This window comes from Tachypleus tridentatus, chromosome 7 (genome assembly GCF_004210375.1).
Source record: "Tachypleus tridentatus isolate NWPU-2018 chromosome 7, ASM421037v1, whole genome shotgun sequence".
Classification (NCBI taxonomy): domain Eukaryota; kingdom Metazoa; phylum Arthropoda; class Merostomata; order Xiphosura; family Limulidae; genus Tachypleus; species Tachypleus tridentatus.
In genome coordinates this window covers 118,601,254-118,651,812 of record NC_134831.1, presented here as the reverse complement: position 1 = coordinate 118,651,812, position 50,559 = coordinate 118,601,254, and the positions used below count along the sequence as shown (strand labels likewise).

The 50,559-nt window shown below is 35.4% G+C and overlaps 1 protein-coding gene across 1 annotated transcript; it reads right to left on the bottom strand.

Annotated features, from left to right (window-relative positions):
• Positions 1 to 6,959: 6,959 nt before the first annotated feature.
• Positions 6,960 to 27,417, bottom strand: LOC143258088 (allatotropins-like). The gene is made up of 4 exons (XM_076517108.1): positions 27,189 to 27,417; positions 8,562 to 8,768; positions 7,973 to 8,061; positions 6,960 to 7,206 (listed from the first exon to the last, which is right to left on the bottom strand). The coding sequence occupies exons 2-4, from the start codon at positions 8,741 to 8,743 to the stop codon at positions 7,163 to 7,165; spliced, it is 315 nt and encodes a 104-aa protein (XP_076373223.1). The 5' UTR covers positions 8,744 to 8,768; positions 27,189 to 27,417; the 3' UTR covers positions 6,960 to 7,162.
• Positions 27,418 to 50,559: the final 23,142 nt, after the last annotated feature.

Genomic DNA, 50,559 nt, shown 5'->3' with positions numbered 1-50,559 from the left:
CTTACACTGCTAAATTAGGAACGGCTAGCTCAAATAGCCCTCGTGTGGCTTTGCGCGAAATTCAAAACAAACAAACAATAAAACATAAATAATCTGCAGGCAATTCAAGTTCTTGCTTTCAACATCAAATTATCGTTATTTGCTGTGTCACTGGTACGACAAAACGTGAATATTCGTTAGAAACATCTAGTTGTCCAAGGTAAACTAACCCTTCATTACTGTTATACACAAGGTTTCGAAAATCTCAAATATTTCATCTTTTCAAGAAAGCCTAGCAAACACAAACAAGCCAATAATTTCCAAAGCATTTTCAGTGTTAAAATAGAATCGATTTCACTATTGTTACCCGAAACGTAATTTTAGAAGGGCTCGTATTTTCTCACAAGTATATTTTTTAAAACAAAGGCTTTGGAAAATTGAGATATTCGTATCAAACAGTTGTAGTTTGCAAGACCCACAATCTAGCAGTATTTATCACAGCATCGAATCTTCAAACTGTTTTACATAGTGATGTAGAGGGTTCGCAGAATACCTTTTAGATAAAAACGTTTATGCGGAAAATCATTCTAAATAAAATATATTTTTTTAAATTACTAGCAAAAAGTATAATCATGAAATAACGGAATTATACCTAAGACATGTGGGAACTATATTAACTATTTTTCTATATTAGTTGTGTTTCAGTTTTTGAAAATAATGAGTTAGAGAAACCCAGACTGAAGTCTTATTATTTGTCGCTAATGTTAGTACAATAACCTTTTACAACGCTGTAATCAGTTGAAAAGTACCGCGGTTAAAAACAACTGTAGTTCTATAAGTTGGCAAGAGATGGAAGCAGTTTTAATATCACGTTGGACCAAATTTGGTAAAAGGATTTAGGGTAACCTGATATGGGAAGAATGAAATACGTGATGTAGGTCACCCAGCCATAATGGTTCTTTAGAAGTACGAGGGCTGTTCAAAAAATACGCGGACTGACGTTATAAAACAAAATGTATTTTATTTAGAAGTTACAGGTCTGGGTCCCCTTCAAAGTACTCTCCTTCCCAACGCACACACTTATCCCAACGGTGTTTCCACTTGTTGAAACAGTCCTGGTACGCTTTTTTTGTAATGTCCTCCAGCTCCTTCGTCGCATTTGCCTTAATCTCGGGAATCGTCTCAAATCTTCTTCCTTTCAAGGGTCTTTTGAGTTTCGGGAACAAGAAAAAATCGCAAGGAGCAAGGTCAGGTGAGTAGGGGTGGGGGTGGGGAAGAACAGTGATCGAGTGTTTGGCCAAAAACTCACGAGTTCTGAGGGCTGAATTTTGCAGCAACGCGGTGCATCTTCAATTTTTCGGTCAAAATCTCGTAACAAGATCCAACTGATATCCTACACTCTTCAGCAAGCTTCCTGACAGTCAGACGTCGATTTGCCCGCACCAGGGTGTTGATTTTGTCGACGTGTGGGTCGTCAGTTGACGTGGAAGGACGCTCATCATCTTCAATGGACTGTCGACCATTCTTAAAACGTTCATGCCACTTGAAACATGCCGTACGCTTCATAGCAACATCACCGTATGTCGTGTTAAGCATAGCAAAAGTTTTAGTCGCAGATTTTCCAAGTTTAACACAAAATTTCACAGCAAGTCGTTGCTCCTTCAGGTCATTCATTCTAAAATCCGCCAAACGAAAAAATCGCACTTCACTTAAAACCGCGCAGCTAATACACAAATGAAGATATCTGCAATCGGGAAATGGCGTCGTAATCAGCTGATCTGTGCGAACCTAGCAACATCAAGCGGATTCCCCTGGAACCAACTGGAGCCGCGCAATTCAAAGAGTCCGCGTATTTTTTGAACAGCCCTCGTAGATTTTCGTGATCACTGAACCCATATCTGGTAGAAGATTTGGGATTTTTGTATCTCCTGGGATCAGAAGAAGTCCTCTAGTTGTAACTGCGTTCATATTTCCATATTTATAAATATTTTAGGAAAAATGAAATTAAAAGGTTATATTAATCACGCGAGGAAAACTTATAATGTGCGATGAATATAGACGTGAGCACTTCTCACTATTAAATTTAACAACTCAATGTAAATATTAAAGTCACCTAAAAACTAGCGAAACTAACAATCAATAATTACATATTCTTTTAAAGGGTTTATTATATACCAAAATAGAATTATAACCATAAATACATCATTACATATTCTTTTAAATGGTTTATTATATACCAAAATAGAATTACAACCATAAATCGGTGAAAAGTTTAGAATTGCTTGTGAGAAAAAGTATGTTCCCCAGTGGAACAATGGCAAGTCTACAGCGCTAAAATCCAGGGTTCGATTTCCTTCGTTGGAGATAGAAGATAGTTGTAAAACAAAAAAGTGAAGTGTCGAAAAGGCAAATATTCCGTTTTTCCATTCATGTAAGTGACCAGAAAGTGTCGTTTGGAAAACTACTTACGATGGCTACATGAATCTCAAAACAGTATTCTAGTAATTAATGGTAATAACGAAACAACACATCTTTACACCATACTAGGGAGGAAAAAAGAGGTCTTATGACCAAAATCAGAGGATAATCATATGGTTCACAAGTTAAAAAAACACGTGATTGCACACCACAGGCAAGTTCCCTAATGGCGTTTGTTTTCATGTACGTATACATCCCCATGGGGTAGCAATAGAAGTAACCGAGGAGCATGATCTGTACGTGGGGTTCTCTGCTGAAACAGCGATAAGTCTACGGATTTACAACACTAAAACAGGGGTTCGATTCTCCTCGGTAGATACAGCAAATAGCCCGATGTGGCTTTGCTATAAAAAACACACACTATACATGGGAGCCTCTGTGGATCATGATGGGATATCTGGACCATGCAGAGCGCAAAGCATATTTTGCCAGTTTGGGTGAGTTGTATTTCTCGAACTAGAGCAGCAACACTTCATAGTCCCCAGAATTCGATTTCGTTGACAAAATAGTTAATATGGAAAAATGTATACAGACATTTGTAATGAACTGAACTTAGGACTTTCGCCTTCATTTATATGTAAGATTGTTTAGAACATTGGCTTTTTCATATACTTTATTGAAGGATATGTAAAGATACGTCTAAAATGATTTATCAGTCAGAATAATGTAATCTGTTTATCTGCTATACGTTTAACTTTCAAATCCATAAAGTAAGGTTGAGTGTGTTTATGTGTTTGTGTGCCATGTAACTCGTCCATACCTCTGGACTCACCAACTTCTAAGTTTTACCAAACGAATTGTCTTGTCTCCAAGATCTGTATAAAAATAAAACTTTTCACCCAACTTAGAAAACCTGGGTATCTTGTGAAAACCCTCTTTCAGAGAATCCCCAAAAGCAAACCCAAAATTTATCATTAATTTACATTAGATTACGTTAATACGTAGGCCTAATAACCATCGTTCATAACTTGGTAAAAGAAATTAAATTTGAATTATAACAGAAATGATCATTAAATTGGAAAAGTGTAAAATAGTAGTTCAATCATTAAATTTGTATTACACAGGTCCGGTAAATGTGGTATGAGGCCTAGGGGTCGCTACCATGTTAGAACTTCAAGGCACGAATAACAGCTTTAACAAAATTTTCCGCAAGCTCTCGTAAGAGGTCAAAGTTTGTCTTGAATGTGGATAAATATTAAAATAATCTTTTATAGGGCGCTATAATCGCCATTTTCAACTTAAGACAATTAAAGATACTGTAAGTACTTGATTTAATAGTTTACCATTATATCCTTGCAGTTTAATAAATGATCGTTCTTCAAGCACTTTATAGATATTATTGTACTAAATCAGTAAACTTGTGTTACTGATCAGCCAGGGAATCTTCAGATTACACAATAACACCAATAGAAGACTACAATAAATATCAAACACTATTTTCAAAAAAAACAAAACAAAAAAAAAAAACGTGTTAGGACATTTTTCAATTGTGGTTGTATTTTTTTTCCAGTTTAGTCCCCCCAAAAGCTGTTTTTTCTTTTTCGTAGGATGGTAGAGTTGTATTGTGTTTTACTAATGTTTTGATTTGTAACCCCCGCTAGTGTTTGGTGGTTCCTAATTTTGAACTGATAAATTAGAGTTAATATATTATCGAACCTGCGGGAATAAAAACGAATGTTTCACGTGTTTCTAAACGTTTGAAGAGTTTTAAACTTTTCGCGCAAAGCTATCTGCGTCATTGTTTCTAATTTTGAACTGAAACCAGGAGAAATGTAGTTAGTCAACAGCATCCGCGGTCAACTTTCGGACTATTCTTGTCTGACCAAGACCCTGCGGACTTATAACGCTAAAAACCGGGTTTTGATACCCGTGATGGACAGAGCACAGATAGCCCCTCTTAAAGCTTGGTGCTCAATTCTAAACAAACGAGGCCCAGCGTGACCAGGTGGTTCGGGTGCTCAATTCTCAATCTGTGGGTCGCTGGTTCGAATCTCCGACATACCAAACATGCTCACTCTTTCAGCAGTGAGGGCGTTATAATGTGACAGTTAATTCTACTATTCGTTGGTAAAAGAGTAGCCCAAGAATTGGCGGTGGGTGGTGATGACTAGCTGCCTTCCCTCTATTCTTACACTGCTGAATTAAGGATAGCTATCTAAGATAGCCTTTGTGTAGTTTTGCGCGAAATTCAAAAAACAAACAAAATTTTTTCACCGAATAATGTGGTTTGATTATTAATCTTAACAGTACACTAGCCCCCCAGACCACGCCTAGTCCTCATAGTTGTAAACACCTGTAAGACCAATTTGTTTATGAGAAGTCGTTAGAAATTGACAATTGTTTTAATAATTGAAAGTGAGACGAAGTTTTCTCATCAAAACAAAACACTACTGGCTTGCAAGTGTTGTATCTATCAGTGCTATTAACAATCAAGTTTTATTTGTAACAATATTCATGCGTAAATTTTAAGTTTAGTTTCGGATTCACCGGTGACATTGCGTTGCTTGTCTTATAGAACTCAAAGCGAAAAGAACACAATTAACGAATTTCAGTTATTCACTTGTAGTAACTATACGTATTTATCTCTTACGTCACTAAACGGTGTTTGGCTTGGTTACTGTCAAGTGCATAGCTACGCAAGCTGGCTATGGAGTATCGAAACCTTATTTTTAGCGTCCTAAGCCTATATACTTACAATTGAACCATTGCAGTGGGTGTGATTGATTGATTGTTTTGAATTTCGCACAAAGCTACTCTAGGGCTATCTGTGCTAGCCGTCCCTAATTTAGTAGTGTAAGACTAGAGGGAAGGCAGCTAGTCATCACCACCCACCGCCAACATTTTAGGTACTCTTTTACCAACGAAGAGTGGGACTGACCGCACATTATAACGCCCCCACGGCTGAAAGGGCAAGCAGGGAGTGTATGTGTTTTCTTATAGCAAAGCCACATCGGGCTATCTGCTGAGTCCACCGAGGAGAATCGAATCCCTGATTTTAGTGTTATAAATTTGTAGACTTACCACTGTACCAGCGGGGAACTTTTTGGAGGGGGTCACTAAATGATGCACCTAACATGTTAGTTTTTAACATTGCTAAATCTTATTTTCAATATTCCAAAACTGTCATTAAAATAAAACTAAATATTTCTCTGAGATCCAACTAAAATATAAGAATTTTCTAATCAGTGATGACGAGAAAACTCACTTGTAGAGAAAAATATATATATGAAAACGGCTCGTTTGGGTTGAGTTACCTCATTCTTTCTTTGTGAGCCTGACGATGACCGAAGAAGGTCGAAATGTTGTTCGCTCCTCTACATAAAAAAATTTTCTCAACCCAAACGAGCCGTTTTTACATAAGAATTTTCTAAGTAATTATAAGCCAATTTTGTCATAAGTAACAGACTGTTGGTTTTAAGAAGCTTTGAAATAAATGTCTTCGTTATTTTGAATTTCGCGCGATACTACAGGAGGGCTATCTGCGCTAGCCGTCCCTAATTTAGTAGTGTAAGACTAGAGGGAAGGCAGCTAGTCATCACCACCCACCGCCAACTCTTGGGCTATTCTTCTTTTACCAACGGATAGTAGGATTGACCGTCACATTTATAACGCCCCCACGGCTGAATGGGCGAGCGTATTTGGTGTGACGGGGATTTGAACTCGCGACCCTCAGATTATGAGTCTTGCACCCTAACCACCTGGCTATGCCGGGACCCTTCTTTATTTATCTAATGAGATTGCTATATTTTGGTTATAGGTGATGTAGTTTTGTTTTCTTCATGGTAGTTTGTAAATATGTTTATTATGTATCCATTTATTTTATTAGGTTTCTATTGAGTTTATTATGTAGTTTTATTATTATTCTTAGAACCCATCACCTAACGATGTTGAGGTTATTCCTGCGCCATTTTTACGATTAGGAGTGGTCCATGTGTATCACTACATCTTCTGAAAGTAACGTGTATTTATATCAGATATGACATAAGGGTCTTCACCAAATACAGTTTCAAGCTAGTACGTTTAGAACCTGTAACATACCGCACTTTCAGAGCCAGTGATAAATTTACGAACTTAGAATGATGAAATCGGGTTTTTGACCTAACCGATAGTCCAACCTGGGTTTGCTCCGAAATAGACACACAAAACAAAGTCCGAAACGTTGTTAGAAACGTTACAATCAACATATTCGTCTTAAATTTCAAAAGTATAATTATTTAGAGAGTTGCTAGATTGTTAAATCATTGGCTTTCTGTGTTTTTATAAAACCTCTCTGTCGGTTTCCTTTTTATCTTCTAGCTACAAATACTTTGCATGACATCTGAAATTCACGTATCTCCTCACAGTTAACGTCAACAGTGGTTCAGTTGTTTGACGTGTATTTCTACTACTGGTGGATACTTTCAAATTTTCGTTCGACTTAAATAATTGTATATTGATAAACAAATCATCTGTTATACGTGTCTTATGTTGACGTTGGGTACATCAACAAAGAAAACGATTGATTTCAACGGGTTAAAGTGAACTTTATTTCAAACAAAATATAGCATAGTATTGGGAAGTGAGCCAAAGACTGTAAAACAAATAATCTGCCTTTTAGATGTATATACATGTTACTGTTTTAAATTGAAAGAAAAATATGTTATTTTGGCTAAAAAGCAAAAACAGACGAAGGCGTCAAAACACCAGGCACGATAATCTGTCTTCATCAAAGGAACTGGTTCAGCTCATCCTGAGAAATAAAACCATCACCTGAAAAACAAAGTAGGCCGTTTTCTGTTAATAATAAAAGAAGAATATCCTGGTAGTGGTTTTTATAAGTAATATATACAGTTAGAACAAGCACGTTTTTCATTATTATTATTGTAAGAATCGATAACTACGTTTTGAATAACCCAGTTATATTAAACTTTCTACTGTGCAAAAACTCGTTAAAACTTGACTCCAAGTAAAACAGCCAAATGTGTTCCAAGTATTTCATGTTTCGCCACAGATTATGTATTCAACAATAAGGAGTCATGGTATGATGTTAACACAGATGTTTTACCAAAAAAATAAGGAGTTATGGTATGATGTTTACACAGATGTTTTACCAAGAACAAGACATCATGGTATGGTGTTCACACAGATGTTTTACCAAGAACAAGACATCATGGTATGGTGTTCACACAGATGTTTTACCAAGAACAAGACATCATGGTATGGTGTTCACACAGATGTTTTACCAAGAAGAAGACATCATGGTATGGTGTTCACACAGATGTTTTACCAAGCACAAGACATCATGGTATGGTGTTCACACATATGTTTTATACACAAATCTGTGATCATACAGTACAAACACAAATGTACCAAAATATTCAGTTCAATAATAATCGTTGAACAGATTTCACCTGAACTTCTTCACTTCTGGTATTCTTTCATCGCCTTCAATTCTATCCTAAAACTTGTAATAGTAAGAAGTGTTTTATAAATAGTAATATTTTTAGAGTGATTTAGCATCTTGTATACCACTTACCGTTTAAGTCCATAGTTTTTTCAGCCACAAGCTTAGTAAGTGTTGGGTTCCTGTTGACTTGATCTACGAACCACTCCAGAGGAATGGACCTGAAAGGTAGAACAAACGTTAAAAGTGCACGTGAGATCTAGTGTTAGAGAAATTTTTTTCCTCTTCCATTCTTTTAACATCACGGACACACACGTGCCCCCTTATGGAGCACTACCACATACATAACCTTTGTTTAAATGGTAAAAATGTGACATTAACGAGATGTTGGTTTGGAAATTGAATATCCTCTTTCAAACTGCTAAAAGTTTATGACGTTTAAGATAAGTAACGAATCATTAAAACGTGTGCTTTTTTTGTTTGCTATGTATCTAAAATACACTTGTTGCTGAAGTAGTTGTTTATCTCTAAACATGACAGTGAAAGGGTAAAGCTGGAAAAGGACCAGAAACAGACTTGGGTTTCTATTATCCAAGTATCTAGAAATGACAACACATTCATCCTGTAAACATCCAGAACACCTGACGTCTACGTTTTTTTATTTTCTAAATGTCTCAAATACGTATTTTCAAAACCTTTATTCACTAAATGCTCCAAATACCTGTCGTCAACACCTTCGTTGTCGAACTCCTCGAATGTTCTTTTACCAAATCCCCTTGCAGTTGACAGGGCATTGTTCCGAAATCCTCTTTCGTGCCTCGAGAAGGGATCAGTTGGTAAACAATCAGACGTGATCATCAGAAGACAGGCAGCAATAATCACATAAATGGTTCGGGTGAGCATTTTTTGTTTTATTCGGGTTGTTGACCTGTAAAAGAAAACTAGGTAAAATATTGACCCGATGTTTCCAGAGGCGTCTTGAGTAACCAATGAAATAGGAGAAATGTGAAATGCATATTTGTTTATACCTTTCTGTTTATCGAAGAAAAAATACACGTTAAGTACTTAATAAAATATGTGCATACAACCAAGATACAGCTGTGCATAAAACAGTTAACCCTGGTAATATATGAAGTGATATACACAAAGTTTTTGTACAGTAATATAGAATCAGTACAGATTAGCTGTATCATAAATATATGAGGTCTGGTATCTCTTGAAAGTCAATAAACCTTGAACGGTGGATATAAAAGAAATAAATTTCAATGGCCTAAAACGATTTTGCAATGGAAAGATAGAAGATAAAGACATGATATCTAAGGTTAGAACATTCTCTTAAGTCGCACGCGCTTCTTTAAGCCGCGTAAAAATTCATACTAGGAAAACATGCATAGACAATTGTAAACGTGTCTAAAAATGACATCACGATGTTTGTTAGATTGTGTCCCATCGATTTGGTTCACTACTTTCAAATAACATAAAGCATGTGTTTTCTCTCTCTCGTTTGTGGTCTCCAGAGGCGATAAGTCTGCTAGCTTGAGACGCTAAAAATTAGGCTTAGACATCCGTGGTTGGGAGAGCACAGATATCTCAATTTGTTCATTGTTTCTTCTTAAACAGAGTCTCAGTTTTATAATACATTTTGTATTTTATTGAAGCTTTGGTAAAAATAATTTCAAATTATTTGACAGCCAATAGAAAAGTTCTAATAAAATAAAGTAACAATAATATATGATTAGTATACAAACAATGAGAAGCTGAACTGAGGACCCGGCATGGCCAGGTAGTTAAGGCATGTAACTTGTAATCTGATGGTCTTGGGTTTGAATCCCATTCGCACCAAACATGTTCCCCATTTCAGGTCTGGGGGCATTATAATGTGGTGGTCAATCCCGCTATTCGTTGGTAAAAGAGTAACCCAAGTGTTGGCGGTGGATGGTGATGACTAACTGCCTTCCCTCTAGTCTTACACTGATAAATTAGGAACGGCTAGCGCAGATAGCTCTCGAGTAGCTTTGGGCGAAATTCAAAATCAAACCTGAACTGAGACTTACGCTCATTTTGATTAAACGCCCAGATCAGAGATCCCTAAAATTCAGGCCTATCTCCTCCTGAACCTGATCTACTGACCAGAGGGAGCATCCACTACCACAAAGCCTTTGTCTGGCTCTTTGAATCGAATAGCGGGATTGACTATCACTTTTATAATGCGCCTAGAGCTGAAAGTGCGAATCGTGTTTTTATCATTACTCTGACACTCGACTTTGTCCTAAAGTGACAATAAATAACTTCCGAAAATTGGCTATATTAACAACATTTTTATTAAATTATGGCAAATTAAAGAATGAATACAGAGTTTGTTAAACTTATGTTTCGTGAGTATTAACTAGAAAGGTATATCAATGAAACAGCTTCAGCCACTACGAGTTAACAAATGAACTAGACAAAAAAAAACAATAATTTTGTTTATTTCTTTTCAGAACAGCGCGTGTTTTAACTATCATGATATTATATCCCTCTCGTGTGAAAGGCGTTACTTGAGGATGGGGGTGAAACAAAGGGATTATTTATCTATTAAGTACCGGGGAAATTATTTGTATTAAACGTTCAACGTTTTTACTTGTGTGACTGAAGATACTATGACACGTGATTGATCATTATCCATACCACAGTGAACTTTATAGACTTTCAAAACACTGTTCATTAATACGTAGTGCATACTTCCAGGATAGAGTTGTTCTCATTTTAGCATTAAAAAAAAAAAAAAAGATAATTGGTTATACCTTTTAACATTTATTCTCTCATAACATAACGAAACAAAATACGGGGTCTTACTGAACTTACTAAAATCCTAGCATATTCTACCAACATTCTATAAGAAACGTATGAGATGATAAATGATGCATGTCCCAACCTGAAGAGACCCCTGTTGAGAAAAAAATCAAACAGAAAAAAAAATAATTAAAGGCCAGAAACTGAAATGAAAGGAGAAACGAAAAGGAGGAAGAAATTACACACAAATAAAGAACTTTTCCGGAATATGTCGCCGAAATTACAATTATCAAACGACCATAACAGTGTTAGAATTTATACCTAAACAAAAACAACTTCAGAAAATTCCATCACCTTGAGGCGTGCATTACGTGTTAATACCCGCTAATCCAGTTCTTTAATTTTTACAAAATATTGCGTTTATAAATAAAATAACAATGTTTGGAATGTGATAAGTTTGTAGACAGAATTACAATATGATCCTACTGATATTTAATAAGCACGGTAAAACTTTATTTTTCACTATTCTATACTTTTGTGTTTTAATACATTATAATAAGCTATCTGTACTCTGTCTGCCACTGGGCATTGAACATCGGATCTTAGTGTTGTACGTCCGCAAGTTTAATGTTGACCCACTGGAGAACTACAGAACTCTTGATGAAATATTTGTGTATTCTAGAATCTGACAATATTTTATTTATTTATTTTATTTTGTTTTCTTTTTATCCACTCTTCTCTTTTTATTATTATTTTATTATTATTATATTTAAATACGCCCCTTTAATTGTTAAATTTGTTTGTTTATTTTTTTTGTTAGGGTTTTTTTTAAATTTCGCGCAAAGCTACTCGCGGGCTATCTGCGCTAGCCGTCCCTAATTTTGCAGTGTAAAACTAGAGGGAAAGGCAGCTAGTCATCACCACCCACCGCCAACTCTTGGGCTACTCTTTTACCAACGAATAGCGGGATTGACCGTCAAATTATAACGCCCCCACGGCTGAAAGGGCAAGCATGTTTGGCGTAACGGGGATGCGAACCCGCGACCCCCAGATTACGAGTCGCACGCCTTAACCCACCTGGCCATGCCGGGCCTTGTTTATATTCAAGCACACAGAGGACTATCTGTGCTCTGCCCGCTACGGGTATCGAAACCCGGTTTTTAGTGGTGTGAGTACACAGACACACTGGGAAGCTTAGTGGCTGGCTATAAGTAGTTTTATTATTCTTTCTCCTACCTCATCTGGATGTTTTAGAATAAAAGTGCTCCGTAATTAATGCTCAGAAATCACCTGGTGACAGGTTAAAGTACAGAGCCAATTCTACGTTTTCTTCGAAATATCAGTTTTGATATATTTACTGAACAATAACCAAGTTGTGAATTTTCCAACATGACGTAAAAAATTCATTTTCGCAAAAACTGTCAAATTCTGTGAAATCTATTTCGAAGCCGTTCTCTATCTCTCGTTGTCGGCTCGCTCTGTCACGATTCTCTACAAATCCCTGGCATAAAACTTCTGTTTGTTTCAGCAATATCTCTTTTGATCCGCGCAACAACTCAACTGGAGTCGAAACTGAGATTACTGTATTCTAGATATATAACTACAGAAGGTTTTCTACCAACCAGTTAAAATCAATAGGACATTCGTCACCTTGTCTCAGCTTAGCCTTATATGGAGATTCAAATTAAGGTAAAAAGAAATTGAAATCGAACCGGAAAATAAGATCCTTACAACAATAGCAATTCTGTCAAACTCCTGTTTATTTGATTGTTTGTTTTTTTCAGGAAACTAATTTCCTGTTTTTCTCCACAACATCTCAACAGGATAAAATATCGAAACATTTAGATAATATAACATATTTACTATTTTGTAACAGTTTTTATTAGAGTTTAATACCAGCCAGTCATGGTTCCTTCCTATGTACACGAATATTAAACTTAAATTCAGTGTCTCGTTTTATTTCATTCGTTCTAAAACAAACATTAATAACAGTGCAGTACGTAATACGTTACAGTTTAAATTAACGCAGTTTTTATTAACGGTTCTGTGTTTTCTTATAACAAAGCCACAACGGGCTATTTGCTGAGTCCATTGAAGAGAATCGAACCCCTGATTTTAACTTGTAAATCCGTAAAGTTACCGCTGTACTAGCGAGTGGCTTTGTTGACGGATTATACCTACTCTACAGATTGGATTTAGTTACACAGAGCTACAGTTCAGTTTGATACCAATTACATATTTTTATGTTGATGTAATTAATTAATTAATGTAATTGATTGGACTTGTGTATTTTATGTATATTTCAGTTTCTCGATATCCAACATTTTTTATACTAATTTCTTAACCTTTATTTGTTGTCAAGCGCATAGCTACAGAATGGGCTATTTTTCCCATTACACATTGTGCTTTCAAAACGCTGATAGTTCTTAGCAGCCAAAAAGATGTCAGTATATTTTCGTTTTGTTTGTTTGTTTGAAGATAAGCACAAAGCTGCGCAATGTGCTATAGTGCTCAGTCCTTCACGGGTATCAAAACCCGCGTTTTGGAGATGTGAGTCTGCATAGATACTGATTTACCACTGGGGGGCGTATATTATGGTAATAATAATGTTTTATTTCTGTATGCTGTTATCTACGTATCAGCAGAAAATTCAGTCTCTCATATAACTTACCAACAAAAGTATGTTTGCTTTCTCTGTTGTCCAGGTCCGACACGGCCAGGTGGTTAGGGCGCCTGACTCGTAATTGAGGACCGTGGGTTCGAATCGGCCTCACATCAAACATGCTCACCCTTTCAGTCGTGGGGGCGTTATAATGTTTCAGTCAATCCCACTATTCGTTGGTAAAGGAGTAGCCCAATAGATGGTGGAAAGTAGTGGTGACTAGCTGCCTTTCAACTGTTAAAGTAGGGATGGCTAGTGCAGATAGCCCTCGTGTAGCTTTGCGCGAAATTCAAAAGCAAACAAACAAATTCTCTGTTATCCACCCATTTCTTATAATGTTTGGTGTAATCGTTAATAAAGATATATTCGTCATCTGTCCTTTCGGTGGATAGCTACAGTTGCTAAACAAATTATAAAAAATATATAAACACGTATTTGTAACAGCCGCATTAACTATATATTTATATACAAGACGCCTATGTAATTTTATGGAAGGGCAAAGTGTGGCTTAACGGATAGTGAGGCTTAACGGATAGTGTGGCCGGAACACGACTCCAAGAGCTCATGATTTGCAGCCGTATCTTCAGAAATTTCTGCACACTCTGATGGGTGTGTGTGCGTTATAAGAGTGACAGTCAAGTCTCACTATTCAATTAGTAGCCCAATAGTTGGCGGTAGGTGGTATTGACTAGTTGTCGTCCCTCCTGTTTATCTGTTCGAAATTCGGAACGGCTAGCACAGGTAGCCCTTTAAAACGCTTTCCGCGAAAACTAACGTAAACAAATTGTAAACACGTTAAGTGCGCTATTTGGGCCCGGCATGGCCAAGTGTGTTAAGGCGTTCGACTCGTAATCCGTGGGTCGCGGGTTCGAATCCCAGTCGCACCAAATATTCTCGTCCTTTCAGCCATCGGAGCGTTATAATGGTACGGTCAATCCCACTATTCGTTGGTAAAAGAGTAGCCCAAGAGTTGGCGGTGGGTGTTGAGGACTAGCTGCCTTCCCTCTAGTCTTACACTGCTAAATTAGGAACGGCTAGCGCAGATAGCCTTCGAGTAGCTTTGCGCGAAATTCAAAAACAAAACAAAGAATAAGTGCACTATTTATTGCTGTTTTTTTTGCTGGCATTGTGCGTATTTGTTTTCAAAATCTCACTATCAAACTTAGTTGGTATTAATTTTACTTTTTTTGTGTTATCATCTCTTTCATTTGCTCAACTGATTCCTTTGACAACACAGAAAAGGATAACGAAGGTTAGATACCAGAATACAGTGATAACGAAGCTTACTGAGAAACCTATCAATTAATATGGTTCGTGGTACTTGGAACAAACGTATGTCACGTGCGAATCACTTGATCAAAGCTTCTCGGCGTTACGTTATATTTTTCTCGTTTCCTCCAGAATGCTGGTCTCTTCACACAAAAAATGAAAGATACAACAACAGTGAGAGTATATACGCCACCAGTACACAATTATACCGTAATCCAGGGATCGCGGGTTCGAATCCCCGTCATACTAAACATGCTCGCCCTTTCAGTCGTTAGGGCATAACCAGTTGGTTAGGGACGCTGGGGTCGCAATCTCAGGGTCTCGAGTTCGAATCCCGGCGTTATAATGTGACGGTCAATCCCACTATTCGTTGTTAAAAGAGTAGCCCAAGAGTTGGCAGTGGGTAGTAATGACTAGCTGCCTTCCCTCTAGTCTGACACTGCTAATTAGGGACGGCCAGCGCAGATAGTCCTCGTGTAGCTTTGTGCGAAATTCAAAACAAACAAACAAAGTCGTTGATTTTTCTTTTCCTTCATGAAAACTTAAAAGTCAGTTCGGAACTGTGTAAAGGTCCCGTATTCTAAGCGATGTATTCATTTTTGAAACGAGATATGATGAACAGTGTCCGTAATAATTTCACTTGCACGAAAAGCAAACATTTTTTTAACAACGACCTTCATTGTTATGGAAATGTTATGTGAAGTCGTTGACACTACAAAGAAACGCATGCGCACTAAGAATGCATAAAATGAGGAATCGAAGGAGAAGATGGACTCTTTAGATTATCAAAACTGTTTCTATACACTACAAACACTTGTTAGCTATCTCAGTGGAATAAAGTTCTATAGAAGAACAAGTTATCGTATGTTGTAAGAACCCAAGCAACGACACACACCCATCAGTTCTTTTCTTCAATGTGCCTGGCATGGCCTAGCGCGTTAAGGCGTGCGCTTCGTAATCTGAGGGTCGCGGGTTCGCGCCCGAGTCACGCCAAACATGCTCGCCCTCCCAGCCGTGGGGGCGTTATAATGGACGGTCAATCCCACTATTTGTTGATAAAAGAGTAGCCCAAGAGCTGGCGGTGGGTGGTGATGACTAGCTGCCTTCCCTCTAGTCTTACACTGCTAAATTAGGGACGGCTAGCACAGATAGCCCTCGAGTAGCTTTGTGCGAAATTCCAAAACAAACAAACAAATCTTTTCTTCAAATTAAAAATGTTCTATGGTTCTAGTTTTACAATTACGATAACGAAATAGCAAAGCCTATCTGCTTAGCCCACCGAGAGGAATGAATTCCTGATTTTAGCGTTGTGTTGTTTGTTTGTATTTGGAATTTCGCACAAAGCTACTCGAGGGTTATCTGTGCTAGCCGTCCCTAATTTAGCAGTGTAAGACTAAAGGGAAGGCACCTAGTCATCATCACCCACCGCCAACTCTTGGGCTACTCTTTTACCAACGAATAGTGGGATTGACCGTCACGTAATAACGCCCCCACGGCTAAAAGGGCGAGCATGTTGGCGCGACGGAGATGCGAACCCGCGACCCTCAGATTACGAGTCGCACGCCTTAACACGCTTGGTTATGTTGGGTTCTTTTTTTAGCCTTGTAAATCCGTAGACTTACTGATGTACTAGCGGGGATCATTTGAATATCAAACTGCGGTGACAAACATACTATATATTCGAACATAGTCGAAGTGGTATCTGTACAATTTTGTGTGGAACCCTGCCCATTGCTTTTCGTAATCTTAACAAACATAAACGTTCCGTATTAATTTACAACTTAAGACATACACATATTTTAAATGTATGGTAAGGTTATTGCATTCATGTATATTCTTTATTTGTTTGTTAAATTTCGCGCACGGCTACACGAGGGCAATCTGCGCTAGCCGTTCTTAATTTAGAAGTGTTAAACCAGAAGGAAGGCAGCTAGTCATCACCAACCACTGCCATCTCGTGAGCTACTCTTTTACCAACGAATAGTGGGATTGGCCGTCACATTATAATGCCGGGATTCGAACCCGAGACCCTCAGATTGCAACCCCAGCGTCCCTAATCAACTGATTATACCAGACTCCCTGAAAAAAAAACTGAATGTACTTGGAAAGAAAGACTCGTCACTGAATGTACGTCTTTCGTAACTTGACTTGGAGAGGAAAACTTTCGTCACGAGAAAAGTACAGGGAAAAGACTCCTAATAGGTCGTGGATAACAAAGAGTTTGTGGAAAACAATAGTTCGTGAACAACAAAGAGTTTGCTTTGCAGTCAACGAGTCATTAAAGTTCAAACTACGTTAGTTGAATATTACTTTCTACCTAATAAAAATAACTGTTTCTAACTTTTTAATCCTAAAGTTATGTATTGTTATGCTTAAGTTACGTACTATAATACTTAAGCTATGTATAGTGATACTAAAGCCACGTGTGGTTTGTTATGCATAAGGTATGTGTTGTGATCCTGAAGTTATGTATTGTGATACTTAAGTTATGTATTGTGACCCTTAAGTTATGTATTGTTATACATAAATTACGTGTTGCGATCTTGAAGCTATCTATTGTAACAGTTAAGTTATGTATTGTGACCCTTAAGTTACGCATTTCCACATTTTTTTGATATAAGTACATCTTGTAAGTATCTATGCAACAAATTAAAAATACCCATAAATGTCTGTATTTACATACAAATCATTGTTCATATCAAGTCACGTGGAAGAGGTGTAAAAAGACTCGGGTGCTATCTTATCATTTAACATTAACAGTTACAAATATCGTATAACAACCAGAAACAAATAATGTTTACTCTTCAGGCAAGTACTGTGTCGTGTTTTTAAACACACACACTATCTACTTTTAGTTGAATGTAAACTTGTAGAGATGATAACTTTAAGACGCCATCTTTTAATCTCTGTTTTGGGGTTTTCGCAAAAGTTTATAAGTTGATCTCATGGAATCCAAAGTTAGTGATACGGTTGTAATTGGTTTTCAGTGAGAAATAAATCCCAAGGTGAAAATAATTATTCAATTTAAAAAAACAAACAGACACACAGAATGTCATAAGATCGTACCAGGGTAATGAAGAGTTGTCTAGAAAGAAAACTGTTTTAGGCAAACGACTTCGAGTTTTGTGTGTCTGGATATTAAAACCAACGACATCAGAAGAAAAGAGTACTTTCAGAAGTTTAGCCCATCTAGTAAGCATAACACAAACATCGGTGTATCTAATAACAAATAACAATGTACGGTGTATCTAATAACAAATAACAATGTATTGAGTAAATCAATCAATGCGACACCTAGAGAATACAATATGAACTAAGAAAAGTTACTGGAGAAAGATTATGTTTTAAAATAGCAGCTCAAACAGGGTTGTATCCAAGGCAGGTAACCTAAGCAACATGATTTTAAGGAAGCAGAGATAAAGAAAAATCCACTAATTCTGTATCTAGGAAGTGTTTCTACTTAAGTGTAACCCAATAACTAGAGTTGACGAAGGATGGCCTAGAAAACAGAAGTCTGATGCTGGGAAAGAAGACCAAAATGACATATTAAACCTCTGTTCGAAACATAATTAATCTTTAATACCACTCATCCAATTCGACATCGTTTTGTTTTTTATAAATAGAACGTAATTACTTGGATGGAATGTAAATCATGTAAACATCTAATTTATTCAACTCACTACAATAAATTATAAAAAAAAACATCTCGAATCATTTCCGCGTTTAGAAATGATTGAAATTCTAACAATTTTTTGGCTCATTTTATGTTCAAATCCCCAGAGATTTTATGTTCACTCACCTGTATGTAACACAAGTTGGAAGGTTTCATATTTTGTCCACTGAAGTTCACGTTACGTTGGAAAGATGAACTAGAATATTCACTGATATCGCTTCTCCCACTGTAACAGCCAAGGGTTTGTAACACGAGTTGGAAGGTTTTAAGTTTCTCGGAAAGTGAATCGTTGTAATAATAATAACAATAAATTCCATTTTTATTTATTTTATTTATTTTCAACGGGACGTGAACTTCAGTGGAAAAATAGTGAACTAGAATCCTGTTATATTCACTGATTTCGCTACTCCTAGCAACAGACTAGTTTAACAGACTTTATAGCTCTTCATTGTTGCTTGAACGAGAGAAACAAATAAATAAGGTAGGCCTCATATATTGGTTCCTCACATATTGGTTAAATAAGAAAAGCTTCTTCAAGTTTGTCCTATACTCTCTAATAATGACATAAAATGCTTTAGGTGTTTGAATAATGGATATTAATTGTGACGCTATATCAAGTTATCCAAAGACCTAAAATATTTTGGGTTATGAGTGCTGAGTAAAGAAAATATATCTGAACCAAACACAAGTTTTCTTAATAAATTTCACATAACTCTGAAAATATCAAATAGTCTTCGCAATTAAAAATTAAATGTCTGTAACTAATGGTTGTCTTTTTGTGTGTGTATGTGTTATTGTCATATACGGGCATCAGGCTTTTCCATAGTTTAGCAACAAATTCATGGTGTCTACCTTTTTCTGACAATTTTCAGAATGTTCATTATCAGAAAAATATTTCTTTCCATCAATGGAGAACTAAGCAGTTACCACCAAACTAAGTTTCAACGATTCGCGGTAATTTATGTACTATCTATTTTTATGGAAGGCGCATAAGTAAGCTCAGTATTGGGCCGAGCGTGACGTAATGTGTAATGTGCTCGTGCTGTGAAGCCGACCCATTGCCGGAAAATAGCTTATAATGGAAGCTGTTAGCAGGTTTAGATTACTTTAACTGCACTATTTGCGCATTGGTTTAATTTTTCATATTCACTGTTCACCACAATTCGATTTATTATGAATTAATTGGGGGATAATAAGTGCCCTGGGGAGAGAAAATAAAAAGTCTCCAACTTCCTTTCAAACAAAGAACATAAATACTTTCTAATTACATACTTTTGTATTGTTCATACGAAGAATGACTTAAGGTGTGCGTGTTTTTCTTATAGCAAAGCCACATCGGGTTATCTGCTGAAACCCCTGAGGGGAAACAATCCCCTCATTTTTGCGTTGTAAATCCGTAGAATTACCGCTGTACTAGCGGGGCGCTGACTTAACGTTAACCACAGAAGTCAAATAATTATGAAAAATGGAGTCAAAAACAATACCTTGATGATAGCCTGTAAGTTCGGAATTAAAACATCAGATCATTGATCAAAGTTTACTTTAAATGAAAATATATCCACTCAAACGTTCCTTTTTTTATTTACAGTTACGTTTAATTACGAGCGGGACGTAATTACTTCGATAAAAATAACAAATCATTAAACAGTGTGAATTATTCAATTCATTATAACAAACTATAAGAAATAATCTAACAGTTTACGCTCGCTTCCGAGTTCAATGACCAAGGTACCTTTGTTTCTATAAATTTTATAGTAGGACGTCGCAATTGGCCCCGGCATGGCCAGGTGGGTTAAGGCGTACGACTGGTAATCTGAGGGTCGCGGGTTCGAATCCCCGTCGCACCAAAAATGCTCGCCCTTTCAGCTGAGGGGGCGTTATAAAGTAACAGTCAATCCCACTATTCGTTGGTAAAAGAGTAGCCTAAGAGTTGGCGGTGGGTGGTGATGACTAGCTGCCTTCCCTCTAGTCTTACACTGCTAACTTAGGGACGGCTAGCGTAGATAGCCCTTCTGTAGCTTCGCGCGAAATTCAAAAACAATCAAACAAACATAGCAATTAATACGTTCACAAATAAGGAAGGTTTTGTGTCGCAAAATAACTCGTTTTGTGACGGATGTTTTTAACACAAGCTTATAATTGCTCTTTTGAGCAAGAAGACAGCTATAGCTTTAATAAACATGACTTTTAACGTCTTAATATAGAGTTTGGAACCTTCGTTTTGATTATATTAGTAAAAATTATTTAGTATTAAAAATGAAACGATTGTTACTTCTACACGTTTTAGTTGGCTTTCTTTAAACTGAACTTTGAAATACCTTACGGGACAAGAGAACGTTGTATTTTCTGTGTGTAATATGTTATTTTTTTCATAAAAACTTAGTAGATTTTAACTCTCTTTCTTTTGATCGAGCCCCAGCATGGCCAGGTGGCGCTCGACTTATAATCTGAGGGACGTTGATTCAAATCCGCATTCCATCAGATACGTTCGCCTCTTCATCTATGGGAGCACTATAATGCGACGATCAATCCCACTATTCGTTGGTAGAAAAGTATTCCAAGAGTTGGCGGTGGGTAGTGATAACTATCTGACTTCCCTCTAATCTTACGCTGCTAAGTAAGAGATAGCTAGAGTAGATAGTCCTCGTGTAGCTTTGCGCAAAGTTAAGTAAACAAACTACTTCAATCTGAAGACATCAGGATCCACTGTTCGCGTCCCATTGAGGCAAAGATCCTTTCCACACTTCGGGGTCATGGGTGAGCTACAAGATTACAGTTTAGAAGTATCTTCATAAAATTAACTTTTGTTTCATATGTTTAATAATTTTAGCATTTTATTGCAAATAAAACTAGATTAACCTCACAGAACAACGTCAACAGAGTGAAAGCCATAACTGATGACAATATTATTAATTTATTCCTGGTTTATTATCGTGTTGGAACGTTGACTAGCTTACAACATAGTGATAGTTTAGAAAACTAAGTTTGATTATAATGTGACTTAAGATACAAGAACTTATTTCCAATACATTCATGTATGCCATAGATCCTTATATATTGAAATTGTAACCCTTGGAAACAGTAACCATAGCGATTACTTGGTTTGTGTTCTGATCTCTGCAGTGGAAAAGGAAAGTACATACGTGCTTCAAAATACTGAATCGAACTTGTAGCAAATCTAATTATGTTCTCGAGAATATAATAGAATGCAGAGTCAAACAGCTCGGGAACCGATGTTCGTTAGCTTTAATGTTCCCACCTTTATCAGGAAGAATGTCTCACTTCCTTAAAGTACAGTTTTCACAGGCCTTCGATTGACGAGGGTTAATTACTTATAATTAAGAAATGGCGCGTGCTTGCCCTTAATTTCCTGTACATTAAATTCATAATTGTATTTTCGAGTGAGACAAAAAAATTACTTCTGACAGAACTGAAACTTTTATTCGTTCAATAAGATTTATGTTTTAGTTTTGATGCACCAGGAGGATAAAAGCTGATAGTTTTAACTTTTATTTTAATTGTTTTCTAATTTGTTTTGTAGATATAGGGGTAATTGTTTGTTGGTTTATTTTGAATTTCGCGCAAAGCTGATCGAGAGCTATCTGCGCTAACCATCCCTAATTTAGCAGTGTAAGACTAGAGTGAAGGCAGCTAGTCATCACCACCAACCGCCAACTCTTGGGCTACTCTTTTACCAACGAATAGTGGGACTGACCGTCACATTATAGCGCTCCCACGGCTGAAAGGGCGCACGTTTGGTGCGACGAGGATTCGAACCCGCGGCCCTCAGACTACAAACAGAACGCCGAGTAGCTTTACGTGAAATACAACCAAACCAAACTATTAGCATTTAATAACCTTTCCTTACTAATACTTAGTGCACTTTTCCAGCTAGCGATTAATTGGAATGGATTTGTTGTTGTTTTGAATTAAGCACAAAGTTACACAATGGGCTATCTGTGCTCTGCCCATCACGGGTATCGAAACCTGGTTTTTAGCGTTGTAAGTCCGCAGACATACCGCTGAGCCACTGGGGGGGGGGCTAATTGGAATGGAAATATCCGATTTGAGTTGTAACTGTTGGTGGGCTTTCAAAATGGAAAGGCTGTTTAAGAACTCTGAAAGCTCAGAAACATGAAATAATTAGAGCTCGAATGTGAGTAGAATAAAGGTTACATCACAATAACACTTATTTTCGTTCAGTACGATAAAAATGTAACATTTCAGAACTCATCAAGTGTACAAACACGCAAGAATCCAAACAAGCCTTAAAAACTGTATGTTCATGAGCAAAAACGTTGTATACTAAATACGTTTATGATTTTTTCATTCTTGTTTAAACGCTTAACGACCAGGAACAGTGTTACTCTGGCACTAAATCTACTACTACATTTATATTCTAGGAAACGTCGAATCAATTAAAAAAAAAAAAGGTAATATTGGTTTATTTTGTGAAAAATAACATGTAACATTGTTCAACAAATGGAACTGAAAAACAATGATTTGATGACGTATAAATAGTATTAGTTAAAGTCTGAAATTGACCACAGTAGTTTGAAAGTTGAACCGGAAAACAAGATACTGGTTAAAGTTTGGACTTTTTTACAGTCAATGGTACAAACAATGATTTGAAAACTGAAACAGAAAAAAATACTATAAACAAAAGCTTGACGTCTGAAACAGTGATTTGTAAAGTTAACCAGAAAAGTGTGATATTATTAAAAGTTTGGATTTAAAAAAAAAAACAGCGGTTTGAGGACTGGATAACGAAACATGGTATTGTTAAATATTTGGAGTTAAAAACAATGTTTCAAGGACTGGATAACGAAACATGGTATTGTTAAATATTTGGAGTTAAAAACAATGTTTCAAGGACTGGATAACGAAACATGGTATTGTTAAATATTTCGAGTTAAAAACAGTGTTTCAAGGACTGGATAACGAAACATGATATTGTTAAATGTTTGGAGTTTAAAAGTGTTTTGAGGACTGGATAACGAAATTTGGTATTGTTAAAAGTTTGGAATTAAAAAAGTGGTTTAAGGACTGGATAACGACATTTGGTATTGTTAAAAGTTTGAAGTTAAAACAGTAGTTTAAGGACTGAATAATGACATTTGGTATTGTTAAACATCTGAAGTTAAAAGCAGTAGTTTAAGGACTGAATAACGACATTCGGAAAATTGTTAAAAGTTTGGAATTAAAAACAATGGTTTAAGGACTGAATAACGACATTTGATATTGTTAAAATTTGAAGTTAAAACAATGTTTTGAGGACTGGATAACGGCATTTGGTATTGTTAAAAGTGAGTTAAAAACAGTTAGAGGACTGAATGTTGTGAGATGGTTCATAACTTCGTCTGTCATATTCAAAACAGTGATGTTTGAATTGCCACTAAAATTTATTGGATTGTTAACGTAGAGTTTGTGAACAATTTATTACAATAAGTATTGCTAAAGTCAAATGGTTATTAATAAAAAACAACAACTACCCCCCCCCCCAATGGCACATCCGTATATCTGCGGATTTATAACGCTAAAAACCTGATTTCGATACTCGTGATGGACAGGACACAGATACCTCTTTGTATAGCTTTGTGATTAACTACAAACGAAACAGACGACGGAACATCTCATGAAAAATAAAAATCATACGACAAAATATTAATACGTACAGTCTGTGGGTAGAACCCAATGATTGATTATTGATTGATCATGTTAAAAAGTAGAATCTATAAGGTTCTTTGATTATTGATATTTGTGTCTAAAATTTTTTTCCAACGTTTCTTGGGAGCATAACAACATAATGTTATTCATGAGATAAGAACATAGCAACTTCAACCCATGAAATGTTTGTTTGTTTGTTTTTAAATTTCGCAGAAAGCTACACGAGGGCTATCTGCGCTGGCCATCCCTAATATAGCAATGTAAAACAAGAAGGAAGGCAGCTAGTCATCACCACCAACCGCGTGACATATGTAGAGGAAACTTTTCTCTTGGGCTACACCTTTTAAAACGAATAAATATTATCAAATATCAGGCCGTCCATTATATATATTGTCTCTTTTGATTTGTTTGTTGTTAAACACAAGTGCACGATGGACTATGTTTGCCACCGTGGGTATAAAACCTAGATTTTAATGTTTCAGTCCTTGGACGTAGTACTATTGCATCAACAACACTCTTTTGGATATAGTACAATTGTTTATTTGTTTAAAATGTTCGCACAAAGTTACACGAGGGCTATTTGTACTTTCCGTACCTCGAGTACACAAGGGCCATCTGAATATAACCATCATGCCGGCCCCCCATGAAATGAGGCTTTCAGAATTTAATATTACACAATACAGATAATGTAAAGTATTGAAGTCTGTCAAGTTAATAATGCTCATTTACTAACTAGACTAACTAGTTATTCGTTGAAATGTTACTTATTCAGACAAAACGCCATAGAGTATTATTTTCCTCAAATATGTCAACAAAAATAAATTTTAACTTCTGTTACTCTCACATACGGGAGTCAGGTATGGCACAGTGGTGAACTTTCCCAAACTGTGATTCTGATAATTCCAAGTTGGCGTCCCATGGTCGCAAAAAACACGGTTCAATCGTATTATTTGACCTGACAGTATTACCTCAACGGTCAGTGGAGAGGTAGTTTAGCCTTTCCTCTGATCGCTTTGTTCCAAACTAATGATGGTTATATTCAGATGGCCCTTGTGTACTCGAGGTACGCAAAGTACAAATAGCCCTCGTGTAACTTTGTGCGAACATTTTAAACAAATAAACAATTGTACTATATCCAAAAGAGTGTTGTTGATGCAATAGTACTACGTCCAAGGACTGAAACATTAAAATCTAGGTTTTAATACCCACGGTGGCCAAACCTTATATAGTCCATCGTGCAGCTCTGTGTTTAACAACAAACAAATCAAAAAGAGACAATATATAATTCTAATGGATAGAGATGCCTGATATTTGATAATATTTATTCGTTTTGTGTTCCTAGGTGTACTGATTACAATTTTAGGAAGAAAAGTTTCCTCTACATATGTCACGGCCCGGCATGGCCAAGCGTGTTAAGGCGTGCAACTCATAATCTGAGGGTCGCGGGTTCGCATCCCAGTCGCGCCAAACATGCTCGCCCTTTCAGCCGTGGGGGGCATTATAGTGTGACGGTCAATCCCACTATTCGTTGGTAAAAGAGTAGCTCAAGAGTTAGCGGTGGGTGGTGATGACTAGCTGCCTTCCCTCTAGTCTTACACTGCTAAATTAGGGACGGCTAGCGCAGATAGCCCTTGTGTAGCTATGCGCGAAATTCAAAAACAAAACAAACAAAACATATTATGTTCCGTTAACGCTCACCACCTACAATATTTGACAACTGACTCCTGTTGTCTGATGAACTTCAACCTTTTATGACAACAATGTTTAAACACAAAAATAATTAAAAATTCAATTTTAAACGTTGGAAGAATTACATTCTAAGTTACTAATTCTGTAACATATCAGTTTCATAAAACATGGACACGACCTTAGTAACGACCTTCATAATGGTTTTAGATAGCCATATTATGGTGGATAACAAAAAGAAATAATAACCCATGGGTAATGAGTTTAGAATACGTTACAAAGTCGTATCAAAGGTTTCGGATAAACCTGCTAACAGATAAGGTTTTTACAGCTTTGTTTCTGTTTACAACAGGATCGAATAGTTCCACTTTCACTGCAATATGAACGTTATTTCTAGCACGATGTTTTATAAAAAGTAAACTTACAAAGAATGGACTTGTTTGGGTCACTATGCTGCGCTGTCAAGATATTATAATTAGACAGTATAAGATAAAGCTGTACATTTTCCATTCAAATAGTTCTTATCTGTTTCTCTTCACTTATTTATCGATAAACATAAAGCTTCCCAATGGGATATCTGAAGTCTGTACTTTATAGCGATCAAACCCCAAATTGTGGTTTTATAATCCTTCAAGCTTAAATTTCAGCCAGTAAGAGACAATTTTGAATCTGTGATAAACTGAACTATCGATTAGAATAATTAATTTTTGTCTCTGATTTGTTGATGTATTTCCTCTATATAGTTACTGTTAACTGTTGTCTTTCTTTGTAACAGGTAGTAAACCTGGTGATTTAATACTAGAAGTATAGTCTGCAGTACATCTCCTACGCTGTATTACACAACAGATCTGTATGCGTTATAAGATAATTCCAAATTAAATATTTTCTTCTAAGATTTAAATCTAGCCACTAGGGGTCAAATTTAGAATATGACGATCATTAAAAAGATTATTCAATGGTTCAGTCAAATAAAACTCCGATAATAGTTGTTGAATCCTTTACTATTTTCCAATTATGGTTTAATATCATACACAGACACTTTATTAATTAAACAGAAGTATTTTAGATGTGATGCTATACACAACTAAGTTGGCTTATTTGTTTTCGCGCATGGCTACATAACAAGCTATCTGTGTTTTTATTATTAACCTTCGACTAGTTATATAAGATCACAAAACAGAATAATAATTTCGAAATTTCTTGTCCTCTGTTGGACAGCTCATCCAGAAAAGTTTAACAAGACATCAGATTAGTAAGGGAAACATAGTCAGACTTCGTAACCTCACAACGAGCAAATTGTCTTTAATCTGACGTTTAATTCCAGAATAGATCTGATCCGAAGTATGTCTGTGTGCAAAAAAAGACAAGCCGAAAGTTTAGAAAAACATAACATAATAGTTGTTTTACTTCCGCAACTTTATAAAGAGAAGCGAAACGTTAACCATTAATCCTGATTTTCAGCAAATTTGGACACGAAATAGCCGTTCTAGTTGGTAAGGTAACCTTTTGATAATAATATATTCAACAAATAACCTAGGATACTTCCCCAAGAAACAAAAAACAGCAACCTATTACATTACTCATACTTGAAATCCAACTCACTCAAAAGCAACTCCAACCTTGATTTATCTTGTCGTGTAGATCGGTGTCGCAGGGTAAGTTTGATGGTTCCTGAGCAACAGATCTCGTCTGAATCTGATCCTGACAAATCGCTACTTATTAAACAGCTCTTTCTTCCTACTCTCAAATACGGGGCTCTAATCGCCAATTTTATAAGGATATTTCCACGAGAGGGCGTCAACTTGTGCCCAACCAATAGAAACGTAAACTCACTTGGCAAGAACTTAAGACCTCGCCCCCGTCTGAACTTTAGAAGCTGGCTAGAGAAAGAAAACACCTCTGAACGCCCACCCAAACACATACCTGACGCAAACCATATTGGACTAAAAATTTTTCGATATCTTTATTACGAAATAATATGTTTTTTGTACATGTTGGAAAAAGGACATTCTAATTTTAATGTGTAATTTAATGAACGTTAAGTAATAGCAGCCATTTGCTAAAACCTGTAAAATGTACGTTTTCAAACAAGTTTAGTGAATAATAGATAATGAACTCAGTGTTTTGCATATAGATTTATATATATTTATATGCCTTTTAATTGATACTTAAATACCCCTAACTCAATTTATTTTTTATAGTTTAAACATAAAACTCTTTAATTTTAAAACATTACACACTTTTCCAGTGAGTCCTTGTTTTTGATAAAACGAATTACTTTAAGTTACTGGTTAGTTTCAAGTTGTCGTTTTTCAGTTACAAAAGAAGTGATAACTTTCCTCGAAAAATAAAAACCAGCAACGGTTTCTCAGTATACATTGTCTCGTTGGTTCACGCGAAGTTACGAGAAAAATAAAACTATAATAATTCTTTCTTTCATTCATAAATATCTGTACAAATCTTTTTCAAAAGAATACAAACTGAAGCTAGTGTTTCTGCCATCTAAACATTTTTTTTAAAGGTGAGAAAAGTAAAAAAAAAAAAAAAAACGCTTATGGATAATTTACCAATAGTTATGTGTGTGTATGTACTCATCTATGTAACGTTCGCCACATTGTTTTTCTAGCAGTATGATTATAGATGCAGAAGTTTGGGGGCTCTTGAGAAAGAACAAAAGTCATTATAAAAGAAAAAGAACCTCTCTTAATGAGAGAACTGATTGTAGTATAAGTAATTTAGAAAATGTAACGAATATCAGAAGCTTTCGTTAAATAACATTCTTCTCCATTTTTTTACCAGTCTATCGTCTCGTGTTTCACTGAAATTCATATATATATATTTCATTCATAAACTTTATAAATACCCCGTGTACTGATCCAATTTTATTCAACTTTTAGGTTTCGTATGACGACAAACTTATCCTATCACTTAGTGTTTTATACAAAACTGTCGTTATTGCATTTCTCTGGTTGTCTATAATTAATTTCTCAACACTTCGCAGTACCTCATAACACATTCACTCCTTATTTCTTGACGTTTCCTTTAAGAGAAGGAGAAATGATATTTTATGTTTATATTAAAAACACCGATCACATGAAGCAATTCATACCTTAATCAGTTGAAAAACTATGGACTGAATTACAAAATGTCTTTATATCTTATCTGGTATTTCAGTTATGAAATATGAGCTTACTATAGTTTTCTGTCGTTTTATGAGTTTACTATCGGCCAGGAAAGCACTCTGTTAAAACAGGAAGCACTGTTATAAACATGTCACTCACACAAAGAGACTTAGTATTATCTGAAGTCTAGTAAGTTACTGTGCATTAACATTAATATATTCCATATCAACATTTGATGTCAGTATATTATAAACCTTCGAATTTTTCAAATTTAAACTATGTTCAGTAGTCCTGTATTTTAAATACACCTATCAGTTATTAAGCAATTAGTATGAATTAATATTGCAGGCATACAGTTTACTTTCTGGTTTTTAAAATACAAAGTGTTGTATTTATTTGTGTATTTCTATGATTTATTAATGATAGATTGACTACAGTGAATAAAATCTCCATAATCCGAGCGCTTTCGAAAGTTGGACTTTCAACAACTGCCACGACTTCTAAGTTGGAGAAACAAGCACAAAATGGAAACCAGATTCAAAGAACACAAAAAGTCACCTTCACACGTTTTTTGAACACTGCGAACCAAATAAACACAACATAACCATAGAAAACACCGACATAGTTAGTAGGGAAACAAATACAAAGAAACGCATAATTAAAGAAGCCCTGCTTATTCAACAACTAAAACCAAAATTAAACCAATATAAAAAAACACCTTTATACCTATACTAATTAATAACCTAACATCTAACTACAAAACCCCTAAAATCTCGTACCTAAGACATGTATCCGGCAAGGGTCAGTTGCTAACTCTCTTTATTAACCTGAAAATGACCTAAAAAGGTCGAAACATTATATCTCAGAACGGCTGGTATGTGTATTACATTATATCTCAGAACGGCTGGTATGTGTATTACATTATATCTCAGAACGGCTGGTATGGGTATTTCGTCATCAAGAAGGTCGAAACATTGTTCTGTATTTTATTTTAATTATAGTTTTAATGCCTATACCAGCCGTCTTCAGAAAGCATTGTTTTAGTTACAAAACTCATTAAACGTTTTTTTGGGTTTTTTTTAATTCCCCTCGGTGGGCTGAGCAGATAGCCTTTGTGGCTTTGCTAAAAGAAAAACACACACACACAAACGTTTTTCTAATGTGATGCTATTTTTGCTACAGTTTCATCGAAAGTATGTGTTTGTTTTTATAAAATACATGTCTGTATGGAATTTTTATAAAAATGTAAGTCAACAACACATAACGGCATTTCTATTACAAAACTGAGAATACAGAGTTAACTGATGAATAATTTGATCAAACCTGTCCTCGTTTTGAAGGACGTTTTAAACTCCTGTTTGATGTGCAATTCATTTTCTTATTTCTATTATGCTGTGTGATTTGTAAATTTGTTTTTGGAAATTCTCTCAAAGCTACTCCAAGGTTGTCTGCTCTAGTCATAATAATTTTGGGGCCCGGCATGGCCAAGAGTGTTAAGGCGTGCGCATCGTAATCTGAGGGTTGCGGGTTCGCATCCCGGTCGCGCCAAACATGCTCGCCCTTTCAGCCGTGGGGGCGTTATAATATGACGGTCAATCCCACTATTCGTTGGTGAAAGAGTAGCCCAAGAGTTGGAGGTGGGTAGTGATGACTAGCTGCCTTCCCTCTAGTCTTACACTGCTAAAATAGGGACGGCTAGCACAGATAGCCCTCGAGTCGCTTTGTGCGAAATTCCAAAACAAACAATAATTTTGGACTATTACACTAGAAGAAAGGCAGTTAATCAACATAACCCACCGCTAACTCTCGGTCTACTCTTTATCAACGACAATTGGAACTGACCGTCACATTATAGCACAACTCGGGCTGAAAGGGCAAGCAGTTTCGACGACGGAATTAGAACTCGCGACCTACATATTGCGAGTTGAGCACCCAACAACCAGACCACGTCAGGCCCTTTTAAACAGAAATCTGTATATAAGTATGTAATTTTTGTCAACATTTTGTTCTTTCTAGTTTTCCGTAGAGTTGCTGTTATACATTCTACACGTGAACGTGTCAGCACTTCACAGCCCAGTTCTTCCCTCTTCCCTTCTGATTTCATTCAAAACTAAATGATTACAGATCGTAAATAACTAATGCGCTATATCAAACTCTTCCCTCAAAAACACAGCTCACCATTTATTATTTATAAATTTTTACCGTCTCGAGTATTTTGTGAAATTCATTTTGGCTTGTGTTGTATTGTTTTGCTATCTCTTCTACGATATTTTCCAATAAAAGACACGGTACCAACTCATAAATTATACGTGTTATATAATTACTTTCTGTCAATAACACCGAGATATGAGCTCGTATCAGTAACAACATATAATTTATATGAAGTAATAATTTCCTACTTGTTCTCCCCCCACTTTAAGTTTGAAGTAGAACGTGCCCGTCGGATTTTCCTTCACCCTTAAGACCAATTTCCTATCAAAACTGTTCCGTAAGGAGGGAAAACATGTTTTACAGGGGTAGCCGTCGTTATCCGGCTCTCGTGATAGCGAGAGTGGCAAGTTGTGTAACAGGAACTGTGCGTAGTGGATTGTTTTTAGAAAATATAGTTATATAAACACGAAGTCTTCTCTATCGTTGGTTTGATTGACATTTGGGCTCTCTGAATTAAGGGCTTGAGTTTTTGGTGATTTTTTTATCTCATATGTTGGTGCCCTTGTTGCCAGTCGTTTGATTGCTTGTTTTGCTATATAAACAAACGCCACTTTCTGATTCAGCAGCGCTTAACTTGCATCTACAAGGGTCAAGTACTCCAGATGCTTTCTTCAACTTTTCTTAGCACAACTTGAAGTAAATGTCTAATTATGAAAATGTTTTCTCGTGAGCTGTCCATCTTGAACTTTAATTTAAAAACCGATCTGTGGCTTCTTTTGTCCATTTCACACTCGTATATGTACTGTCGTGCCTTATCAATACACTCGCGTAACTTTAGCACACTGACCTTTGAGTGCAAAACATTAGTACTTTCTAACATGGAGAAAACAGCCAAAATCTCTTTCTCTGTTATGCTATTACTGTTATGTTCCATACTTTTGTTCATGTTTCTTACGTTAATTAGTAATACGATTCTGCTCAGAAATCAGTAATGGCATCCGATTTCTCGTTTTCATCAATGTTTCTGAACTTCCTGTAGTCTTTAGAAAGATAGTCTTGTTTGTCAGCTTTTGTCATTTTTCTGGAGTCCTCGCTATTTTTTCTCAGTCTTCGACATTCTCTACTCTCTATCACCTAAAAATAACATTTTAGAGATATCTATAATACTGATTCAGTTAAGGGGTTTAGTCTAATTATCCAATAATTGACTGATCTCTTTGAATACGAGGGAACTTATTTCATGTATGTATATACATACAAAATGTTCACCTACATTTAGAAGGGTGAAAAGTATTGCGAATATTATTAATTTAAAAACAAAATAAATAACGCATGAGAGTTTATAATATTTGAAAGTAAGAAAATTATATAGGATAAAATAATATAAAACAAAAACCTGAAGTTTCCCAAAGACGTGCCTTCCTTCCGAAATCTTTCAGGAACGTAAAGAAATATAAGAGGTAAAAAGGAAAAATGTTATTTTATTTTCCAAGAAATGTGTAATATGTGATAAAACACTTATAACACTATAATCTGAATATTTAGTATTATCATAAGCCCCAAGGTTATTTTTTTCTGCTAACTTGATAACAGAGATTCGGTAGAACTATCTTTGCTAGACTAAAAGGATACAACTAGCTGACAGCACTAGTCGACATTTCTTAGGCTCGTGAAATCGAATAGTGGGATTTGACTGTTACTCTTATAACGCGAGACGCAAATGTTTGGGAACGGGATGCGAAATATAAATGCTAAGACCCACAGTCCGGCACACCAACTAATGAAACACACCCGGTTCTAACACAAGTGTTAAAAGGTTTTATGTCTTATTGCCGACGTAGATACAGCGTATTATCTTCACAAATATAGTCTGTATGTTCTAGGCAAATATTATATTATTTCAGAATACGAACAACAATCGTGAATAAAGTATTGTTTGCTAGTGAAACAGTGGAAAGTTTACAGATATACAACACGATAAGCCAGGGTTCGATTCACTAGAATAGACACAGGAGACAGCAAAATTGGCATTGCGCTAAAACAAATATGCAAGATGGTTAGGTTTCACACGAATTTCCCTAGTTAATTAGCGAAATAATTAATATACAACATGCAATCTACATTACATCTGGCCAGAAAACTGTGCCGCAACAAGGAAGCGGAAGGTTAGGAACCGAAACGTGTATTATTTTATATTCATCAACGGCTCCTCAGAACTGTGTTTTTTTCACCATAATCGCATGCGGTTTTAGGGTTTATTGCAAGACCTCTTGTTGTTTACAATAGCCAAGCTGTATTTGTGAGACACAACCATCTTCTATTAACATTCAAATTGGTGAAATTATAGCAACACGTGTCAAATTTTCTTAAAACGTCTTTCTGTGGACATCTAGTTCAATCGCTTCTTGCCTAATTTTTAGTTATTCCACGATCTTTCGTCCACACATGTCATATCGATTTGGAGATAGCCATTGAATTGCAGCCTGGATGAGGAAGTAATCTTACAGTTCTCCCATCTCCCAAAATAAAATAAAATAATTACAGAATCACTCGTGGTAAAGATGATTCATTTTCCGCAATATTGTTAGGTGAATAACTCTTTGGAATACCAGTTGTATACTTTTGTTATTTAAATGCAAGATTCTCTTCAACTCTTCCATTCCTTCAAGATCTTCGGTAGAATATCGCAATGGAAGTAAGCATTCTTCACCAGTATAATGTTTATGTGTGTTTTTCTTATAGCAAAGCCACATCGGACTATCTGCTGAGTCCACCGAGGAAAATCCAACCTTTGATATTAGCGTTGTAAATCCGTAGACTTATCGCTGTACCAGCGGGGGACTGGCATTTTCCTCAATTTTAACTTGTAAACTAAAATGAAAACAGCCAGATAACAGTACCACCCACCGCCAACACTTCGGGTATTACCCTCTGACATGATAGTCAGGTCGAGTCATCACTCTTCTAACACACCCACGGCCCCAAAGCGCTAAACTCGTTTTTTTCTCATAACTGGGACCAGAACCATGATCCCTAAAATTCACAGTCTGAGCACGTAAGCTATTAGATGTGATGAAAACAAAACAAATAATTTAGAATATATCTTATTTTCTGTCAAACAACAAAACTGCTCATCACTTAATCAATATTAATGACTTATGTTTATTTTAACACGATAATTAATCCCCTAATGATTACAGTAACTAATTTAGTTTATCCATAAACTCCATCTAGCTGTTTCAAAATTTGCGAACGGAAAGCTGTAACAACGCCATCTCACGTCTTTTGAAAGCGTGGTTAACACTCCTACGAAAAGACGTTTCTAGTCCTGATAGCGAAATTTGGCGAAACATTAGAAATTATTAGGCCTAAAATTTATGTTCAAATAACGAAGACTGTTGATATGTTTTCTTAATTTCTTCGTTTCGTATTTCAAATCATAGCATTTCAAATGTATTTTTGGTCTTCTAGATGTCATTATCCAGAATCGTTAAATTAAATAACAGAACTAGTCAATGAGAGACAAGAGTTTCTTATGTCTGAATGTAAAACTGGCGAAGCAAATCAGTAGGCCTAAGATATGATCGTCACGTCACCCTTAACACTCCTACGAAAAGACGTTTCTAGTCCTGATAGCCCGTTCCCCTGGCTGTGGTTTCGCTAGATAGTAGATAGGGACAGTGGGAATCTCGTTAATCCATTCATTAATGAATTTAAATGGCAATTTCATTTAAATACAAAATTATTAGCCTGATATTAATAACCTTTCAAGTTGCTCTGGGGCATATAAGGCCCCACTTTTCGTAGGAGTGTCAATCAAATTTAATTATTATTTCTCATATATTCTGAAAATAAGTAAAAATAATAAGAATAAGCCTAAACTTCTTCATTTTTTATTCCCAACTCACCCACCTCCTAGATGGCTTATTGGTAAATCTGTGGGCTTTGGTACTAAAAGTCGAGTTTCAATAACCGCGATGGGTACTTGCACAGGTATCCAATTGTATAACTTGGTGCTTTAAAACAAACAAATAAAGATAACCTACAGCACATATTATTTACTTTTTCACTACAGCACTTCGACTTTTCATTAAAATACTTTAATTACAAACAGACTCGAGAACTGGCTGCAGAAGAAACACGCGCAATTTAACATATTTTTGATTTATGCAATATGTCCTTCTGTGCTTTATACAATAATTCTAATCACCGCTTGAGGACAGAAAGTTGTTATAGCACAACTTTCAAAGGCGTACGTTGTGTGGTTCTGTTTGTTGTTGGTTTTTTTTTAAATTTGCGCAAAGCTACACGAGGGTTATCTGCGCTAGTCGTACCTAATTTAGCAGTGAAAGACGAAGGAGAAGACAGCTAGTTCTTACCACCAACTATTGGACTACTCTTTTACCAGCGAGTACTGAGACTGAGCGTAACGTTACAACGCACCCATGCCTGAAGGTTGACACTGCTTGATGGGCCGGGGTTTCAAACCCGCGACCTTCAGATTGCGGCTCGAGAGACATTGCCACGTGGCCCTGCCGTGTGGTTCTTCCATCATCTGTAACTTTATAACCAGAAGTATTTCGTTTCTGCCTAGTATCTCTTTTCCGAAACAAGTTCTCAGAACAAAATACAAACCAATCAGTCTTAGAATTAACAGTCATGGTTTCACAGTGTCACAGTGTAGTCAATCTCATAAGACACAAACGAACTTAATCAGATGAAATCATTGGAAGGTATTTTTCTTCTAGATGTTAGTACATGTTACCGTTTTTAACAGGTTTGATTGTTTTTACTCAGACTAAACATGTAAGTAAAAAAATATTTTAAAAGTGTTGTTTTTTTGCACCTCGAGTATTAATTTGTTTTTATGGCTGATGCAGAAATTGTGTAATCACTTTAAACTGACGAGAAGTGGCTGAGAAAGTTTGGAGAGAAACTCAACACAATGTCTAAAAGAACTACTTCTAGGCTATCTTATCATATTTTTATAATACTTAATGAGAATCTTAATAATGCTATACAGAGAATCTTAACAATACTATACAAAAATCTTAATAATACTAGATAAAGAATCTTAACAATACTATACAAAAATCTTAATATTACTAGATAAAGAATCTTAACAATACTATAAAAAATCTTAATAATACTATATAGAGAATCTTAACTACAAAAATCTTAATAATGCTATATAGAGAATCTCAACAATACTATACAAAAATATTAATGATACCATATAGAGAATCTTAACAATACTATACAAAAATCTTAATGATGCTATATAGAAAATCTCAACAATACTTACAAAAATCTTAATGATGCTATATAGAAAATCTCAACAATACTTACAAAAATCTTAATGATGCTATATAGAGAATCTCAACAATACAATACAAAAATCTTTATAATACTATATAGAGAATCTTAACAATACTATACAAAAATCTTAATTATACTACATAGAGAATCTTAACAATACAATACAAAAAATCTTAATGATGCCATATAGAGAATCTCAACAATACTATACAAAAATCTTAATAATGCTATATAGAGAATCTCAACAATACTATACAAAAATCTTAATAATACTACATAGAGAATCTTAACAATACAATACAAAAAATCTTAATGATGCCATATAGAGAATCTCAACAATACTATACAAAATACTATAATAATAATGCTATATAGAGAATCTCAACAATACTATACAAAAATCTTAATAATGCGATATAAAGAATCTTAACAATACCATAAAAAATCTTAATAATGCTATATAGAAAATCTCAACAATACTTACAAAAATCTTAATGATGCTATATAGAGAATCTCAACAATACTATACAAAAATCTTTATAATACTATATAGAGAATCTTAACAATACTATACAAAAAATATTAATGATACCATATAGAGAATCTTAACGATACTATACAAAAATCTTAATGATGCTATATAGAGAATCTCAACAATACTATACAAAAATCTTAATAATGCTATATAGAGAATCTCAACAATACTATACGAAAATCTTAATAATGCTATATAGAGAATCTCAACAATACTATACAAAAATCTTAATAATGCTATATAGAGAATCTTAACAATACCATAAAAAATCTTAATAATACTATATAGAGAATCTTAACAATACTATACAAACAATCTTAATAATGCTAAATTGAGAATCTTAACAATACTATACAAAATCTTAATAATACTACATAGAGTATCTTCATTGTTTTGTCCTTAAGGCATACATACATATTGTGAACTTGTGTTTTACATTCATATTGTCTTCCTTTACTTCTCGCGGTATATGAGGAGACTTCTATCGCTACAAACCTGATTTCGATACCCGTGGTAGGCACAGCACTGATAGTCCTTTGTGTAGCTTAGTGCTTAATAATCAACACTAAACACCATCTTCATTCACAAGTTCTCATTTTTTTGGACTACTGCATGTTAGTTGATAAATAGTCCTGATAAATAATCATAAACGATTCCTTTAGATAGGTTATATGTTGTAAGAACGCAGTAATTATAACTTTTTTTTTTACTTATCGGATTTGTTCTAAAGTGTATTTAAATCTTTGTTGAACAAGGACTTAACGCCACCTGTTGTCGAAAATATACCATATATAGTTGTAGAATACTGTTTAAACTTTCTTTTGAATTGCATACTAACGTATTAAATGACAGTAGGTTTTACACGTACAAAGTGAAGTGTTTCAGGGGTTCGGTTCCCCTCGGCGGGCTCACCAGGTAGCCCGATGTGGCTTTGCTATACGAAAACACACACACTTATTTGTGTTTTATCTGATAAATAAAACTGGGTTCTTTTTCAATACTGACACAGAAATAAACCATTCGATTTTATCACTGTGTCAGATCAGGCGTTTTTCCACTAAACCTAAGGAAGCATACAAAGCACTTTTAGGTGTTACAGGTGAGCTATTGTCGGCAAACTAATTATTTTTAACTACATTTTTTCGAGACATATTTTGATGGTATTCTCTTGACGACGAACGCGAAGCTCGAGCAAACACACGTCTTTCAGAAAACCGAACTGATAAACTCGTACAAACACGGGAATCTTTAGTGAAAGCAAATTCGAATTTTATTTTAAATATGAAACTGAAAACGAAAGCTGTATCTTTCTTAACAATTCTCATGGTGGTTCTATCATTTTTGTAACCTCCACCACCACCACCATCAATAAATATCTTTCTTTTATTAGAAACGTAAGAAAAGTTACTTTCCCTTTGAACTTGTGGGTTTTATAAAGTTCCGTAGATCACTTTCTATATCACCAAAGTTAGGACTTTAAAAGATATGTTACTATCAAACGGTTGTTATTTGTGTATCATAATTTTTAAAGTCGAGCATTTTCTTTACCTTTCATATGTTTGGAAATAAAACTACGTTCCCTTTAATCTTGGCAACACAATTACCCGTCTGAAACAGCTGGCGTATTCATAAATCTATGCATAATGTTGAAATGAACGAATATTTTACGGTTTATTTATTGCATTCCGTTCTGCCCCCTGGTGCGTTACGGTGTTTTTACCTGGGTTTATGTTAACAAACTATTATTTAATTATTATAAGATAGCATACACTTTACAAATGTCTATCTTGAATGTCACCAAAAACTTCAATATACATCATTATGTCAACTGATCTCAGCTCAGATCAAATCAATAATTTTGCAATTTATTTTTGTAAAATTACTTTTAAATGTTCTCTACTTTCTGTAAACTGTTTTATTCAATGATTTAAAAGACGTGTTCAAAGCGTAATTTAGTAAAAAAACAAAAGGAAGTTTTGTTTTAAAAGTTTTTCAACTTCCTACATGTTACTAACAAATAACGAACAACCGATTCATTTTTCAACTTTATCAGCCTTGTTTATTTCTTTTGTTTTTTGTTTGTTTTTGAATTTCGCGCAAAGCTTCACGAGAACTATCTGTGCTAGCTGTCCCTAATTTAGCAATGTAAGACTAGAGGGAAGGTAGCTAGTCATCACCACCCACCGCCAAGGTTTGGACTACTCTTTTACCAACGAATATTGGAAATGCTCGTCACATTATAACACCCCCACGGCTGATATGGCGAGCATTTTGGTTCGACGGGGATTTGAACCCATGACCCTCAAATTACTAGTCGAACGTCTTAACCCAAATGGCCATGGCGGGTCCTGTTTATTTGTATCATATTATTGGATTCAATGATATTTTGTCTTGTGTGACAGTAAAATCCTGGCTTATCTATGAAAATGTAATGACTCAACTCATTGGCTTTGATTCACGCAAACCTGCCGAGCAGCAAGTAAGTCTTGGGGACTTAACAAGGTCCAGAAATATTATTACTGACAACTGTTAAACTTAGATTCAACTTCCTATGGAGATTTATAGTTTGGTTGGTAAATGAATATAGTTAAATTTATGTGTATAATACACGCAAAAATCGTTAAAATATATATATATATATATTTCTAATAGGCAATAAACAAGCCTTAACAAAAATAAAATACTCTGAACAAATTGAAAGGATCCGTGGCGTACAGGCTATAATGTGGGATGTAAAATGATACTAGGTTTTGGAGGTGACTAAAAGGTAGGACCCACATTGCAATGGGGATACACCGTCTATTAGTCTTAACCTCCGTTCGCCATATACAGAATGATGAAATACATATGTATACTAACAATGATCATATATATACACACGCACAATGAAATGCTGTTTGTTTGTTTTTTTGCTACTCTGGTAAAAGAAATGTAAGAGTAATCGGTGTTTAAAATCATTTATTCTTAGATCAAGATTTAAGAATGTGTAAATTTGATTTTCTTATTTGTAGCTTAACGGTTATAGTTGTTTCTATATGACTTGACAAATAAAATTTTTTTCATAATGAAAAAAATTTAACTGAGTGGTAAGTCTGAAGGCTTATATCTCTAAAAACCGGATTTCGACACCCACAGGGGACACAGCACAGGTGGCCCATTGTGTAGATTTGTGTTTAACTACAAACAATTACGTATTGATTTAAAACATCTAGTGCTAAGAGTAGACACCTGGACGAGGAAAGTTTAATTAACGTAGTTTAAATTTCCATTATCTCCCACCCATTTGATCGAAACAATAATTGTTGGGAAACACGTACTTTATGATATTCAGAAAAATCTTTTGAAAATTCCTGAAAGCGAAAATAATGTGTAATTGTTTTAAATGATAAATTGGACTTTGGAAGAAAAGTTCAGTACATGAAATGATGTTAATACCCTTTGTGCTCATATCGTTACAATTACACTATGTAACAAAATGTTTACTTTTTCTTGTTCCTGGACAGAAAGTGTTATTTCTCAATTGCTTAAGCCTAAATTAAATGGAAAAGGCCTAATTTTCACTTCAAACTTTGCTTTTGTGACCTGGGAGCGTATAAAGGGAGCTTATTCCCTCAAGAACATGATGGGAGACTATATTTGGGGGATGATACATGAAAGTGATTTACACTACAGCCGCAAATCTCAAAAAACTATTCACTTCTAAACATTTTTGTATAACTTTAGTATAAATACATGTAAATATTGATTCATATGTTGTTTTATTCAGACCTTATGTAAATGAAAATGTGCAAATTTGTCCGTTTTAACACAGAAAATAGGTTAATTTCTAAATTTCATTATCCGGGTCACAAAAGCAAAGTTTGAAGGGAATAATGGCCGTTTTCTGTACTTTTACAACATAAGTAATTAAGAAATAACACATACTATCCAGGAACAAAATTTGTGTTACATCGTGTTATTTCTTTAAATAATAAATTCAACTTTGAATTTCTAGTTATATTAAAGTGCTAACTTAACTAGAACACATCGATAACCAGTGACGACGACCACTTGTTAAATATATATGTAAAAACGGATCGTTTCGGTTGAGAAAATTCATGTAGAGGAGCGAACAGTATTTCGCACATTGAATTTGAGTAATTTATGTCTTTATATCGACTCTGGTACAAAGGTAAATGTACGAATTTATAATGCTAAAATCAGGGATTCTATTCCCCTCGGTGGACTCAGCAGATAGCCCGATGTGGCTTTGCTATAAAAAAACAAACACACACACACTTGACTATTTGCAATTAAGCACAAAGCTACACATTCAGCGATCTGTGCTTTGCCTACCACAGGTATCAAAACCCGGTTTCTAGCAGCGTGAGTCTGCATACATATCGCTGTGCCACTTGGGTGCGTATCGGTACAAACTGGATAGAAAGCTGTTGTTGTTTTGAATTAGGCACAAAGCTACACAATGGGCTATCTGTGCTCTGCCCACAACGGGTATCGAAACCCGGATTTTAGCGTTGTAAATCCGCAGACATACCGCTGAGCCACTGGGAGACAGGATAGAAAGTGCACAACGAACGTTCAACTCAATACATGGCGTCGATAGAATTAGAAGCCTTCAATATATAGATGTTAGACAGAATCTGGATTTCTTTTACTCTTGTGGCGAAAAATAACCTTTTTTTTTTTTTTGACAAATCCTATAATTCCAGTACACCAATTTATATAAAGTTGTCGCGCAGAAAATGAGTCTGGAAGATTTAACAGGGTCCAAAAGTATTAAACTCAGATTTAATCTGCCTATGGACGTTAAGAGTTTAATTGGTAAATGAATCTCCTAAGCTGTAATATCGACCAACTTTGGTTCCTTTAGGCGCTCAACTCAGAATGATGCGAAACAAATTAAACTCCCGAAAGAATGTTTATTACAGAAATGATTGTGCATTTGTTGTTTTTTTCTCTTTGATGTTATTGATGTTCCTGTATGAAAATAAAAATGTGAATACGGTTTAAATTATAGAAAATGTTAAACGAATCTTTAAACAAAAGACTACAGATGAACAGTTTTTTAAACTGTATTAAGCATTTCTTACCTTTATATCTATAGTTTTATTTCGACTAATTACACTGGGAAGTTTGGTTTAGTTTTGAATTTCGCGCAAAGCTACTCAAGGGCTATATTGTGCTAGCCGTCCCTAATTTAGCAGTGTAAGACTAGAGGGAAGACAGCTGGTCATCACCACCCACTGCCAACTCGCGGGCTACTCTTTTACCAACGAATAGTGGGATACACACGTCACAATATAACGCCCTCACGGCTGAAAGAGCGAGCATGTTTGGTGTGAGGTACATTCGAACCCACGATTCTCAGATTATGAGTCAGGCGCCCTAGCCACCTGGTCATGACACTGGAAAAACTTAAAAGATTTTCCACACTACTTGGAAATATTGTTTGTGCGTTTCATATACTCGTACAAAAGTCACACAATTTCTACCCGTGCAAATCGTCCCTAATTTAAAAACGATTGACTAGAGGGAAGGCAAATATCCAACACCATCCACCACCAACTCTTAAGCTCTCCTTTTACCAACGAACAATGGAATTGACCGTTACATTATAACGCCCCCACGGCTGAATTCGCGACTCTAACTCAGATTGCAAGTTGAGCGATTTATCCGCATGACTTAGCCTTGGTGTGAAGAAAAGGCAGCCCGATATTATACATATTAAACAATTTAAAACAAAAGTTGAAACCTCCTAGTCATCACTTACTGTATTTATAATACGTCTTGCAATAATACTGGAAACAGAATCTCGGTGTCCTTCCTTATTGTGCTCATCTGTACTCTGTTTATTATAATGTGAGAGAAATATATTCACTTGTGGGCCTGGCATGGCCAAGCGCGTCAAGACGTTCGACTCGTAATCCGAGGGATCAAACATACTCGTCCTTTCAGCCGTGGGGGCGTTATAATGTAACGGTCAATCCCACTATTCGTTGGTAAAAGAGTAGCCCAAGAGTTGGCTGTGGGTGGTGATGACTAGCTGTCTTCCCTCTAGTCTTACACTGCTAAATTAGGGACGGCTAGCGCAGATAGCCCTCGAGTAAAATTCAAAACAAAAACATTGTTTTTCTCTAACTCCTAGAAGAGTTTGCATATAAATCTGTCAAATATTCGGGATGTGTCAATAAGTTATTCTTTTTTAAATGCATGTATCTCATAACTCTGGTGCTGACCAATCATAGATAAATGAAAATGGCCACCAAGGCTCTTTTATCACAGTCTGTGTACTTTCAACCATTACTGGCATATTTAAGACTAAATACAGTTTATATTCATAACCGATAAACCTTTAACTATACAATTATAATTCGTCTTCAAATTCAACCAATTATTTGTGGAGATTTCCTTTTCGTAAATTGTATGTATTTCCATGACAGACACACTTATATTTAAATGAGATGATTTTAAGTCACATATTTCTTATCGTTTTTTGGTCAAAAATAAATAAATAGAACTATAGGTGGCTTTTGAGTCCCGCAACAAAGCACAAATATGATATATTAGAGGTATAAATACACGATATTTAGTTCTAATACCCTGAGTTTTGACACTACTTTAGATGTAATGCTAAATTCATTGTTCGTAATAAAGAAATCATATGCGTGATGACGAGAAAAATAAAGAAAATTATATGTTTTAAAACAGCTGGTATTGGAAGAGAAAGCACTAGTAGAAGGTCAAAACGTTGTTCGCTCCTATACATTGTGCTTTCTCTACCCATACCAGCCGTTTTTAAACATATAAAGAAATCATATGGCTAAGTCACTACAAATAAACACTAAAGGATTATTAAGTTATATATATACATGAGTTTATGTATAGTAACGATTTGTATATTCCATCACTACACAAGTTAAAAGCGTAAGTCTAACGTTGCAACTCAGTTCAAATATGGCGACTAAGACTGACATTTTCAGAACAGTTTACACTACAGGACTTTTCTCTGCGTTTTTGTTTCTTTATTTTAGAGCAAAGCCACACCCAACTATCTGCTGTGTCGACAAAGGGAAATTGAACTCTCAATTTTATACTGTAAGGCCATAAACTTACTACTGAATCATAGGGGGTCACTTTCCGAAATCAAATTATCCTATTCTGAGATTATGAAACATTTTTAACATTTTGAAAATAAACCAGTTATCTACAGTGTTAAACCGTCACCGTACAGTTATCTACAGTGTTAAACCGTCACCGTACAGTTATCTACAGTGTAAAACCGTCACCGTATAGTTATCTACAGTGTTAAACCGTCACCATACAGTTATCTACAGTGTTAAACCGTCACCGTACAGTTATCTACAGTGTTAAACCGTCACCGTACAGTTATCTACAGTGTTAAACCGTCACCGTACAGTTATCTACAGTGTTAAACCGTCACCGTACAGTTATCTACAGTGTTAAACCGTCACCGTAAAGCAAAGGATGATTTTATTTCAGCAGAAACAAAACCAAGCTACTCCCAAACTGAATATCATTTCTACACCATAGGTAGTGAATAAAGCTACGAAGTTTGTTACACAAAAGTGACTACAAAAGCATAACCTTGTATTGAAGGTAAGTTACAAATCTCCTATCAAACTGTAAACACGATTATTCACATGGATTTAGGTAGAAGAGTGATGCAAGCTTTTCCCCACTTTATATCTGAAAAGAAAACCATCAGTCGAAAGCTGCGCGAGTCATAAAAAGAAACTGACATTTGTTGTTACCTTGGATAAAGCGTACAGTTGATTTATTATTGTCCTGTAGGTAGTGTGAAATTTGGAGAAAACAATGACATAGATCATGTTGGAAAAGTTTTTCAAGGGATTTATTTGTAATTGTCACTATAACTACAATGGCGATTTTAACATCCAAAAAGGGAACGAGAAACATGTTAAAGTTCTGGAAGCTTTGGAACATCATTTTTGCATGGATTGGATATCTCTGGGAAATTTAAAGAATGCGTGGATAAATTTATGTCTGCAGCGATAATTGAATTGAAGAGCAATGATGCATAATAAGAACAACCAAAGAGATCATCATTGATGGTGGAAGAAGAAACTGTAAGGCCTAGGAACTTGTATTTCATCCATAGATCGCGAATATCCATTGGTAGAACCAATTCCTTTAAATACAATTCACAAAAACATTCATTCGTTGATGTACTCCAGCAATTAAGCCTTTGTGTGACCACAAAAATTATTATAAGCAAACTCGGACATCATTCACCCTTTCAATTATACATATTTATGTTTTAGAAGCATTCATTTTCTTTACGTATTGACTAGTGAATTCAGTACTAAATATACATGAATTTGTTCTTTAATACAAATCAACAGTTAACGAGCATTTATTTTGGGTTATCTTATTACTGTTTCTTCTCTTCCTGTGGATAAAGCCTACCTGACTGTCGTATTTTGTAAATAAAGTAGTTACCTCGCGGATTAAGAAGGTAGTGATGAGTACGAGTTGAATCTCTGTATTTTTATTATCTGCACAGTCTGATCTTTAATGAACGAAAGAACCTACCGTAAATAATATATGGTAGTTAGTTTTATAACTTAATGAGTCGTAAGCGCCTAAATCTTGTTTTACTTTTCTGTACCTATGAAAACCAAATTTAATGGTGTATTTAATATTTTACAGTTTTAGTCTGAAGAAGTGGTGCAAACCCTAAATGTCACATAATAAATATAGTTGTGATGACAATGTTGCACCCTAGATTAGGCATGAGAAAAGTTAAGTAATTTTATGTATTAAAACATTAATTTTGTTGCTGTTCAGCCCAAAGCTACACTATGGGTTATCTGCTCTGTGCCCAACACGGGTATCAAAACCAGGTGTTTTTTTTAGAGTTATAAGTCTTTAGGCGTATTAAAACAAATGATATAAAAGTAAAAATACACATATCGAGATGAAACGTGGACGTACAGTTAAAGAAATGTAAAATATATATTGTACTAGTTTGACATCTCACTTAAGCGTACATCCCACGTTCAAAAACATACATTAAAAAGGTCAGATAACAATAATCAACGTAAATGAATTTTCAACTTGAACTAAAACTTGTTATTATAGATCTAATATTGATTACAAAAATCACACTGGACTTCAACTCTTGTTACATCGTCTTATTAACCACTTCACATGCCCATTTAAGGCAACGTGTTATACGAGTTAGAAGTTCTGTACCACTATGGAAAAAGCACTTCCATTTGAATTTCCCCACATTTAACAGCTTCCAATTCCGGATAAGTGATGAAATATTATAACATGAGTTTCATTTTAGATCTATTATGATTGTGAAAACAAACCCAGCAGAGAAAGTGTTAAATTCAACATTATTAACACTAAACCATATATTTAGTTATGTACATATATGCTGGTACTATAAAAAGTACTCTAACATTTATTAATAAACATTTCAACGTCTCGCTCACACGTCCTCTTGAAGAGTAATTCGTGAGAGGAGATGGATCTGAAATGTTACTTTAACACATCTCTGAGTTAAAACTATGAAAGGCAAATTGAAAAGAATGTGGAATGTGCGATATAACATGATTTTTATACTGGGTATTTTTTAGGTCCTTAGGTCTTCAAAGATCGACCGTCTTCACGAATGTTATGATTATTTATTCTTAATTATTTGCCAACTTTCGGTCTCAACATCAAAAATACAAATCATGATTTCAATAAAATTACAGAAGAATGATTAGTTAACCACGTGGCTAACATATTCAAGTCAAAACAAACTCATTTAAACTAAAGAAAAAATTTATATATATGTTAACATAAGAAAGCACGAGCTCGAGACTAAATCTTTATTTCAATAGGTAGCGCTTTAGAAGCACAGAAATTGCGTTTTATTTCTCTTTGTATTTAAATCCTATCACGTTTTGATCTAGTTTATCTGCACATAAAAAGTCGACATTTTCAATGTATATATGCGTGTACTGATATTGTTAACACTAATGTTAATGTTGTTAGTTTGTTTCTTTGTAATATTTGCTTGATTTCGTACTGATAGACGAGAGAGAAAACAATTAGCCGATAACACCCACCGCGACCTCTTGTTTGTACAGTAGAATTTGACCATTACTCTTATAACGCACCCTTGACTCCAAAGTAAGAATATTTGCAACCTGTAAGCCTGATATTAATTTGTTACCTTTAGAAACATGTCGAACATAAAAAACCCTCTTTTACAAATTTGCAAAATAAACTAAAATACAATTTACATTTCAGTTAAGAAATATTTCAGAACCTTCCTATACTGGAAACTTTACGTAACGTTCCAGGATTACGGAAATTTCTGCATGTTTTCGTTTCTCTACATCAATCGCATTCTGTTTCTGTTGTTGTACCAAAACTTGGAAAAGCGCCAAGAACGGTCAAAAATATGCAAAAACCAGAGTAGAGTGGATATAATTTTGAGTTCTCAATAGAATTGGCAATTACCGGAAAAGTCTTCTGAGATAAGTTGTCATTTTAAGTTCTGCTAAGACCAGATGACTTTACTTAATTGAAGAAATTTGCGTTTAAAAGATGTACAGATACGTGGTTACGTTGTGGACCATCTGGATAAAGTTGATTAAAAACAACCACTCCAAGTTGCAAGTTGCAAAAACAATTTTCTTATGAAACTCATCAAAGTACAGGGTGCCCCAAAATGGATATGCCATTAAAGAAAATTGAATAACATTTGAATCATTTGAGATAACAACAAAATTTAAAACAAAATATATTCTTGAGGCTTGTGTAAATTATACAAAATTTATATGTAAAATAATTTTTATTTTAAGTATCAAGATACTACTTGAAATTAATTCTGTCCAAAAATGGAACACAGGATTTCCAACTATAGAGAAAACAGTATTTTGGAATAATAATATTTGAATGTTTGGGAACTTTTTGTAGACCATCCTGAAACCCAAAATTTAATGACAAAAACTGGATAATGTAGTGTTACCAAAACTATAAGTTTCATACGTTTTACTACCATACAGTGGCATATCGACTGTCACTCAGTTAATATACAAACACAAAATGATGTTACATAATGGATGTTTAACGTTGTAATTTGTGCTGTCATAACGTCAGTAAAATGTGCACATGCCATGAATCACGAGAAGAATTATGCACTCTGTAAGCTACAACACAACATGATATATTAACTCCAAAAGCAATAAATATAAATATTATCACTCTTAATTTTGGTCTTATTCACTGTTTGAAACAGAACACTTTCAAGATCAATTAACACAATATACAACACCTGAAAACTAGGCTTAAGAAGGATAGAGCTACCTTGGATTCAATTACAATATTTGACCAATTAAAAAAACAATTTTGTGTTGTATATCGTTTCCTAGAATCCATAAACTAATTCAACAGTACATGAACATCCAAGAAATGATTTAATCCACCACTCATATCTAACTGATTTTTACTTGTACCACAACTATGCAACAAGACTACAATTATCTAAGTGAATACCCTTCGTATTTGTAAGTCTCGGCTAGTTGAACTATGATGAATTAGATTAACCATTGGGTCAGCTTGAATGTGAGTGACAAGATATTCATAAATACATATCAGCTGTTTTCTAAGTTTCCAGGATGAATGCTTATAATTTTCTTATATAAAACGTCCTTGTCTATTGGAAAAGCGGAACATCTGAAAGCTTATAACGCTAAAAACCGGGTTTTGATACCCGTGGTGGGCACAGCGTCGATATCCTATTGTGTATTTTTATACCCAATAACACACAAACAAGTAAGTATACAAGACAATTAGGCCCGGCACGGCCAGGCGGTTAAGGCACGCGACTCGTAATTCGAGGGTTGCAGATTCGAATCCCCGTCACATCAAACATGCTCGCTCTTTAAGCCGTAGGAGCGTTATTATGCGACGGTCAATCCCACTATTAGTTGGTAAAAGCGTAGCCCAAGAGTTGGTGGTGGGTGGTGATGACTTGCTGCTTTCCCTCTAGTCTTACACTGCTAAATTAGGGATGGCTAGAGCAGATAGCCCTCGTGTAGCTTTGCGCGAAATTCAAAACAAACCAAACCCACATATGTTTTAATTCACACAGCTCAACCACTATAAGTATATCATATTCGGAATCTGGGTTGTCAAAGTGTGTTTCTTATGGGAGTATTCCCGTCCCTCACCACCGCCACCACACACACACAACAAAATTAAGGGTACTAAAATTTTTGACCCACACCCAATAACATCTTTTTATAAGTGAGACGATTTTGACCTCTGATATTAAGTGAAATCTTAACATCCAATCAGTGCTTTAATCCAACCCACCTCTGTCTCCAAGAACAGCATTAATACCAACTGATTACCCTTAAGTTACCATTATTATGATATAAAACCTTTGAGATGAACTTCAGGTTTATACCACTCGAGCTTTATTGTTAAATAAATCATGATCAGGGTAGAAAAATCCTTTCTCAACACCCCCGATGTCCTTTTGCCTTTTTCTTGACATATTTGTTTCTCCTCAGTGGCACAGCGTTAAGTCTGCTAACTTACATTGTAAGAAACCTGGTTTTGATACCCGTGATGAAAAGAATACAGACAACCCATTGTGTAACTTCGTGCTAAATTATATGCTCCCAGTAGCATGTCTGCGGAATTACGCTGCTATAAACCGGGTTTCGATACCCGTGGTGCACAGAGCACAGTTAGCCCACTGTGTAACTTTGTGCATAATTATAAAAAATCATTAAATATGTCATTTTGTCTTTGTTTTTCTTTAACCTAATGTTAGAGGATTTAAATCGAAATCAATATCATGGTTCTGATTGGCTGAATCATCATCTTTTATCTTCCCGAAAAAGAACAGCCAACTGTTCTTGGGTCTTCCTCTTCTCTGTAATTACATTGATTAAAAAAAAATCTTATGCGGATTAAAGAAAACTGCAGTTGTAACTGAAAATACAAATAATATCACATGCCTGATATTATATAAATATGATCACAATTATTACATTGTTATATTCCGTTTCAAATCCCACTTTCTAGTGATTCGTTGTTGCAGAAATAAACGAGTAGCTCACTAATTGTGTCTCTTCTGTGTGTAAATCGAGGACACCGAACTCTGTAAGATTAACGTGAAACTCTTTCCTCCTATTTGTCGAAACTCCAATGTTTTGTTAAGACATCATTATTAAATATTCGTAAGTTTGGTTGTATTCTAAAGAAAAGATTGCAAAAGAGAACATTGAACTTCGGAGCTGTTTATTTTTGGTGAGTGAATGTGATATGTGTTCATGGTAAAGTACATTTTTTGGTTTGGTTTGGTTTTTACTTTTGCAAATGAATTTCTATATGCTTTTGTTTCAAAATATCGAACTCTTTTTTTCTACGTTTCGGTATGTTATGAAAACAGGTTGTTGCTATTGCGAAATTTCGCGCAAAGCTACAATAGAGCTGTTTGTGTTAATTGTTCATAATTCTGAAAATATAGACTAGATGGAAAGCAGCTGGTCAACACTGTCTGTTGTCAACTCTTGAGCTACTGTAATAGAATAATGGGATTTGACCTTTACTCTTATGATGCACTCATAACCCAAATTTCGAAGTGCTTAGACCTTCTGGCTGCATGTTAACTGGCCAGACCCTAAGAACAGAAAACATTTCATACGAAAACGAAATTTCAAAATAAATAATAATATTTAAACGTCACTCACTGTCTTGTGTCTCCGTGTGGGACAGGAATGACCTTACGGACCAACAAGCTAAGTTCCACGGTTCGATTTCCCGAGGTGTGTCTTCGTTCTAAAAAAGCATGCAAATCAACAT

Excerpts from the sequence above, each read along its gene's own strand:
- LOC143258088 (XM_076517108.1), bottom strand. The coding sequence starts at position 8,743 with ATGCTCACCCGAACCATTTATGTGATTATTGCTGCCTGTCTTCTGATG. Across the intron at positions 8,062-8,561 it reads AACGAAGGTGTTGACGACAG|GTCCATTCCTCTGGAGTGGT; the intron begins GTATTTGGAGCA and ends TCTACCTTTCAG. Across the intron at positions 7,207-7,972 it reads AAAAACTATGGACTTAAACG|GTGATGGTTTTATTTCTCAG; the intron begins GTAAGTGGTATA and ends TTTGTTTTTCAG.